The sequence below is a fragment of the Lissotriton helveticus genome, chromosome 2_1, assembly GCF_964261635.1.
Source record: "Lissotriton helveticus chromosome 2_1, aLisHel1.1, whole genome shotgun sequence".
Lineage (NCBI taxonomy): Eukaryota > Metazoa > Chordata > Amphibia > Caudata > Salamandridae > Lissotriton > Lissotriton helveticus.
Genome location: NC_136059.1, coordinates 402,200,828 through 402,272,916, shown reverse-complemented (window position 1 = coordinate 402,272,916; position 72,089 = coordinate 402,200,828).

Sequence of the window (72,089 nt, the reverse complement as noted above, 5' to 3'; positions counted from 1 at the left end):
CGAATCACCCCCATCTCCAACATGTTTTGTACTTCCTTTCTTACGGTCTGTCTACGGGCAGCAGGAATATGATAGGGCAGTTGTTTCACCACTCGGCCCGGGGCAGTTTCAATGGCGTGTTCCATTAGAGAGGTTCTCCCAGGTCTGTCTGAAAACAGGGAAGAGAACGGCTGGATGCATGGCATCCAAGGACTGTTTTTCTTATTCTCCTAGAGCTTCGTTGACCACCAAATGTTTTATCGTACATAACTGGCTGGTACAGGAGGCTATCGTCAGGCGGGCCGGTGAAAGTATCAGCCCTAGCCCTTTTTTTAGCAGATTTATATGGTTTGTTTGGACACGGGTGGGTTTAACCTGTACTCAATAGCTGGTTCGGCCTACTGTACCCACCACTTTATAGGGGCCTAACCATTCTAATTTGATTTTACTAGTGGAAGAGGGCATCAACACCAACACCCATTCGTTGAGGTCCAGTTTTCGCCATTTCTTCCCCTTTTCATAAAAATGTTTTTTGCTTTCTTTGTTTTTGTTCAAGATGGGAGTAAGCTAGGTCCCTTAGTTTTCCCAACCTGAACTTGAGATGTTGCGTGTATTCCAAAAAAACAACGGCTTCGCCTTCTTCCTCCTTTTCCCATGCTTCTTTGATCATGTCCAGGAGAGACCAGGGCTGTCTATCATATAGCATCTCGAATGAGGAACAGCCTAGGCTGCTCTGGACCTGACTTCTGATCACATACAGGGCTAGAGGAAGGAGCTGATCCCACTCTTTCCCTTCAACACTGAGCATTTTTTTAGTATCAGTTTGATCGTCCTGTTAGACCTCTCCACCAACCCATCCGTTTGTGGATGGTATACCAAGGTATTTATATGACTGAGTTTGAGGGTTTTACATACTTCTCTCAATAATCAGGAGACAAACGGGGTACCTTGATCAGTGAGGATCTCCTTTGGGAATCCGACTCTTGAGAAAAGCTCTATGAGCCGATCCGCTATGTTCTGGGTGGTAGGAACTTTTAGAGGTAAGGCTTCCCGATACCTGGTTGCGTAGTCTACCACTACCAGGGCATACTGATGCCCTTTACGGGTTCTTAGCAGGGGGCCTATAAGGTCCATTCCTATTCTGCTAAACGGGATGCCTATCACAGGTAAGGGTAGTAAGGGTACGGGTGGAGGACGATACAGGTTTTTCCGCTGACACGTCTCGCCCTCATGGCAGTACAACTTTAGATCAGTGTAGACCCCGGGCCAGTAGAAATGTCTCAGGACGTTCTGTGTAATCTTGTCCGTGCCTATATGACCTGCCGTGAGATGAGCATGGGAAAAGAACATTATCTGGTTTCGAAAGCTAGAGGGGACCAGTAGTTGAGGTGGCTCTTTGTGGGAACCTATTCTGTAAAGCAGTCCGTCCTTCAATAGGAACTGTGGGTACCCCCGTCTGGGATTTTGGTAATTCTCCTCAGCAGCTCGCCAGTCATTTTGGAGGGTGGGGTCGTTCTGTTGTGCAAACCGGAAACTCCTATCATGGAGCCATGGATCTGGGGTCAGGATCGCCGGAAGGGTTTCCAGCTCTGGTACTCTTTCTCCCCGGTCCTGCCCCTTCTGTATAGAGAAAAGAAACATCCCTAAAAAACTGGGGTTGTCAGTCCTTATTATAAGATCTTCAGGTAACTCTGGCATAACCCCCACCCTCACTGTGTGCGGGCTCCCCACTCCATATGTCAGGTATATGTCTGCCACTGGGTAGGGTTTTACATCTCCATGGACGCATCTAATGTGCACAAGGGTTTCGGGTTATGAGCGGGTGGGGCTGTATCAAACTACCCTGTATCACTGACTGTCTACATCCTGAGTCTAGCAATGCTCTAATCACATGACCATTTACTCTCACACTCACATAGAAGGTGCTCCCCATCTCTGCAGTAAAGAGGACAGATCATGGAATATAACCAATCTCCATTGGCTCCTCATTGGGCTTCTTCCAGGGGCACGTTCTGGCTATATTGCCCCTGTCTCCACATTCAAAGCACTGGGGGCCTTGAAAAGGGGGCACCTCTAATCATTTTCCCCTATTCGTTGAGGTTTTGGGCAGGGGTTTGGTTATCTGTCTTACGAACTTCCCAGGTAAGGGCCTGTATGTACGGTTGGTCTCCCCTACCAGACCCCTGAGTTGCACTCGGGAGAAGGTGGTGGCCATTAAAATAGCTTCCTCAGGGGTCAAGTTGGAATGCTGGCGCAGCCATCTCTGCGTGTTGTACGGGAGGGCCTTGAGATATTGTTTGAGGTATATCTTCTATATAATGTCATCCTTCGTACTTTCACGGAGTTGTAGCCATTTATCTGCTGCAGCCTTTAAACGGAAGTACAACGTGTTCGAGGTTTTCTCCAGGAGTCCCCTTTTCTCTTCAAAATCAACCCCGGTATGCCTCGGCATCTAGCCCCAGATGATCGAGGATGATGTTTTTTATTTCCACATACTGTGTGTTACCTGTGGGGTTTGCCACCGGATAGGTAGCCTGTGCCTCCCCTGACAATAACGGAGCCAGAAAAAAGGCCACTTCTCAGCTGGCCATCCGCAAGCTCTGGCTACTCTTTTGAAGTTGAGAAGGTATGCATCAGGGTCCTCCTGTGGTAAATATTTTAGTAATTTACCTTGATCAGAATTTCTAGGCAATATCAATAAGTTCAAGTATGAAGAGCAGAGTCCGTGGTGGTTCGAATTCAGGGTCTTTATTCAGTAACTCGAGTTAAGGGAGAGCTCCGTCACCTGAGGAGGATCGGAAGAATCTCTAACATTATTATCTGAACACACAGTATTTATAGCAGGAAAAGAGGAAGGAGCTTCCCTTTAATGCATGCCCGGATCATACGTTAACATAAAACAGAAGTCATGTAGGCCCGGATCATATGTTGCAATAAAACAGAAGTCATGACCATAAAAGGAGGCAGCGTCATGAAAGAGTGAAGACATGGTAGAGGAGATAAGGCTGAGTCATGATTTAGAATGAGGAAGCACAAGAGAGGCGAAGGTGTGGAGAAATAACACTAGGCTGGTTCCTTAGATAAGGGAGAGGTGGTCGTGACAGGATGTCTGTTTGTCGTGTTTCAGCATTCGGGGGCTCTTCTTCTCGGAATTGGTTATCGTGGTTTAACAGAATAGGGCCTATTTCTCGGAATTGGCCAGATTGTAGGGAAATGGTTACAGATGGGGGGGGGGTCTTGTTCTCGGCATCGGCTTAACCACAGTAATGCACGGTTTGAGTGAGGCAGTTGGTTCTTGGAGTCGCTTTGACCATAAGGATGAGCGTTTGACTTTTATTTTGGGGAAGGAGAGCGCGTGTGTAACTACATGAGGTGCATGATCAGCGCGTGATCGGTTCGTGCTCGTTTTTCTCGGGTGCTCGTGTTCTCGTGTGCTCGTGTTTTGGCATGATGGGCTCGGGGACGTGACGGAAGAGGGTGTATGATGGGACATAACTGTATGATAAATAATCATTTTCCACATTCCCTCCTTGTCCCATAATATACCCTTCAAAAATTCTTTGCTTTTTCTAGTCCACCTCTATACTCATTAGGTCGTTTACTTGTTCCTGTAACATGATTCTTTCTCTTTCTTTCCTTCTGGTCTGGGTTTTGGGAATGCAGTTAGTGATACAGAAACTACAGAGTGCTGGACCGCACTGAATACAGAGGCAGCAGATGAAGAGAATAGCTAGAGCAAAACCTAGGACTGCAAGCACCTTCCATCCCCATGAGGACAGGAGGCTCCAGAGCCAACCCGTCAGGGACCAGGCACCAGTGTCTGCATCTAGTTTTCTGGAAAGTATATGAAGGCGGGAAATAGCGGCATACACCGAGGGTGCATTATCTGGGATAAATATACAGCAGCTGGACCCGATCAGTTCACATACACCACCACGGTCAGCCAATATGATGTCTAGGACCATACGGTTTTGTAACGTCATGAGTCTGTCGGCAGCCATCTCAGCTGTGATGTTACTTAATGCACCGGCTGTTTCGTTTATGGCTCCCTGGACTACACGAGTCAGTTGTCTTATGTGGCGGCTGTTGATCATAGGCCCCCAGAATGGGATGACTCCTTTAAAGAAATCGCCAGCCTCTTGGCCCACTGTATCTTCAGCATCTATGCCCCCCCCCCTTTGCCGTCTATTAATTACGGCCGGGGGTCACTGAGATGATAATCCGCTGGGGCGGTGTAGGTTGGGGGAAGGAGAAATGCAATGTAGCATTTTCCAGACCAGCCTTGAGGTAACCAAGTGCGCACGTGAGGTCCACAGATAAAGTAGGTGTTGGGGGCAGTGGCCATCGTTGGGAAATTTGGATCAGGTAGGGTGTAGGTCTTGTTACATTCACTATCCCCCATTTTCTGACCTTTGCCCTTTCCTCTTACGCAGAATAGGCCCTGGTGGGGCACGGCCCATCCTCCCTGGTCTGTCTGTCTTTTCTGGACTGAGAATGTCTCCCTAAAGGAGGTGGTGTCATTAAAGAGGGAGTAACTGGTGTTTTCACTAATGTCTGCTCGTCCCCATGTTGCTGTGAGAGTTACCATCCTTGCGACGGCTCGTACTGTTTTTGCTTTTATCTCATTCCAGGTACTAGCGTTTTTGATCGGGGTCTCAGGAATGTTCCTAACAGAGGCGGAAAATATCATAGAGAGTGCATAGGTAGATCCAGCATAGCCAAAAGGGAGAGGAATAAAAGGCATTCCTCCGTGCACAGAATGTGGCATTAAACCACAGACCCAACAATTTGTTTTGTTAATCACCAATTGATGTTGGTGAAGTGTGGAGATGAATGTGTTATTGAAGAACTCTTTTCTTCTGTTCATGAGATGTGGAGGAAGATCTACGTGTGAATGCATAGCAGTATTATTCAAGGGCGCGGGGGAAGACGGCGGGAAAGCTAGATGAAGGAACCAACCTAGACAAGCCATGATGCAGAAAATAAGAATCATGATAGAAAGGAAAAGGGTAACTTTGTCATGTAACAGTTTCGCACAATGAGTCTTTATCTTCATAATTTCGGCTGCTTAATCTTTGAGAGGAAAAAAAATGCACCAGTAACCGGACTCTTCCCAGCAACCGCTTCACCAAGCGTCCGTCTTGGGCTTAAATAGCCACTGGCAGGCCGGATTCAGATGCAAATGTCTCAAGTCTGTTTGGGGTAGGATCGCAGCCGCGATTTGTACTCTTCTTGGGGTAAAGGTTCTGGGAGGGGTGAAATAAAGTCTGTCGTTTCGGTGTCTTTAAAGTCTGTTTTTTCAGTGTCTCTGGTCTCAGGATCAGCAACAGTGTCCGGAGTTGGTCCGTAGAAGGGTTTGCAATGCGACACGTGCAACCACCCTTTCCGTCCCTCGACCTTGATGGCGGTCCTCGTCGTCAGCAGCACCAGTTTGGGGGACGTCCACCTTTTCTCCAGAGGGCTGGTTCGATCAAAATTTCTGACGAGCACCCATTGACCAGGCTGAAGGGGGTGCTCATCGGGCGCGGTCTTGTCTGGAAAGGCTGCAGCCACCTGTGAACGGCAAGAACGTAGTGCAGACATCAAAGAAGCCAAGTAATCTGTCAGTACATTTGCATCAATGTCAATTAGCTTTTTAGGAGATGGGACACCCCAGATATTCGGAGGCCTCCCAAATGTAATTTCATAGGGGGACAGACCCGTCCAGGAATGTGCCACCATTCTCATATAGAAGAGGGCAACCGGAAGAGCTGTAACCCAATCTATTTGTTTGTCAGCGCATATTTTTGCTAATTTTGTTTTTAATGTCTGGTTATGTCGTTCGACTAGGCCTGCTGCTTGTGGATGCCTAACACAGTGAAACTTCCAGGTGTATCCTAGCAGTAAGGAGACAGCTTCCATCAATTTAGAGGAGAATGGTTGTCCGTTGTTAGAGTAAATGACTCTTGGCAACCCGTAGCGAGGGAAGAATTCCCTCACCAATTGCTTGGCAGTCATCTGGGCACCATAGTCTGGGACGGGGTATGCTTCAGTCCATCGAGTTAAGGTACAGACTACTACGAGGACATAGTTATATCCCCGACATCTCTCCATCTGTATGTAGTCCATTTGTAGGACTTTAAAGGGGTGATCTGGAGGATGGAACCCTCCTTGTTCAACGGAAACACTTTTCCCTGGATTGAACTGACAGCAAATCATACAGGTTCGTACTTTTTGTTTGGCTGCTGCACGCAGATGCTTGTTGTGCCATATCAGATTCAGACTGTCTAACATTCCTTTCTCTCCTAGATGTGCGGGACCATGAGCAGTTTCTATCATTATGGGAACCATTAGGTCAGGGAGAAACCATTTGGACTTGTCCTGTGTTACCCAACCTTGATCTGTGTGTGAACCTCCCTCCTCTTCCCATTTTCTCTTTTCGGTTTCTGTGGCTTGATTTTGGATGTCTACTACATCCTTGGTCGGATCGATAACTGGACAGATAGTACTAATGGTGGTTTCGGTGTTTAGTGATTCTGTCTGAGCAGCATGTTTAGCTGTGGCGTCAGCCAGAGCATTACCTCTGGTGATAGAGTCTACAACTTTGGTGTGTGCTTTACATTTTAGTATGGCTATTTCTGTGGGTTTGTGTATTGACTCTAGGAGCTGGAGGATAAGGTCTCCATGTTGGATCTTGGTTCCATGAGAGGTCAGGAAACCTCTCTCTTTCCAAAGGATGCCGAAATTATGAACTACCCCGAATGCATATTGTGAGTCGTGTAGATGTTGACTCGTTTTCCTTTGGACCATTCCCATGCTTGGGTGAGAGCTATTAGCTCTGCTGCTTGTGCAGAATGTACGGGTATTCTGGCTGCTAGAAGGACGGTGTTTTCTGTAGTGACAGCATAGGCTGCTGAGAGTTCGCCTGATTGGAGGCGCATACAGGAACCGTCTACAAACAGTGTGTGTTCTGGTGTACTTAGAGGGACATCTGTAAGATCAGACCGGGGTTTTGTAACTAGTTCGACCACCTCTAAGCAGTCATGAACCTGGTTGTCAACTGGAACCGTAGGCAGTAGCGTAGCTGGGTTGAGGATATTGCACCTTTTGATGATAATATGGGGTTGGAACAGAGTGACTTCATAACCTGTGAGGCGAGCTATGGTTAAGTGTTGTGTCTGTGTCCTATTCGAAAGCAATTCTACTGCATGTGGAACTTGTACTTCAAGGGAGTGTCCTAGTACTATGGAATCACTTTGTCGTATTGCTAGAGCTGTAGCTGCAACAGATTTCAGGCAGGCCGGCAAACCTTGTGCAACAGGGTCAAGAGTGCTAGAAAAATAAGCACAGGGACGGTGTTTGTTAGCTTGTGTTTGTGTGAGTACTGACAAGGCTGTACCTTCCCGTTCTGTGACAAAGAGGACAAAAGGTTTGGCATAATCAGGTGTGGCTAGGACAGGTGCAGAGCATAATGCCTGTTTGAGGGTGTCAAAAGCAAAAGTGTGCTCAGGTGTCCATGGCAATGGGGAAGAGGTTGAGCTTGTTAGCTGTATCAGGTGTTTGGCCAGGTATGCAAACTGGGGAATCCACTGTCTACAGTAAGACGTGAGACCAATAAAATCACGGACTTCTTTCTGTGTCTTGGGGACAGGAATGTTAAAAATGAGTTGAATTCTTTCAGGTGTGAGTGCCCTACCCTCCTTTGACAGCAGGTGTCCTAGGTAGGCCACCTGCTGTAAACACAATTGTAATTTCGAGGGTGACACCTTGTGGCCATGTTGTGCAAGGAACATTAGGACAATTCGTGAAGCTTGTTCACATTCTGGTTTAGAGCGTGCGGTGATCCGCAAGTCATCGACATATTGTAACAATGTCGTGTTGGCGGGCAGAACAATGTCATATAGCTGTCTTTTAAGTGCCTGACTGTAGATACTGGGACTTTCTGTATATCCTTGGGGAGCTCTTGTAAAACAGAAACTACGACCTTGTAGGGAGAATCCGAATAGGTACTGACTATATTGGTGGATGGGGCATTCTTCAGGTCGATTACAGTAAAATGTGTAGCCTCAGGATCTATGGCTGTTAACAGAGTACTGATAAAACTGAGTTCACGTAAGTCAACCACGAGTCTGTAGACTGGTGGCGCACCATCATCAGTTTTCTTTCTGACAGGCAGGACTGGCGAGTTACATGTGTTGGAAGGTACTTCTCTGACTACTCCTTTTGTTATCAAATCATCGATAATCTGAATAAGGCCTTGTTCTGCATCTGGAGGTATTTTGTATTGACGGATACGAGGTAGGACAACGCCTTCTTTCAGTGTCACTAAGTGTGGTGTAATATCCATGAATCCTACATCTGTTGGATCAGTAGCCCATAGTGTAACAGGAATGTCTCTTAGTCTGACATCTAGTTCTCGTGTGGTGAAATGACCTTTAAAATCTCGGAGGAATAGTCGGACTCCTTCTGGGGAACAACATATTATAGCACCTAGTTCTTTTAGTGTCTGGATGCCAAGGAGATTTTCGGGACAGGACTTTGTAAGCACTAAATCGGTGGAAGTTGTAAGAGGACCAACTTTAAGTGAAATTGGTTCAGAAACTTTGTTGATGACAGGTGTACCAGAAAAACCCAAGGAAATACTATTTGAGCCAGAGAGGGGTACCTTGGGAACTTCGTTGTGCTGCACTGTCGTCCTACTAGCCCCGGTGTCGATCAGAAATTTTGCTTCCTTACCTAGGAGTTTAGCATGTACATAGGGACCCTCTTGGTCAACCGGGACCGGTATTAGTGGACGATTATCGTGTTCCTCCCAGCTGTTTCATGAGATCGTGGGGAATTCAGGATAGGATGACACTGGGTACTGATAGAGTTGGGTGGTAGGTTGAGCATCAGTTGGAGGAGCAGAAGGACGAGGGGGATAGTTACGAGGTTGTGTCTCCCCAGTGGCAATATTATGTTGTAATACTGGACAGTCACGCACGAAATGTCCTGGCTTTTTACAGTAATTACAAGTAACTTTTTCTTGTGGTACTTGGGGTTGTTTAGGGGTCTGTTGGATCGTATTAGTTTGTGCTACTAATACCTTCATTTTAGTATCTTTTGTTCTCTTCTTTTCTTGTTCTTGTTCGTCCCTAATTCTATTTTGGTGATATTGGAGCATCTGAAGTGCTTGTGAGGGGGAGCTTGCTTGCCAAGTACTTTCTACCTTCAGTACTCTATTTTTGATCGTGGGCAAGGCATTTTCTACGAGTTTGGAAACAAATAATCGACTATAGGCATCTCCACCGGAGGAGAGGCCGCTGTTGATGAGGAAGCATTTCTCTAACCTGGAATAATAGTCCCCTATCTCCTCATCTGGTTTCTGTTTACATGCAGAGATAGCATCCCAATCTTCTTTCTTAGTGGTCAGCAACTGGGACAGTATTTTAGGGAGACAGCGAGGGAGTTCCTGAACTAGAGGTCCCAAACCTTGTCTGGGATTACGAGTGGCATCTTCTTTTTCTAAGTCTGCCCATGTTACCTTTTTCCCTTCAATCTCCTAATCTTTTCCTTTTAGCTTGTCGTACGTTCCTTGAGGTAACAGGACTTTAAGGAGAATATTGAGGTCTTTATAAGTAAAGGAACCCATTTGAAGAATGTCCTTGAGTTCCCTATGGAAACCCGAAGGGTCTTTTTCGTGGGAAGGGACCATTTTCTTCATCTCGAGTATTTTCAGTTTTGTCAAAGGAGTGTACACAAATGTTTGTTGCAACTTTCCATCGGAATCTGCAACGGGGTGTACTTCTCGGAGGGGGAACTGTCCTTGGTCATAGGGATGGGGATTTGTACTGCCTGTGAAACATTGGATATATCGCTGTCGTAGTTCAAGGAAGATATTAAGGAATTCTTGTCCCCTGGCCACCCACCTCCCTTCTAAACAGTCTCGTAAGAGAGGATGTAATCCTTTTGGTGGGCAACCAGTATCTTCGTACATTGTAATGAGGTGTTGAACCATATAGATGCTAGCTAGTCTTTGAGAGGCTAGAGGGATCGATAAAAACATTTGAGCAACTATATCAGAGCCATATATGGAGTATTGAGATACCCAATGGGTGCTTGATCTAGCGAGTTCTTTTTCTTGTGTGGTGAGTGGAGGCTCGTCGTCCATCCAATCATCTAAAGCTTCTTGTGTTCGTTGGAACAACCTATCTGTGGGGGCTGACAATTTCTTAGTTCTAAGTTTGAATTGTCCGTTATTCTGAGAACGAGGGATACGGGAAGGTACAGCACCCTGAAAAGCAGTTCCTTCGTCTCTATCCTCGCTCGTACTCTCATTCTCAGTTCCCTGGGTAAGGGCATCTTTTCGATGGGAATCGGAAACCTTGCTTATGAAGAGCGGAATAATAAGATCTATTTCTTTTATTTTATTGTAATTTCCTGCGACTACTGCTTGGTCTAGTTGTAGTAAATCATCAGGAACTCTTTTTCCTGCACTAGCTATCATTCTAATAAAATAAGTGATCATGAATCGTGAGAGGCATTTTCTATGTGCTATGGGTCTATTTTTTATAGCCTCCTGTAGAGTTTCTAAATTTTCTCCTGTTCGAAGCGCTTCATAAATTTTGTTTAGGCAATTTGTGACATTCGGTACCTCTTGTATACCTTCTAGAGCTTCTCGTAAGCGAAGAGAAATATCTGCTTGTGAACCTTCCCCTGGGGTTGGATCATAATCACATTCTAACAGAGGTAGAACACCACCCGAAGTGTCAGGGATGGGTTCCGTCTGAGTAACTACTCGTCTGGCTGTTACCTGATTCGTATAAGCAGGAGGAGGCTCCATCAAGTAAGTAGTAATAAAATCGTCAGGTACAGAAGGAACCTTAGGGTGTGGAGGTGGCGTAGGGGGTACTAGAATCTGAGTTAATCTCGGACCCTGTTTTTGGTGAGAGGACAGGATATATACCCGTTACTGAGGCTGAGACCTACCTTTTCTTTTGTTCAGAACAAATATCATCATCCTGATCCTGTAACTTTTTCATCTTACTTTCTTCCGACATTCTCTTTGCTTTCTCAACTTTCACTTGCTCTTTCTGTTCCCTTCGATGTGCTTCCTTTCGCCATATATCAACACTCTCTAACATCGAGGGTCTCGCTTTCTTTTCCCAACATCTTTTCTCAACCGCCATGATACAATTCAAATCCCATGTGCCACTCTTTGGCCATCTGATCGTGATGTCTAAATCTTTAGTATAACCTTCCCAAAGATCCAAATACAAGATGGCACCAATCCCATACTTTGTGTACATAACATAACCAGGAGTATCCTTCGGGGGAACTGGTACAGACTGTTCCAGTAACCCCTTCCGGGTACCCAGTTTACACAGCTTAGAGAACAAAGGCATTGTATCAGATACAAATAAAAACTTTACACTTGAAAAAAAACTCGATATATTCTGAGTATCAGAATACAAACATACCGTTTTCTAGAAACCTAGAACCCGTCTTTACCGTGCTCTGAATAACTCAGAACCCGTCTTTACCGTGCTCTGAATAACTCAGAACCCGTCTTTACCGTGCTCTGAAAATTCAGAACCCGTCTTTATACACCCCCAGCAGTACTCACCGAGGTGCAGAGAACTTGAAGACCTTGAAGATCTGGACACTTGATTACGCAGTGCTCGTGGACAGGGACTGGTCGGGTTTCAGACGACCTCGGACTCGGCAATCTTCACAGGTTTCGGGCTCTGGGTCGAGACTTCCGCTGTCGTCCTCACCGCCTCGTATGGATGGCTAGGCCGTGGCTCGGCCCCTCTTCGACACGAAGGAGTTCATGCAGGAACACCCTGCAGTGTGCACGTAGAAGTCCGTCGATGTCTTGAAGAGACCGGTCTAGGTCCGCATCACCGGCGTGTGGGGAGAAAGGGAAGTTCCTGTTCGGGCGCCAATTTGCTGTGGTAAATATTTTAGTAATTTACCTTGATCAGAATTTCTAGGCAATATCAATAAGTTCAAGTATGAAGAGCAGAGTCCGTGGTGGTTCGAATTCAGGGTCTTTATTCAGTAACTCGAGTTAAGGGAGAGCTCCGTCACCTGAGGAGGATCGGAAGAATCTCTAACATTATTATCTGAATACACAGTATTTATAGCAGGAAAAGAGGAAGGAGCTTCCCTTTAATGCATGCCCGGATCATACGTTAACATAAAACAGAAGTCATGTAGGCCCGGATCATATGTTGCAATAAAACAGAAGTCATGACCATAAAAGGAGGCAGCGTCATGAAAGAGTGAAGACATGGTAGAGGAGATAAGGCTGAGTCATGATTTAGAATGAGGAAGCACAAGAGAGGCGAAGGTGTGGAGAAATAACACTAGGCTGGTTCCTTAGATAAGGGAGAGGTGGTCGTGACAGGATGTCTGTTTGTCGTGTTTCAGCATTCGGGGGCTCTTCTTCTCGGAATGGGTTATCGTGGTTTAACAGAATGGGGCCTATTTCTGAGAATTGGCCCGATTGTAGGGAAATGGTTACAGATGGGGGGGGGTCTTGTTCACGGCATCGGCTTAACCACAGTAAAGCATGGTTTGAGTGAGGCAGTTGGTTCTCGGAGTCGCTTTGACCATAAGGATGAGCGTTTGACTTTTATTTTGGGGAAGGAGAGCGCGTGTGTAACTACATGAGGCGCATGATCAGCGCGTGATCGGTTCGTGCTCGTTTTTCTCGTGTGCTCGTGTTCTCGTGTGCTCGTGTTTTGGCATGATGGGCTCGGGGACGTGACGGAAGAGGGTGTATGATGGGACATAACTGTATGATAAATAATCATTTTCCACACTCCCCTGTAACATATTTTTGTAAAGAGACGCCCGGGGGTCCTGTTGGCTGGGGTCGGGGCTCACGAACCCCTGCTGCCATTTGTTTGGTAACCATTTTATGTAGGCCTCCATTTGGTCAGCCATCGTGTCCTTAAAGACGTCCCTATCGTCTTGGGCCGAGGTAATTTGGCGCTCCACCGCCCATTCGAGCTTCTCCTACCCCTTCATTAGATGTTGTATCAGGGCATCCATTATTTCAGTGCTAATGGTTAGTCTGCCAGCATTCTCCACCACTTGTAATGGGATAGGGGCCTCAGGGACTGGATACAAAGAAGAGTCCACTCCATGTCTAGTGAGATTAGGTTTTATTGAGCGAAATATGTGTTTCTTGGGAGTCGCCGGAGTTTTGAACTAAATGAGGGGTACGGATAATTCTTCTTATCCAGATCTTCCTGCTCTTGGGGTCAAATTTCTCTACTCCTCTGCTTCTCAACTTGGAAGGCCAGGGTACTCAAACAGCACAGGTATGCAAGGAAAAAGAAAATGATAGAAAATACGTGAGGCGGCTTGTCCGTATTTCACTCGTTTAGGAAAGGGAAGTGAGGGACCACCGGTGCAGGTAATCGGCTTTCGAGGGAGGTGCACCTGTAGAGGAATACCCAGAAAAAGGGGTAGGAGCAGTGTGGGAAGTCTATGACTCTTCCTTCTCCCTCCTCCTGACTCACCCCACAAGTCGGTCCCGTACCTGGTGTAGCCAGGCTCCTCCAGAAGCCTGGCTGGGCGGAACGTGTGTCCGTTGGCCTCCTGCCTCTTCAACGCGTCTCGTCTCCGGGAGGTTCCTCGTCAGCTGCTCGTCCCCTGGAGTCTCCGTCTGCTCTTGAGCCACACTCCTGAACCGCGCAGTCTTGCAGCTTCCAGAGTGTTCTTCCTCTCTCCTCCAGTCCGCGCTACACAGGATTGGTTCGGGGTCTATAACGTCATCTTCCAGGGCGGGATTTTCACTAGGCATTGCAGGACTCTGAAGCGAGAGAGTAGGGGTTCCATGATGCTCTGTGTTCGCTGCCCCAGTCTGGTGACTGCAAAGTAAGGAGACGGTGTGTTTCAATTGGGAGCGGATCACCACTCTCCTGCAGGTGCATCTCCTTTCCTTTCTTCAGAGAGGGGAGCACCTACATCGTGACACTCTCGTATAGCGGGAGGGTGTAGGGTACTGTGGTCTTTAATTTTTTGGGGGTGGGCGACAGACCTCTCTGTTTTTTCCTACACAAGGTTGTTGTTTTACCATGGATTTGAATGTAGTGGAAAGGGGGACAGGGGGGTGGGTGGGTGGTTGGGAGGGAGGAAGTGATCATGAATTTATGTGTTTATGTTGTTTGCACTGGACCAAGCACTGTCACTTGTTTACCCTGGGGGACCCACACTCGGACGAGGGTGTGCACTGATAAGACTGCCTCTCCGATATCGTGACACCCATGTTCCCACTCATAGAAGGCCTAACCGTCTCGGTCCTAACCTGGAATGTTAATGGCCTGAGAGACAGGAACAAACTCGGCTGGTCACCCAATATATAAAGAGCCTGCACCCAGCCATTGTTCTACTACAAGAAACATACCTAATGGCACACAATGTAAGATCCTCTGGAGGGCACAATATGCGGTTTTGGCACATGTCAGCTTTACATCCAGCTCAAGGGGTGTCGCTATTTTGATGAAGAAATCTCTCCCCTTTGAAATAACACACAAATCGATAGACCCAGATGGCAGGTTCATTGGGGTAACGGGAATTTGGGGCAGGCACACAATTACTATTATCTGTGCATACTCACCACCTTGATTGCAATCCCTGTGCTCCTTAAAATAGCTGATATCCTCCTGGAGACTCCCATGTCGTCCTATGTCATAGGGGGGATTTAAATGATGTCATCAGCACTGGGACTGACCAGTCCAGTAGGCTAGAGGGGAACACCGATACTACCCCCCTTCACAGACACTCTGGGGCTTACTGACGTATGGAGATCCCAACATCCGACAGCCTGACAATATTCTTACTTCTCTGGGGCCCATGGAGTATCCTCCAGATTGGACTATGTCTTTGTCCCTAAGGGGGAGATGGGGGTGGTTTGCCGGGCAGAATATCTGGCCAGGGGCCTGTCAGACCATTCGCCACTGTTGGTTTTGTTGTGGCGGCAGACACAAAGCTCTAATCCCACATGGAAACTCAATGCGTAGGACCTACAAAAGGAAGTAATTTCAGGGCAACCAGAGCACCGTTGACTCGGGAGTCATACTTTGGGAGGCATACAAAACAGTATTGCGGTACAGGGTAGAAAACCGGATAGCACGGGAGAAGAAGAAAGAACGGGAGCACATAGAATGTCAACTATTAACCCTAAAAAGGAAATTCTTAGATAGGCCCGACCAACTGATTGCCTGATAAATAGAAGCTGTAAGGGTTGAGTATCGCAAACTGGCTCTAGAAGAAGCAAGAAAACAGAGGCTAACAACAGTACATCGCCTATATGAGGTTGGGGACAAGGCCTGGAAGTTATGGCGTGGCTTAGCAAAAAGGAAACTGATGCCAGATGGGTTAATTCCTTTGAAGAGGACCAGGGGATGACGCACAACACAGACGAACAGATACTGTCCGCATTTTCCCAACACTATGCAGACTTTCATGACCGGAAAGCACTTAGTACCACTGCCGAAATCAACAACTACCTCATAGATACTACTACCCCTAGGTTAGACGAAGACGATGTCCAGACGATAGAGGAAGATATAACACTGAACGAGGTTGGGGATGCAATAAATAGGCTAAGACCCGGTAAAAGTCACGGACCGAACGGACTCCCCGACGAGTTTTAAAAAAAATGCAATGATCTCCTCGGCCCCCACCTCCTAGCTCTATTTAGGGATGCCTAAACAGAGAGGATTATCCCAGCCGATCTCCGCATTTCCACAATAGTGGTCATCCATAAGAAGGGCAAACCCAGGGACAAATGTGACTCATACAGCCCAATCTCCCTCCAGAATATGGAAGTTAAAATCCTTGCAACAATTCTAGCCGCACGGCAACTGAAAGTCGTAATGACCCTTATCCACTGTGACCTTTATGCCAAGCCGGGCGATCCGGTGGAACCTCCAAAGAGCCAGCAACTGGGTGATGGCTGTCAGGAACTCTACTACCCCGCATGCCTTTCTGGCGCTAGACACCGAGAAGGCCTTTGAAACTGTGCACTGATCTTTCCTGGAGACTGTCCTCATCAAATTCGGCTTAGGCCCGAAGTTTAGTAAATGGATGGCACTTTTGTACACAGAACCGAGGGCATCAGTAAGGGTCAATGGTAGGCTTTCACTTACATTCCCAATTTCTCGCAGGACCAGACAGTTGTCCCCACTGCTGTTCACATCGGTGCTAGAACCCCTAGCCTGCATAAGCAGCCTACACCCGAAGGTAGCAGGTTTACGGATTACACTGGACAACCAGGAAGACGAAACAATTTCACTATATGCGGACAACATTCTTCTGTTTATTACTAGCATTGCAACTATGATCCCCACCATGTTCTCTATCCTCAAGAAATAGGACCAGTTCTTGGGGTATAAAATCAACTATCATAAGTCCATACTATACAGCCAAATGCAAGATATGGACTGGCCACTGATACCCCGAGCCATGGAGACATTTCAGTATCTTGGGATTTTTCTCACTCCTTACACGCATAATATACATCGGGTTCTCTCAAAATTCAAGCAGGATGCGGATAGATGGAGAGAATTACCACTTACCATAATGGGCTGAACAGCAATGTGCAAAATGATTTCATTACCCCAATTCCTATATTTGCTGCAGAACAGATATCACCCCCTCCCTCGATCAATATTCAGGGAAGTCGATTGCAAACTACACATACTCCTCTGGTTGAAAGGCCACCTTAGAACTGCACTAAAGTCTTTACAACGTAATCCGCACAATGGGGGACTAGCACTTCCAGATATAGAGGCTTACTCCTCTGCAGCTCACCTTACCCCCATTAATGAATGGATACATACTCCCGGGGACCACCCCACCTACAGAATGGAAAGGGAAACACTTACTCATAAAACAGTCACACACTATCTATATGAAGAGAAGGGGATCCACAGACTACTACTGCAGCTAGAGTCACCATAGAGGTGCGGAATAGAGCCAATACGACGCTGGGCTGGGCACACAAAATACCTAGGTCCACCGCTCTGTAGAAGGTAAATTGGTTTAAAGAATTGAATAAGCTCCAGGAATCCGAAACCTGGGACTTGCTTGGCATCTCCACTGTGGGAGATATCATGGCCAAGGGCAATCTCAAACCCTTTTCTGCTCTACAGGCGGAATTTTGACTTCATGCCTCCCAATTTTTTAATATGCCCAGCTGCACCATGCTTGGAATGCAGATAAATAGAGGCCTCTGATCTCCCTGAGTTTGCACCACTGGAAGGCAGATTACTCCAGGAGGAACTAAGGATGAAGGCAGTCTCTGCCGCTTATAAAACGTTAAATAATAATATGCCTGACACTATGGGCAAACTGAGGGGGACATGGGAAGGAGATCTGGGGAAATGGAGGACACAGACTGGGAGGCGGCCCTGATGCACCCCAGAGAGGTGGCGATCAAAGTCAGGCTCGGTCTTACTAATTCCAAATTCTCCACCGGGTCTACTACGGCAGAGACAAATTTAAAAAATGGGATGGCCTTTGTCCCCTCAGTGCCTGCGTGATAATACAGGACTAGGCAATTTTCGCCATATGCTTTGGGAGTGTCCACATATGGGGGCCTATTGGCAGACGATAATCGCTGAGTTGAATGCAATACAGGGAATTTCCCACCCATTAGACCCTAAAGGCCATATTATCAAGAAAGGGCGATACATTATCGGCACTGTTATCGGCAGGAAACTGCCGCTAAAGTGGTGATAATGGGCTTGATAATATGTCCTTGTGAATTCCCATAGAAGCCCAGGTTAACACCAGAACCTGGGCTTCTATGGGAATTCAAAAGGGCATATTATCAAGCCCATTATCGCCGCTTTAGCGGCACTTTCCTGTCGATAAAAGCGCCGATAATGTATCGCCCTTTCTAGATAATATGGCCCTAGATTCATCCTCCTAGGGATCATAGGTGACGTAGATGTTCCCCGACTCTAACTTCTTTTTAGCGCACTGAACCTGGTGGTTGTCAAGCGAGATATTGCACATCACTATGGCACTCAAGAAATACCCACATTACAAGAATGGAAAAGAGACATGGATCTGTATATGGCAGCAGAGAGGGTGACATACAAAAGTAGAAGTTGCCCAAAAAAGATCAAGAAAATTGTGGTAGTTGAGCCTGAACGCCGGAGATACCCAATCCATTGCAACTGGGATATCGGCCCAATAGAAACTTGCTGAACCGTGGATGGGAGTGAATTATGGGAGGCAGCAGTGCCGTGATGCATACCGGGGTCATAGATGTAATTATGTTTGTACTTTAATTTGTGTCCCTCCGATGCTCACCAGAGGTGGGAAATACCAAGTAGTTGTGTATGGTCTAAGTGCAATTTTGTTGCTGCACTTATATCAATGTTTACAGTTGATGCAAAATAAAATAAAAAAATATTTTTTTTAAAAGAGAGTGATGATTGGTGGGACTCAACAAAGTGGGATCCGACCATCCGTTACTTCCGCTGCCCTCTCTTGTATGGACTATGCCCCTCTCGTGTTCGTCCTCACTACCCCATCCACATGACCAGTAGACTTCCCTCTTGGACTGGAGCGTCGTTCCCCCTGATGTCGGTGAGGTGAGCAATCCCTGGAACTTGGCTTCTGGTGCTGCTCCTGCTCAACGGCAAGCATGCTGGGTTCCCCTTATGGAGGAGTGAAAAGACACCAGAACCCTTTGGTACAATGGGCAAAGACAGATCCCCCTGTCCACGGTGGACAATGAGGTGAACACCCTAAAATCTCATGTCTCTGGCCTCCTCGCACGCACAGCAGAGCTCCATCATGTTATGTTATGCTATGTTAAAACGGGTCTTTTATAGCGCACGGCTACTACTAGGAGTGTCCCGGCGCTTTGACAAAGAACCCGAGAAAAGAGACTGGGGCGAATGCAGGGCAAAAACAAAGGAGATTACTGGGTAAAAAGCCATGTCTTCAGCTCCTTCCTGAAAACCAGTAAATTACTGATTTTCCTAAGAGAGACGGGCAAAGAATTCCAACATCGCGGTGCCAAGCATCGAAAGGAGCGTCCTCCAATTCTAGCCCGCCTGATGGAAGGAACAGAGGCCATAGCCAAGGAAGCCGATCTCAAAGTTCTGAAAGGGACATAGAAGGTCAGGCGCCTCCTTATGTATCTGGCCCCTACCTGGTGAAGCGCATATGTGCCTTGGCTTCCAGAACACCTCCAGGAGCGCATGATTGCACTCAGCCTTGACTTTAAAGACAGAGACATGATCCTGCAAGAGGCTCGAACCCTCTCCGACACCAAGGTGCCTATATTTCCTGATTACACCAGGGAGGTGCAACAGCAACTCCAATTGTACTTGGCATTCAAGAACAAGCTCCGAGCGATTGGCCTCCCTTACCGGTTTTTATTCCCGGTCAAGCTTCAGTTTATCTATGCCCATAAATCCCACTACTTTGAGTCCCTCGAATGGGCCTGTACCTGGCTCACAAAGGATCACTCACTAGCCATACTGGGAAGACACCACCCATCTGGTAGAGGGGCCTTCCGTATTGGCCTGGACAACTGCAGCTCTGAAGTCCAAGAGGAATCGCACCTGTTACAGATGAGGGCATAGCACAAAACTGTCCAAATCCTCTTTATGATCTCCTCATCCATGAGCTCAGTCCACATCCTGGGGCACTTTACTATACCCGCCAATGTGGTGGAACTCAAGAGGATCTTTTAGCTGTAATTTCTACGCCTCCTGCTGAATATCTGGCTGATACCAACCTTTCCCAGAGCTCCAAGATCTAAAGCTCCAGTTATGGGTGCTTAGCTTTGAAAGGCTTAACCCTATGTTAATTGCTCTCTATGATGTGTTCCATGACAATTTTTCCTAGGGTAATTTCTCTATGCGATTTCCTGATGGCCACCATTGACCCTGCAACATGGAGAGGTCCACCACTCTGTTTCCGATTTCAAGTTGTATTAGGTCTTATTTATTGATTTAAGGGCAACAGAAGTTTCTGGGGTGGAAGTATGAGGTGTAGGGGTTGCTAAGGGGTGGGGTTACTGTTAGTTTTGCATTGCTTGTTTATCTATTTGTAGTCCACTGCACTCAGACATGCACTTACATATTATCCTCAGCAGTATGGTTCAGATACATGGTCAATTAGCGTGTGCCGCTGAGCCTAATTTGGCTGACTTCCCTGGTGGAGCAGGGCACAACCTGCCTCCCCTTACTTACACACCCTCCCCAGTGATGGCATCCCTCCGAGTCTTGTCCTGGAACTTTACCGGACTGCTTAGCTGCAAAAAGGGCACTGCAGTTCTGGGGTATGCTCATCGCTTCCTCTCCGAGGTCCTGATGCTCCATGAAACTAATTGCCTAGGGAATCACTGTCCCTTCCTGGCGCGCAAAGGGTATGACAGGGTCTTTCATTCAGGCTTTGTTCAAAGTTCCCGGAGGTGATTATTCTATTCCGATGCTCCTTCCCTATGGCTGTCACCCAAGAAGTCAAAGGCCCTCAAGGGTGATACCTTGCCCTCGCTGGCACAGTTGAGGGCCAACCTGTTAATCTTTTGTGCATTTATGCGGTCCCAGCGGCCTTTGATACCTTCTACCCAGACTCATCTGGGGTCCTTCTGAACCTTCCACAAGGACTGATACTAATTGAAGGTGACTTCAACGCAGTCCTTGTCCATCGCCATCAGCTCCCACCTTGTCTGGCCTTACTCCTTATCAAGTTTGAAAAGGCATTTGACAAGGTGGATTGGGTACATTTAGCATGTGTACTGCAGCGTGCTGGGATTTGGCCTGATTTTCGTGGGCTCGCATGGGTGTTTATACTAACCCCACCATGCAGGTCCACGTGAAAGGTGTGCTCTCTGAAATATTTAATATTGGGGGCAGCAGAACTGTCATCTGTCTCCTCTCCTCTTTGCTTTGACGATCGAACCACTGGTGTGTCGTCTCCGATGCGACACCCAGGTGCATGGATGGAGATGGTCTATGGGGCATGATGACCGCATAGCGCTATGCAGACCCCGAGGTGAATTGACCCTGCTGCATTCAAATCCTCCAACTTTTCAGGACAGTTTTGGGTCCAGGGTGTAGCCGACCAAGTCAGTGTTGGTGCCTCAGGCGCTGGGGCAAGACTGCTTCAACTGGCAAAGTAACATCCCCTTATGCCATCTTAGCCCTCACTATCTGGGTGTCACTTCACACAGAGCTCACTTGGTCCCTCACCCTTGGGCCCCTGACACAGCGAGCTAAAGAAGATCTTGACAAATCGCAATCTCTTCCACTGAATGTGATGGTCTGTATAGCCCTGTAGAAAATGATGATTTTGCCAAGATTCCTCTACGTCATCTCCTGATCCCACTACAGCAGAATTGGTTCCGTGCCCTAGCTAAGGTCATGCTCTCCTTCCTTTGGCATAAGTCCAGGCCCCACGTGGCCTAGGCTCATTGTCAGCACGGCCCATATGACAGAGGTCTGGGGGTGACTAACCTTTATGTGTATCACTTTGCCTCCCAACAGTTGAGGGTTAGGGATTGGTTTAATATGCGATGGTCAGATCCCACCTATCAGCCAGAGGTGACGACATGGGGCTTTCCCCAAATCATGGGGTGACTTTATGGGGCTCCGATCCCCACTGCCTTTCCTGCAGCGATCAGGGTGGTCCTCCTTGCCTGGAGTGCTGCACTCTGCCACACTCAGCGGGGCAATAGACTTACCCAGCAGACTCCCCTCTGGCACAGCACCTGGTCTGCATGAAGTGACGGCACTAGGTGGTTTTGGTAAGTGGGATCTTATAGGTATAAAGTTGCTAGGTGATGTGTGGTCCGTACCCACATACGGTCCTTTCAAGACCTCCAAACTACATAGACTCATATCCTCACAATTTTATAAATACCTCTAGCTCCAGCATGCACTTCACACTCATGAGCTAAACTGATGTGTCTCCCAAAAATGTATCGCACATTAATAATCAATTTCCCAGGCATACTGGACCCCCTTCGGGCGGTCTGGGAAGGTAGTCTGGGTCCCCTTGAGGATGCCGACTGGAATGGTCCATGATGATAACCAATTCCTCCAGGCTGCGTCTGATTCAGACCTATTACCTTTATTGTACCTATCTCACTCTGGCCAAGCTTGTCCCGATTGCACTTATGTCCCCTCCAATTTCTTTTATATGGTGTGGCTGTTCCCCAAGATCCAAGAATGTTGGTCTGTTGTGGAAACAGAATTAATTGATGTGCTAGGATGGGAAGTGAACCTTTCCCCTGTGATGCTCCTGTTGGGGGGTTTAGAGGGCTCCGGGGGCTCGAGGGCAGACCAGGCGTTCCTGGGTACAGCTGTTATGGTGGACAAGCATGACATAGCTGCCCGATGGAAAAATCCAGACCCCCCACCCTATCGCAATGGAGACAGGGCATGGACTGGTGTGCACAGCAAGAGCGGCCTGTATACGAAGCCTGGGGCTGCCCCATGAAACATGGTTGGGTTTGGAGGACATGGATGGGTCAGTTGGGATGAGCCTGCACTCCACGGTATGTCCACCAGATGAAATTATTACTGTATCCGTTTGGCCTGTATCCTGCCCACCTGCTATGAATACTGTTGTTGTATTATCAGAGTGTCATGTTGTACATTGATGTAAAAATTCAATAAAAATTGCTTATCAAAAAAGTTGCAACTTCATTCTCCAGAACGTGTACATTTAATTTGGTTATTCTATTTGTGTGAATGTCCACCCTCAAATAATTAAAGGGTTGAGATCTCTCTATAAGTTTCCCATCTATGTTCCAAAATTGTCTAAGTTTCTTAGGGCAAGTGAAATCCAGCACTTTTGTCTTACTGTAGTTGTCTTCCAGTTGTCCCTCAAGTTTATTTAGTTGAAAGTAAAAGCTCAGTTATTATATAGCCCAACACTAGTGTAATTTAAAACTATTGTATCATTACCAAATAGCATTATGAGCAATGGACATCTATTTAATTTTAGGGGAGGGGAAGCTTTAGGATTTCTTAATAATTAGTTAGTGTCACTCACATATAGGTTAAATAGCAGGGGTGCCAAAACACATCTTTGTTCATAGCCTACATATTGTATGCATCAGCTTAAAATAGCCTTCAAATTTCACCTGTGCCCACTTAATTTAGTAAAGCGAAATTATTGCTTTTAGTAATTAAGTTAGTATATCCATGTAACTAGTTTTGCAGAAAGCAAGATTCTATCAACGCTGTCAAATGTTTTCTTAAAATCTTCAAAGCAAATGTATCAGTGACTACCTTTACGTATTGCCCAGCAGGGAAAATGCAAAGATATTGCCAGTAGGTCCGCAATTAACTCTCAAACAAGTTTGGATCAATGGTAGTAAGTTGTGGTCTGTTGCCCAGTTTCAGTTTCATAGTTCTTCTAATAATAAGGTTGCATAATACTTAAAGTGAACATCCAAAAAGGCTAAAGCTTGGAGCCTATCTATTGTATCTGATAAAGAATGGACCCTTGCTTAGAATTAGGTATCATGATATGTTGTGTGTCCTCAGCCTGTGGCTCAGATCTATAAGGTTTGTTTTTACAGCCATGTGTGTCACAAATGAACTTAGTTCAATGCACCAATGCTTGAATGTAAAAGACAGGTTTTTGTAGCCTCACAGAAGCCCACCCAGTGCATAGTTGAAGTGGTGTCAATGCTTTTGGGTTACTAACACTCCTTAACCCGTGATCCAGGGACACTGTGGTGATTGGAAACAAACTGCATTAAGAAAAAGGCACTAAAAAGCATGTATTTCAAGATGCTTGCATGGTTGCTTAGCACATCTAAAACAACCACACAAAGTATATTTTATTGTTTCTGGACAAAGTGACATTTCCAATTCTGATACAATTTCCTGGACTTTTGTTTGATCCTATTTTCACCAGTATTGACTCTCCTTCCGCAGATGGTTTTGTTTCTCTATAATATCTCAAGGTTGCAAATCCAGTTGGTGTAACCTGAAAATCTTTTGATGCTTAATGCTGGATATAAATATATCAGTGTACAGTTTAGGCTTTAATGCTGTGATTTCCCAAACGGCAAAAATATGCTTGAGTGAAAGTAAGCATCCCATAACTTAGGTTGCTGTTCAATGTTAGCTTCGAGGACTCTTGGCAATGTCCAGACGGCTGTCGTAGAAAGAGAACATTAACTGTTGATGTGTTGATAAAAGCACGCTGTTGTGGTTAGAGCTTTTAAAAGTTTTAACATGTTTGCTCGAATAAATAGCCCCGTGTTCCTTTTGAGATTTATTGTGAAGTTAGCAGTATACTTAGAAATTGAGTTTGGGGAATGATTGGATTTCTTTGGGGGTTATTTGATATAGCTGATTTAAAAGGATGTCTCTTCATTACAACCCTGTTTGATGTCATCTTCTTTATCATTCAGTCTTTGACTTAAATTAGTTTGAGGTGAAACAGTATCTGCTAAATGACATTATTAGCTTGATTCTTATGTTCTTGCTCATGGTGTACTGTCTTCTTTAAGTTAGAGTATAAAAGATGAGACTCTACGTGTATTGCCAAAGGAGTCAAGGGGGGACAATAATGCTTTTCAGTGGCCTCCACTCATTGAGGAGCTCGTGTTAAACTGGGCAACAGCGGGGGCCTCACGTGCTACTGAGGATGCTCCAGGGGAACAACAGTAAAATCCCCAGTGCCTGCAGTAAAATATAACAGTTGTGAAGCACGGCAACGCAGTAGCAATCTGTTCCCAGGGTGAGCAAACAAGGCTGGGGGCGATCCCTAGGGGCAATTGATTCTCACTGGTGGCCTCGCTTGGGATACGGGGTCCCCAAGAGGTGAGGAAGTAGCATGTGTCCTGTGCATCAAGAAAGGGGGTGCCCAGAGATTGGCCCAGGGGGCAAAGCCAACCGATAGTGAGCCCCCAAGACAGGTGTGGGCCGGTTCGGACCGGTGCCGGGTGCCACCAACTGTGGCAGACAACTTCAAATTTCTGCAGGCTGGACGCCTGCGATTGGTGATTGGCCGGTGGGCTGGTGGGGGCGGCTGCGGACAGCCAGGTTAAGGATAAAAAGGGGAGTGTATCCCCATCTGGTTACCTGATTTTCCCCGCCTGACTGCCCCCAATGATGTCAACAACAAAAGGTACCAGAGGGTCTTGAGGAATGTGCCCACAAGAAACAGAGAGCCACCCTTTCCCAGCAGACCAAAGGGATACAACACAGGAAATTCTCAACAGGATGAGGAAAGTACCCATCAGTCACCATACGGATCCGCCCTTCATCATTTGGGATTTTATCCGTACCACCCGTCTGAGAAGCTCAGTGCCACACTCTGAGGTCAACCCGGTGGTAAGGGGGTCCCTCAAAGAGGAATGGCAGTGACAGTGTGGTGGACCACTCGATATAGGTAAGTGGCCCTGGATGTGGGACTGGGGTGTGCAGTGCTAGAAAAAGTGATAAAGTGAAAGAAACCCATAAAGTGTGTGTTTAAAATTGGTTTGAATAGGCACTTGAAAAAAAGTTTATTCCGTGTTTGCCTAGCATACCAACAGTATAAAAACAATATAACCTAAGGCCTTCTCATAAGGTAGACTGCTCTAGGCCCCCAATGATGACCTCACTGTGGTGCCTTGCTCCCAGGACCTCACCGCCTTGCTGCTACTGTGTGGGAATGCAGCGGTAAAGCCGCATTTTTCTTTTTGCCTTTTTTGTCCTTTTGCCTTTGGATTACCCAGTTTTTTAATTGCCTCAGTGGTACCGGATCCTGACCTGCCCTACTACCACAGGGACTACCTGCTTCAGCGGTTCCCTCCCCGGGTCTGGGACGGCAGTAGAGGGCAGCGGCTGGTGGAGCCCCTCGCACTGCTAATCGGCTTCCTCGTCTTCCGTTGTTCTCTGCCGGGATCGAGGCTGCAAGAGGTAAGGCTGAGCGGGCTTTGTTATGTTATGTTATGTTATTGTAATTTGTATAGCGGGCGTATAGCCGTGGGTGTCTTGGCGCTTCTGGTTCTCCATACTGTGTTGCAGACCAATAATTCTAGAAAAGCCATGTCTTCAGTTGCTTTCTAAACTCAAGGAGAGTGGGAATTTTCCTCAGGTATAGTGGGAGAGAGTTCCACTTCTTTGAAGTATTGTAGCTGAAGCTCCTCCCTCTCCAGCTCACCTTTCTTATTCTGACCGTCGGCATCAGATGGGTGTTTGCAGATCTCTGGGGCCTGTTAGGGATATACCATTTGAAAAGATCCCATAAACATTTTGGACCTTCTTTATGGAGAGCTTTGTGGGCTAAGCATAATGCTTTAAATGTTAGCCTCTGACCGAATGGCAGCCAGTGAAGGTCCTGAATCCCTGTTCTAACAGACTGATATTTAGGTATATCCAGTACGAGTCTTGCAGCAGCATTTTGTGCTGTTTTAAAATGTTTAGGAAGAGTGGATTGGATGTTAATATATAGGCCATTGCAATTATCTAGCTTAGGTAGGACTAGCGAGGTTACAACCATCTTTCCCGATTTTTTAGGAATAAAAGGACATATCTTCCTTAGGGTTTTTATCATAAAATATGCCGATGACACCACCTTCGATACCTGAGGTTTTAAACTCAACTTATCATCTATGATAACTCCCAAATTTTTGGCTTTGGTCACCGGTGTAGGAGGGGGGCCGAGATTGTCCGGCCACCACTCAGGGGACCAGGGGGAAAGAGATTCCTAAACATGATCACTTCCGTCTTGCTTGAATTTAATTTTAGGCAGTGATCACTCATCCAGGTACTTAATTGGATCATACAATCATGGAGTTTTGTAGAATGATGGGCGTGGAGTTTTGTAGAATGATGGGCGGGGAGGAGGGGGGCGGGGAGGAGGCTGTGCAGTGCCTTGGGTAGGCGAGGGGACAGCAACTGTGATCCTCGGTGGCAGTGAAGAAGGAAGGCTGCCTCTTCGCACGCTCCCCAGTGCAATGTGACCCTTAGGGGAGATTAGTTCATTTTCAAACACAGGCTTTATTTACGCTCTCTCTGGGTTTCTTTTGGCCATTAGGTGGGGCTGTGGCATGGCTAATTAGTTTTTAGGTCTGCTTGTGGCACGCATTCAGCCTTACTTGTGTAATTTGTATGAGCCTCTGATTGTGATTACAGGTTTTGGGGATTGCAGGGTTTTTGGTTTAGTGTGTGCCTTAATAATAATAATAATAATAGGGGCATTTATAGAGCGCTGAGTTACACACACCGGCGTGTCCCCGCGCTGACAGTGGGAGGGGCAGATAAAACAGGGAAAAGCTACCAGGCAGACTATTATCTGGCAAAGAGGAAGGTTTTTAGTTTAGCACGAAACCTCGTTTCTGCTGGTTCCAAGCGAAGGTCTACTGGGAGTTTGTTCCAGTACTTTGTCGCCAAATACCTAAAAGATCTACCTCCCATACGAGCTTTCTTCACCATGGGGATCCTCAGCAGTCCCCCACCCGCAGATCTGAGCGCTCGGGCAGGTTCGGAAGCTTCAATCAGTTTCTGCAGTGGTCGAGGTGCCCTGTCATTCAGAATTCGATGACAGGTGCAAAGAGCCTTGTACTCGACTCTGCTCTTCACAGGGAGCCAATGTAGCTTCTGCAGGGCCACCTTCGAGGGCGCCCTTTTTGGGCAGCCTGAGGATCAGGCGTGTTGCCGCATTTTGCAGCACTTGAAGTCGCCCAACAGCTTTCCCCGGTGCCCCCAAGTACAGCAGGTTCGCATAGTCCAGCCTTGCGGTCACCAGAGCATGTACTAGGGTTTTACGGGCCTCCATCGGCAGTAAGTCGAGAACTTTCCTCAGCCTCTTCAAGACCCCAAAACACACGCCTACCACACGGTTGATCTGGGGCCCAAAAGTGAGGCCCGCGTCGAACCAGACCCCTAGATTTTTTGCCTCCTGACAAGGGATGGGAATTGATCCCAGACATGGCGGCCACCATGCAGACGACCAAGCAGACTGGGCTCTCCCCACCACCAGCACCTCTGTCTTGCTACCGCTGAGTTTTAAACAATTCCTGGCCATCCAATCGGCAAGATCTTTCATGCACGATCGGAAGCCATCCGCAGCAAGACAGGGCGCCTGCGACAGGGAGATGACCAGTTGCGTATCATCTGCATAAGATACAATTTGGAGACCATGATTCTCCACAATAGAGGCAACAGGCGCTACATACAAATTAAAAAGGGTCGGGCTCAGAGCCGAGCCCTGGGGCACTCCTTTGCCCAGTGATACCCCTTTAGAGTAGTAGTCGCCCTGCCTCACTCGGAAGCTTCTTCCGGTTAGGAATGCCTGGATCCACCTCAGCGCAGTGCCAGCGATGCCACCTCTGTTCAGACACTGCAGCAAGATGGAATGTGCTACAGTGTCGAACGCCGCGCTGAGGTCTAGCAGGATCAAGGCCATAGTTTGCCCTTCATCTACACCCTGTCTCAGACGTTCTGTGGCCATGAGAAGGGCGGACTCCGTAGAGTGGCGTGGTCTAAAGCCGAACTGCGTCGCATGGAGCAATCCCGCCTCATCCACATGTTCCATAATTTGGGTGTTAACCACCTTCTCTGCCACTTTGGACAGATAAGGCAGGAGTGAGATGGGCCTCATATTTTCTAGCACCTCAAAGCTGATATGGGATTTCTTCCGGAGAGGGAGCACCACTGCCTGTTTCCACCCCTTAGGTAGCATGCCAGACTTAAAGGAGGTATCGAGGACATGCCTTATATATGGCTCCAGGACTTCCAAGCTGTCCCCCAGCCGTTTAGGGGACACCGGGTCCAAAGGGGAGCCAGATTTTATAGAGAGACACACCCTGACTAGCTCTTCTGGAGGGGGAGTACTAAAACTTTGGAGGGTCCCCGGAATCTCCGAGCCCTCCGATATTACCTCAGACTCAACCCCTGTGGGGAGAGGGTTTAAGAAAGTCGAATAAATTTTCTCGACCTTAGTCGAGAAGTATTCGGCGATGCGATCGCATCGTTCCGTCGAACAACTCTCTGGGTCCGCAGACGAGTCTATAGTAGTCAGAGACTTGTAAATGCAGAAGAGTTCTTTAGCCGAATTTTTTGCCCCTAAGATTCACCCTGCATAGAAGGCCACCTTCGACTTTTTAATCAGCCTATGATGGAGCCTTCTTTTTTCTAAAAACAGTTCCCTGGCCTGAGAGTCATATGCTACTCTCCACGCTCTTTCAGCTCGCTTGCATTCCGCTTTGGTCCGCCGCAGCTCTCCACTAAACCATGGGGCTGATCTCTCCTTGCGGCCGCACGCAGATGGTCGGCAGAGCGGAGCGGTCTGATCTAGCGCCGCTGTAATGCGCCTATTCAAATTAAGAACCGCCAATTCTATGTCCTCGCCTCCTGGCTGGCCTTCCCTAGTTAATGCTTCATTAAAATCCTCCACGGAGAATTTTGCCCACTTTCTCCTTAGATAGTTCAGGGGTGCCTGACTATGTTTTGTGGCTTTAATACTAACTATGGAGAATACCACTAAAAAGTGGTCTGTCCAGGGGATTGGCTCAACTGTAGTGACCTCAACCCCTCCCCAGTTAGCAAAAACCGGGTCCAGAAGATGGCCTAGACGATGCGTGGGGCTTGAGAGCTTGAGTTCAAGCTGAAGGGCTTGAATATCCCTACAGAACTCCTTCACTCCTTTGTCCTCAAGGCTGTTCAGATGCAAATTCAAGTCTCCCAGTAGAAGAAATGTATCCCTGCGTAATGCTGCCTCTGTTGTGCTCTCCAACAGACTCTCCCTAAATTTGGTACAGGACCCAGGGGCTCTATATATGAGAAAGCCTTTAATCGTCATACCCCCATTAACTTGTATAGTGAAAGCTCCAGCCTCACTCTCCGCAATCGGGGTGGGCTCCAGTAAGCATCCAAGAGTCATCTTAAAAATAATAGCTATTCCCCCTCCCTTCCCCACTGGCCTGTCTTGCCTAACCATAGAATAGTTCTCCGGCATAGCCTCGATAATATCAGAGTCGGAGAACTGGTCCAGCCATGTTTCCGTGACGAATAATAGATCGAACTTTCTCTCCGTGAGCAACTCGAATATATCGAGTCTGTGCTTGCGCAATGATCTCACGTTGAGAAGACCGCATTTTAGCGCGGTTTGCTCCCCGGTACATTGCAGCAAGGAGGTGTAACGAAACCGGCAGTGAGCACATTCCACATCTTCACTTGACATGCCATGCCTACATGGATAGGGGGTATCCAGGCGTAAACCGAGGAGCTGCTCCCTGTCCCAATAGATCTTACCATCAGGAGCAGGGTTTACCGCCCCGGGCCGCAGTCGGCCGCGGACGGGCGCAGACGGGCTCGACTTTGGCGACACTTCGGCGCGCCTTCGTCGCGCCCGCTGCGCTCATCCGCTGCGCTTCCGGGGGTACATCCGCCTTTTGAGTCCCTCAGCCCGTCAGCCTCCCAGACACTAGACCGCTAACCGGCCCCTCGCGCAGCGGAAGTGACTGCCTCTCACCTCCACGCCCTCCGCTCAACGGTGCTAGCCACCCTGTCGGAACGAGGCGTGGAGGAAGGATGGACAAGGCAGCCGCCCCGAGTGCGTCCGGTAAGTCTGGGGAGTGCGGGGGGTGAAAGCCTCAGCCGCTAAGGTATGGCCCCACCAGAGTCCTAAGCAAGTGCCCTGCAAATAAAAATAATTAAAAGATACTCCGGTATCCGATTTAAAATTCCAGATGGCAGACAAACAAAAGTTTTAGATGTAAGCGCGCTAGCACCACGCAAGCAGCTGTGAGCCCTGCCACTGCCCACTCACCACTAACGCGGGCCCGAGCTCCAGTGCCTTTTGAGTCCCTCAGCCCGTCAGCCTCCCAGCCACTAGACCGCTAACCGGCCCCTCGCGCAGCGGAAGTGACTGCCTCTCACCTCCACGCCCTCCGCTCAATGGTGCTAGCCACCCTGTCGGAACGAGGCGTGGAGGAAGGATGGACAAGGCAGCCGCCCCGAGTGCGTCCGGTAAGTCTGGGGAGTGCGGGGGGGGGGGTGAAAGCCTCAGCCGCTAAGGTATGGCCCCACCAGAGTCCTAAGCAAGTGCCCTGCAAATAAAAATAATTAAAAGATACTCCGGTATCCGATTTAAAAATCCAGATGGCAGACAAACAAAAGTTTTAGATGTAAGCGCGCTAGCACCACGCAAGCAGCTGTGAGCCCTGCCACTGCCCACTCACCACCCACCGCCTTGCTTCATGCTTGCTCTCCCTTTCTTGTTGGCGTACTAATAGCAGTAGCTACTCCTTGTTTTTCTATAAGGGGGCTACAGGTGTCTTGGGTGACAAGGTTCTGGGTTACAAGGTTTGCTCTTAAATTATAATAGCGTACCCTGTGTCCTCTTAAATTGTCATAGCGTACCCCTTGTCTCTCTGCTACAGTATAGCTGCAGGTTTTGGGCCCAGGGTCTTTTGTAATATTTCTTGTACTCTGCCATTAGCCTATTAGGCAAAGGCCATGCCCACCAAACAGATGAAGCGTTATGGGGCGCTTGGATGCCATGGATCGGGTATCGGCCCTCTTACATCCCGCCTTGTCCTCATTGGCCCAAAATGTTGAAAACTAGCCCCAGCCACTGGACCCACAAGTCCTGGGAGGTCAGGGACCTGAGAGGGACGGCCGCCCAAAGTGCATCAGAATCCCACTGAGTCTTTTTCTCCCCCTGTAGCGAAGCGGCCTAGGAAGAACACCTCCAATGTGGCAGAAAAGAAGCTCACTTTACGGGGGCCCATGTCTGGGGACTCAGCAGCCGCCGATCAGGTGCGGGCAGACACCCAACCGTCAGTCTCCCGAGGTACGATATGGCCCAGGCCAGGGAGGGGTGGGATCACTGGTTGACCAGCAGACATATTTAGATTTAGCTAGCAGCGTAGCCAAAGTGTTGCCCTGGCTAACGAGACTGAATAACCCTAGTCAGGGGGATGCTACGGCCCAGCCCACCTCAGGGACCTGGGTGGGGGAGTGATCACTGGGCTTCAGGGAGTCCAGATGCAATCTAATGAGGCCCCGTAGGTTCCGGCGGTGGCACCACCCGAGATTACTGTGGCCACCACCCCCACTACCCCATCAGTGGATGCGCACGTCACAGGTGTGCCAGCAACAGGGACGAGAGGTGAGGAAGCACGCCAACCCAATAGCACGCACAACCATGTATTATCTCCCAGGGATCAGTTAGGCCTTCACCTGGCTGAAGAGGTCAGGAAAAAAATTAGGAAAGGGTCATACGTGGATATTTTCTAGCTCACTGCTATGAAACCAGTTGAAGGGGAAGGCAAGGAGAACAAAGAGGGTACACAGAAGTGGAAGAAACCTAAGGCTGATAAAAAAAATTATGAATTGGATTAAAGAGTTTACCATTTATCAGTCTGTCCTGATTGAAAAGTGTCCAGAATTAGGCCCCCAGACATCATATCATAAGAACAAAATTGTGGGAGCCTACCGAGAGTTTGGGGGATCTAGTTTGAAGAATTATGACAAGGCATTTAGGTTAAAGAAAACAATGAATCCTTCTATGTGTGGTGATCAGACTGATGTGAATGCTTGGTTGCATGGCATGATGCTGAAGAAATCTGTTGCCCCAGATAAGTCGCCCTTGAGGGCTTCAGGGGGAGTGGGAACAAGAAGGGGACATACTGGGCTTTCAACAATAAAGTGTGTACCAGACCCCAGGGATCTTGCAAATTCAATCACAACTGCTCCTTTTGCGGTGCAACTGGGCACCCAGAGTTCAAATGTTTAAAAAATCATGGGAAAAGGGAGGGAAGAAATTAGAGCGCCTCTGTCTTGGCAGTAGGCGCTCCGTCCCCTGTGTCTCTCCTGGCCTTGAACCCTTGGTTAAATTTGTACCCACGCTTTGAAACCATGCAGCTGCTGAATGAGGGCTTCCTCTATGGCTACAAGATCCCGGAATGGGGGTGGATTGGCCCGAGTTCTGTAAAAACCAATAATCCTTGGGTTTAGCACAGGGGGTGGCTGAGCGAAAAATTGTGAAGGAATTAGTTTGGAATAGAATAGCTGGTCCATTTGACAGACTTCCCCTGGATGGTTTTTTCTGCTCTTCTTTGGGATTGATGCCTAAGAAGGAACCAGATGAATTCAGATTGATACATTACCTTTCGACTCCGCGTGGAGCCTCAGTGGATGATTCCATTGACCCCGTGCTCTGCTCTGTGAAATATGCATCCCTTGATGGCGCCCTGGCTCTCTTATGACAGCTGGGTCCAGGGGCCCTCATGGCGAAGGCTGACATTGAGTCAGCATTTTGGCTTTTGCCAGTGCATACTATCATCTATTGGGTTTCCAATTCCAGAAGAAATTCTATTATGACAGGTGTATGCCCATGGGGTGCCCAGTCTCCTGTGCCTATTTTGAACAGTTCAGTGCCTTTTTAGAATAGACTTTTACAAGAGCCCCAGGGTCGACTGCAGTGATTCACTATTTAGATGATTCTTTTGTTTTTGGCACCCAGCTGCTCCGACACATTTGCTAGATCCTTGGTCACATTCACGGCCCCTATGGGTAGGTTTGGTGTCCCCTTAGCTCGGGAAAAGACAACAGGCAAAAACAGTCCTCTAGTTTTCCTGGGGATTGAAATTGGCTCAGTTAAAGGGGAATGTATGCTCCCCCTTGAGAAAGTGCAAGCTTTCCAGGCCACCCTGGAGGCATGTCTGGGTTCTAAGAAGGTCACTTTGCATCAGCTGCAAGTGCTAGTGGGGCAGCTCAACTTTGCATTGCGAATAATCCCAATGGGTTGTCCTTCCTCCCATTCCATCACTCAGGCCATGTCCAGGTTGAAAGAGAAGCATCCTGGAACATGCCTGTCCTAGGACATGAAACTGGACCTAAGAATTTGGCAGGCTTTTCTTAAAGACTTTAATGGGGCAATGGTGTGGACAACACCTGTCCGGTCCAGGCAAGAATTGGGTTTGTTACAAATTCAGAAGGCAGCCTAGGTTTTGGGGCCATTCTAGGTGCCCAGTGGGGTGTGCAGGCCTGGCCTCAACCTTGCCATGCTTCTGGTCTTCCTAAGAACATTACCTTTTTGGGGTTATTCCCTTTAGTGGTGGCAGTACATATATGGGTAGAGCAATTTCGCAATCGATCTGTGATATTCTGTTCAGACAACATGGTGGTGGTTGACAGCATTAATTTTTAGCATGACAAAAAGCAAGAACGTTTTGAACCTGCTGAAGGAACTGGTTTTGATTTGTTTACCTAAAAACATTCTATTTAAAGGAAAACATGTGCCTGGTATTTTCAATATTGCAGCAGATTCCTTGTATCGTTTTAAGTTGCAGGAGTTTCGGCGTTTCGGCACTTCCACCCTGGGGTGAAGTTGGCACCCACATATTTTCCAGGACAGCTTTGGAGCTTCGGAGCACAGCCTTTGCAGATCTAGTTGCGGCCAGCATCGCTCCAAAACAAGGGGGGCATACGAGAGGGCTTTTCAGAGTTACTTAACTTACACCTGAATCAACCTCCGAGTCCAACCATTTTCCTATGAAAGTTGGATTGGTTTTCTTGAGCAATTGCGTTGCCAGGGTCGATCAGTAGCTAGTGCCCGTTGCCACATTGCGGTTATGGAATTTTTTGCAAAGTTAAGGAGACACATAGATCATTCCCGATGCTTCCTCATTATGTGGAAAAGTAAATTTTGCCATGTTCTGTGTCCCTACGCTTCATCCATCATATGTTATGTGTGCATGACCAATATGCATATGTTATTCCCCATGCCTGATTAATGACGCAATTCCAGTTGTGTCCACCTCTAGTATGCTATTTTCCAGTCCTCGTGAATACTACGAATATCAGGCCTATGTAAAGTAATGTTGCCACGTTTCTCAGTGTGCACGTTGTTCCATTGTAAAGTCCCCGTTTCTAGGCCTCAAAAGGGCCCGGACCCTGGATTCAGCTCCTGTCTCCTGAAAGCCTCGCTGAGGAGCGATACAGCCCCCACCTGTATCCTCGACCCTTCGCTTACTTCCTGCCTCGCAGTGCCCGGTGCAGCTTGGCTCTGCCTCTGAGTCTGCCAAGAGTATGTTATAGTTCCAGTTATCAGTTCAGTCCTCCTCCTCTGCATTCCTGAGCTACTGAACTGCATCAATAGTTTCCGTCATTGTCTAGCCTTCTCGTCTCCACGTTAGAGAAATGCTGTATTTAATGGTCATTTAGTATTCTTCATCACGCACTACATGTAGAATAATGCATGGTCCAGTCTTAGAATCAAGTTAGCTTCTCCCCTCATGACTTCTAGTTTATATCAACATGTTCCCTAAACATCAGATACCAGATAGGGTTTGGGTACATGTCGCTCCGACCCTTCAGACTCTAGTCTCTGCTCCTAGCACAGAGTTCATAGCCCCCAGCTTCTCCTAGTAACACGTCATTGCCAGTTTTCGCGCACCATTAGGTTAGAGGTCCCGGCTCCTTAGGTAGCCCCCTCCAGGGTTTCCGCCCATTCATGACATATTCTGTTACGTTTGCATCACATGTCTATGTATACTCCCAGTTACACCTCTTTTTACTGTTGTCTCTCGCGACTGCTGCGCGTCACGCCTTCTGCTCCACCCACTGCTACGCCTACTGCAATGTAATGCTATGTGTTTGCGCTATGTATATAAATCAATGTTTTGTTATTGAATGTTAGCGCGCTCATCCCAGACCCAGCCCCGGCAGCTGCCGGGCCTTATTGTCCTATTCCCATGCAGGTTGTCCTGATCCTGTCCTTATGCTGTAATAAACCTGCAGAAACTCCTACTACCTCGAATCTTGACTCTTATTTTATTGAGCTATCTGTTATGCTATAAGTCTAGTCAAAAATAGGGTATTATTTATTTATTTACCACATAATGGCGCCCGAACAGGGACTTGCCCTTTCCCCACGCGTCGGTGAAGCCACGCCGACCCCCTGACCCTCTGCAGTCGTGACGGAACCATACCGTGCACTGGCAGATATTTCTGCTCCAAGTATCCCTCAGGCCCACGGAGGAGACGGAGGAGGCGGTCCAGCATCCAAACGAGACGGTGGAGGAACGCGGCGAGTCCCGACCAGAGCCCAAGCCGAGAGTCCAAGGTCCGAGGTATCCGGAGGCCCACCCGTAACTGAAGTCCGAAGTCCGAAGTCCGTCGTAGTCCAGTCCCGTCCGAGGCTTTCCGTTCCGTGCTGCCCGGTGAGTACCATTGCTGGGGTAGTATCTAGACAGGACCAATCTAAATTGACTCCTGGTCCGTGGGTTGGTGGTACCCAAGCCCACAAACGAAGTGTTCACCTAGGTGGATACGGGTCTTGATGCGTTCCTTTATGGGACCGGTATGTTCCGTACTGTTACAAGCAGTGCATCCAGTAACTCTAGTCTGTTCCGTTCTCGAGAATTCTGTTCTGTTTCTGTTTTCAGTATTTTCAGGTAGTATTCTGTTCGAACTGTTATGTTATGATATTGTTTAATGTATTTCCAATGTCGTGGTATGCCTGAATTGTTTTCCCAATTGTTATTGTTTTTCGTGTATTGTATTGTGTTCCGATTCAAGTTTAGAATGCCGCTCTTTTCCAAGTTACGTCAGTTAAAAACTAGAAAGGGTCTGTTAGAGGAAGCAGTTCCTGTCCCGCCTAGGGACAGTCCAGGTCATTTTATGTATCAGAAACATGGCATAAGCGCCATAATGTATCTAGATTTATGGGTAGAATATACCAAACAGTTAGAAGAAAAGTATAGATGGCCCGTATCGGGTACATGGGATGCCGAATGTATCATGCGAGTAGAAGAAGCATTATGGAAAAAGAAAGCCAGACAGTCACAGAAAGATGCCATCGAGTTATGGCGCAAGGAAGCTCATAAAAGAACGGAAAAGGAAGTCAGAAAGTCAGAGTTAAGTAGAGAATCCCAAGAACGAGCCCAAGAAAGAGAATTAATCGAGATAGGTGAACAAGTCAAAGCCGAACAGTCAGACAGACAGAGGCATGCCCTTATTAAGGGTATGTATCCTCTTCTTGCCGAAGGTCTGCCAAAAGCGACCCCAGAGGCATCCAGTAATTTCCCGCCGCCATTAGTTCCGACCAAGCTACGTCACAAACCGACCGCAGCTGATATTTTTATTTCGTCCTATTTGGACGACACAGTCCCCGAATATGCAAATCCTGTTCGTGCTCCGCCAGTCCCTGTAAATCAGGCACTTCCCGCTTCTCCAGACACCGGAGTACCTGTTACGGTACCCCCGGTCCAGCCTACAGTTCCATTTCCCACTCTGCCAGGACGTAGAGCCTCAGTAGACGACTCCAGTCTAGGGGCCGCAGGAGGAGCTACTCCTCAAACACCGCCGCCACACAAGCGTTTATCAGCACTCGAATTGCATGCTCAAGCATCACAGCGTACTCCTAAAAGTAATAAGTCTGTCACAGAAATCAGGCAAGCCCTTAACGAATGTGTCTATGATCCAGTTCCAGGCGAATATACTATGGTTTTATATTCCGTACGTGTAAGGAGGGTGACCGAGTATCTAGTCACCTTACCGAATATGAAAGAAGATCTAGACAGAATATATCGTTTCATCCGTACAGGGGATGATCCAGAAAGTATTGGCGAGATTATGTCTCAAAGGAAAGCCGAGATTCAGCTCATGATATTAAAGTTCCTGATCAATTGTTTAATAAGAGAACAAGATTACCCGTCTAAAGATCCCGCCGAAATGAGAATCCTGACAAGGTGGAGTGATAATATAGCCGAGGGTAAGCACAAGACCGTCAGTGCCATGGAGAGTATGTACAAGAAAATTCGTAAAGAAATAATAAGGTTACGCGAACAGCGTAAAGCAGCACAAGTAAGTGAGAAAGAAAGTATCTCTGATCCTGAAGAGGAAGAGAACGAGAATCCCGCCAGAATAGCGTATGTGGGAAAATCCAGATTTCCAGATCGCCATTTACGTCTAGAACCCAAGTCTATTTTTCAACATCTAGCACCAGAACATGGTTCCCTAGAACAAGTATTTCAAGCTACCGATCACATTCTGAAATCACGAGTCGGTTACAGTGAACTAAGTACTATGCATGAACAAGAACTAGCCCGATCAGCAGTCCGATGGATTACTGATTCTACCACTTTTCCAGACGAAATAGTGGCACAAATGTTTCTGAAACTGCCCCCAGCCGAGCAACGACTGGTGGGTATGTATATGATCCAGCACCTCATTACTCTGTATGAGGGTCAACATTCTGATCCAGGCCCGCTGCACGATATCCTGAACGAGTTACTCCAGTATAGATGGAGAGGTCTAGGTACCGATTTAGTTAGTGTCATTCTAGAACAGCGTCACAAGTATAGAACGTTTCTGAACCCGCATTTTGTTCATGTCTCACCCCCAGAAAGTAAATCATTCTACATAGACAGACAGAATCCGTTACGAGAAGTCCACCCAGTCCAAGGGGCGGGTGGCGTAATGCAACGAGTGTTTGTATACACTCCGATTTCAAAGATGGAACTTCTTGAAATGAAGAAATTAATTCCCTGTCATGACAAAGATCCAGCAGGGTTCCATAGAGAATTAAAAGACATGCTCCGTATGGGAGAATACACGTACCCAGATATCATTAAAATGTTAAAGGTCCTGTTACCCGCAGGGGTGTATGAAAAGTTAAAGGAAAAAGAATGGGAGGTGGGAGAGAAAAAGATCGATTGGGCAGCTCTAGAAGCTGAAGACAAGGCACGAGTACCAGGTACCGGTCTTGGAGATAAATGTAAAGATTTACCAGAATTATTGATTCAAGTTTTACCCAGATTATTGACAACTAGGAAAGAAGACTGGGATGCAATCTCAGCCTGTAAACAGAAGCAAGATGAAGACATTAGTGATTTTTATTCTAGATTTGAGAAATGTTTCAGTATTAACAGTGGTCTCAAGACAAGTAGTGAGTCATACCCTCATCTTTTCGTTACTAAATTAGTCGAGAATTCAAGTCCACAAATTAAAAACCGAGTTTTGAAAGTCGAAAGCACCTGGCAAGCAAATACTCCGTCCCAGATGCTCCAGATGCTCCAGTACCACCAGAATAGAATCAGGGAAGAGCAAGAACACGAGAGAAAACGTATGAAAGACACGAAAATGAAAGTGCTAGTTGCACAATCTGTTCCTCAAGACAGTCAGAAAAGGGGTCCGAATCAAGCCAGTCATCCTGCAGCTCCCGTTAAAGGGAACTGCAATTATTGTAAACAGCCAGGTCATTTTATAAACGAGTGTGCAGTTCTGAAACACAACATAGCTACTGGTAAGACTAAAGAAAGACCACGTCCGCCTAGACAAGAACAAGTTTCACAGATTCCTCAGTCACAGAATGCACAACAGACCGTTACAGTACCGCAGCCCATTGCTGCAACACAGCACGTTACATCACAGATGTACCAGTATGCACAGTCCGAGTATCCAGAGTACCAGTCATATTCATGAAACAGCCTAGAGAGGGAGGTAGGCTTGCCTCTCATCGAGATACCTGTAGATCAAGAAGGTCCCTATGTTCATAGTCAAGTATTAGGGAAAGACAGAAAGTTTTTGATCGATACAGGGGCAAGTAGGACCACAATTAGTCATGCCGAAGTTCCAGGGGCTCCGCTCTCAGGCTCAAGAAATGTTTCCCTTGGATTTTCAGGAAAACCCATCGTTAATGAAATATCTAAGCCAGTTACTCTAGAAGTAGGTCCATTGTCCCGCACTACTGATCTGTTACTTACTAAGTCATGTCCAGAAAATCTATTAGGTATTAAGACACTGAAAGAGTTAGGTGCAGTTATTTGCTGTTCCCCAGAGGGAATACGTCTGTTCCTACGTGACTTTAAGGGTCACTATGTATTACGAGATTTTGATTCAAGATTGTCTAATGTTCCACAGCATTTATGGGCGCAAGGTCCAACTGATGTAGGTTACATGCAAATCACACCCCATCGTGTGACTCTCAAACCAGGTGTAGTGTTACCCCGAATCAGACAGTACAGATTGCCACCCGAGGCTGTAACAGCCTTATCCAAAATTATTGACGAGCTCATGGCTCAAGGAGTAGTTGTAGAAACTGACTCCAATGTATGCAATTCTCCGATCATTCCAGTCATGAAACGTACTGATCCGAATGCACCCCCAGTATATCGATTAGTGATTGATTTACGAGAGCTTAATAAATGTATCATTCCTCAGTACCCAGTTGTTCCAGACATCTCTTCCCTGTTAACGGCCATTGATTCCGAAGCCATGTTTTTCACTGTCATAGACCTCAAGAATGCATTTTTTAGTGTTCCAATTCATCCAGACAGCCAGTTTCTTTTTGGATTTTGTTTAAATGGAAGGAGCTATATGTTCACACGCGCTCCTCAAGGTTTCACAGAAAGCCCTAGTATTTACAGTCAAGCACTCAAGAGACAACTAGACAACATTCACATGCCAACTGACACTGCCCTGCTCCAGTATGTCGATGATCTACTGATCACAGCCAGTTCTGAACGTGCCTGCGAGCGAGCATCCCTTACAGTTCTGTATTTTCTAGCCGAGATGGGGCACAAGGTGTCACCTTCGAAGCTTCAATTCTGTGTCCAGCAAGTGGTATACTTAGGACACTTGCTGTCCAAGAGGGGTAGGCAGTTGACACCAGACCGTATCCAGTTAATAGCGAGTCTTCCCCAGCCCAGAACCCAGAAGGAGGTACGTGCCTTTATCGGCCTTACTTCTTATTGTAGACAATGGATTCCCCAGTATGCATTTCTAGCCAAGCCACTGATACAGTTAACGACCCAGGAGGCAGCCGTATCGACTGTCCTCCCTTGGACGTCTGACCATACACTTAGTTTTAACAAGTTAAAGAAAGCCCTATGTCAAGCTCCAGTTCTAGCTACACCGAACTACAGTAAGCCTTTTACACTTTTCGTTACTGAACGGGAAGGTACAGCATTATCTGTTCTCACACAAGATCAAGCAGGTCAATACAAGCCCTGTGCTTATTTTTCGAGCACATTAGATCCAGTCGCCCAGGCGTTGCCTGCGTGCCTCAAGTCAGTTGCAGCCACAGCACTAGCTATCAGACAGAGTGATTCCATAGTTTTAGGACATTCCTTGACAGTACAAGTCCCACATTCAGTAGAAGTTCTTTTAAACCGAACACAAACACAGCACTTGACAATTGCACGTTTAACAGGTTATGAATTGACACTGTTCCAGCCACACATAGAAATTAGACGCTGCAACGTTCTGAATCCTGCTACACTGTTACCATCAGTTAATTCAAATCCAGACCCACATGACTGTGTGGAAGTAGTTAACATTACGACAAGACCAAGACAAGACCTGACAGACATTCCGTTACCAGATCCTGACCTGACACTTTATGTGGATGGTTCATGTATGAGAACTAGTACAGGAGAACTAGTCGCCGCGTATGCAGTGACTACTGACACTGAAGTTATCAAGACACACCGTATTGACACTCTGTCCGCTCAAGCAGCAGAGCTAGTCGCTCTGACACAAGCCTGTATACATGCCAAGAACCTGAAAGTTAATGTTTACACAGATTCACGTTACGCATTCGGAGTTGTACACGACTTCGGAGTGCTCTGGCAGGAGAGAGGTTTCATGACTTCTCATGGAACCAAGATTCAGCATGGTCTCCTTATTCAAGCCCTGTTAGATGCCATACATTTACCGACATCTATTGCTATCATGAAATGCAAAGCACATACGAAAGTCACTGACATTATTTCCCAAGGTAATGATCTAGCAGACCGCACAGCCAAGCTTACAGCACAGACTCCAGACATTCCAGTAAATATGACACATACTCCAGATCCGATTACATGCATGACAGTTAAGGACCCTACGCAAGATGTCATAGATATACAGTTACATGCTACTCCCGATGAAATCAAGAAATGGTCTGAACAAGGAGGGGTCCAGACAGATCAAGGATGGTTAACGAAGGGTAGAGCCACATGGTTTCTCCCCGATTCTATGGTTCAAGTCATTATCAATACCGCACATAGTCCAGCCCATTTAGGAGAAAAAGCTATGTTAGACAGTATCCAGAATATTTGGTTCAACAAGCATTTACGAGCTGCAGCCAAGCAGAAAGTCCGTACCTGTATGATATGTTGTCAGTTTAACCCAGGTAAAAGTGTCCCGGTGGAACAAGGTGGTTTCCAGCCCCCTGACCACCCTTTTGAGGTCCTCCAGATGGATTATATTCAGATGGAGCGATGTCGAGGTTTCAAGTATGTCCTTGTAGTTGTATGCGCTTTGTCCAGGTGGACAGAAGCATATCCAGTCCCAGATTACACAGCCGCGACCACTGCCAAGCAGTTGGTTCGTGAATTTTTCCCTAGATATGGACTCCCTAGAGTCGTATATTCCGATAACGGTCAGCCATTCTCCTCAGAGTTAATGAAGCACGTTTCCCTTTTGTTAGGGTACCAGTGGAAGTTTCATTGTGTACGCCATCCTGAAGCAGCTGGACTAGTCGAAAGGCATAATCAGACTCTGAAAATCCGTATTGCAAAAGTCTGTAAGGACAAAGGTGTGGACTGGTTAATAGCTCTGCCAGTCGCTTTATTTTATATGCGTATGGTCGCACATTCCAGATCAGGTCTGTCCCCGTATGAGGTCGTATTCGGCCGCCCCCCTAACATGTGGGGTACTCCTAGACCCCGAAGTATTACCGATGTTTCATGTAATATGCTGACAGATTACCTAGCTTCCTTGATGTCTGCCCTCAACTCATGTCGTTCACAGGTTGCCGCCGCATTTCCAGACAATACCGAGGTGGCACCGCACGAGATCGTTCCAGGCTCCCTTGTGATGATCAGAAATTTTGACAGATCAAGTCCGCTGGAACCACGTTGGAAAGAGCCACGTCAGGTCCTCTTGACCACCCGAACTGCCGTCAAGTTGGAAGGCAGGAAGGGGTGGGTCCACCTTTCTCATGTAAAACTTTTCAATCCATTGAAATCAGTCTCCAAAAACATTTCCAAGGATTTCCAGGATTCAAAGGACTGCCAGAATATTGCTCTTAAGGACTGTCCCGCACAAGACATTATTACAACCCCTCCCTTGTTAGAGAAAACTCCGCAGCAGGAGTATAAGTTGAAGCTCAGGTCTAGTAAAATAAGTCAGTCAGTTTGATTGTATAAGTCCTCCCCTAGGTGAAACGGTTAAATTGTTTCTGACATGTATAAAATAGACCCCCATAGTGAGAGAGTCAGTCAAAGTTCAATCAAATGTATCGTTTTTCTGAGTTTCGTATTATTTCTCAGCATAATGATTTCCTGCACCAGCTACGCACTTTTCCTGTGTTTTCCAGTTCCTCATGTAAATATGTCTGCTAATGCTACAGTAGAGCACACGTTTAGTGATCTGCCTCCTCACGAATATTCTTACCGTCTCGCTATGCGCAACAACACATTTATCCGTATGTTACATTATTCTCACCAGACCAGCAATGCTACTAATTGTTGGGTGTGTGGTCGACTCCCCCCTTTCCAGACACCAAAGGGAGTTCTGCCACTTTTTCCTTATCCATTCTCACACAATGGTTCGTGTGGAGCATGGTCCACGTTAACGTCATCCTCAACAGATATGTCTTTTCTTAACAGTACATGTTTTCCAGACAAGCAAGGTCTCCCCCACAGAACAGGTTTAAATCTAGAAAATGAAGTATATAATTTAGGTAATTATTCGTCGAATTTCATGGTCCTGAATGTTCAGTCTGATACTACTCCAGACTTACCTGCTATTTCAGTACTACCTGTCAAAGGCGAATTATGTGTCCGTAGTTATGGTTCTGTACACATAGGTCATAGTGAATGTACTACTGTTGTCAAATATAGTGACAGTGGGAAATCTATTTTCAAAGCTTCACGTCATTCTTATTTTATTTGTGGTCAAACTGCATATGTCCGTCTGCCCCTCGATTTGGAGGGAACCTGTTACATTGCTTTCCTACTGCCACCTGTTTTCCTAGCCCCACCTGACTATCATAGGAATTCCTTCCTAGTACATACCAGACACAAGAGAAATCTCCCGATTGTCGATTATACTGAAACTGCTGCAGAACAATTCATTGATATTGATAAAGGTGTGTTCCCTTATTTAGGCACAGTTGTAAACAGTAAGCTAATCCGTAGGTTAACAAGAACCCTTGAAGCAGTAGTAGATGAGACTGCCTCTGCTCTAGGTAACCTAACCGAAGAACAATCTGCTATGAGATTTGTCGTTTTGCAAAATCGTCTCGTCCTTGACGTCATACTGGCCGATAGGGGCGGGGCCTGTAGAGTCCTCGGATCCAGTTGCTGCATTTTCATTCCAAATAACGCGCCGTCTGTTTATTCAGCTATAACCAGACTCCATAAAATTGCCCATCTGTTACATCAAGATCCAGGCACCTGGACATGGTCCGGTTGGTTCTGGAATGTAATTTCCGCATGGGGATGGAAAGTCCTGTCCTTTCTAGGTATTGCAGTAGCGATCATATTTAGCTGCTGCCTCTGTATACAATGTGGCCCTGCGATTTGCGGCATGTGTGCTACCTCTTGTATTCCTAGTCCCAAGCCCCGTTCTAAATCCCGTTCCCGGACAATTCGAGACGAGCAAATGGTACTGTATGAAATGATAGATGGTATCATGAAAATTGATGTTTCCTGATGGAAACGTAGTGACAAGGAGGGAATGTGGAAAAGTAAATTTTGCCATGTTCTGTGTCCCTACGCTTCATCCATCATATGTTATGTGTGCATGACCAATATGCATATGTTATTCCCCATGCCTGATTAATGACGCAATTCCAGTTGTGTCCACCTCTAGTATGCTATTTTCCAGTCCTCGTGAATACTACGAATATCAGGCCTATGTAAAGTAATGTTGCCACGTTTCTCAGTGTGCACGTTGTTCCATTGTAAAGTCCCCGTTTCTAGGCCTCAAAAGGGCCCGGACCCTGGATCAGCTCCTGTCTCCTGAAAGCCTCGCTGAGGAGCGATACAGCCCCCACCTGTATCCTCGACCCTTCGCTTACTTCCTGCCTCGCAGTGCCCGGTGCAGCTTGGCTCTGCCTCTGAGTCTGCCAAGAGTATGTTATAGTTCCAGTTATCAGTTCAGTCCTCCTCCTCTGCATTCCTGAGCTACTGAACTGCATCAATAGTTTCCGTCATTGTCTAGCCTTCTCGTCTCCACGTTAGAGAAATGCTGTATTTAATGGTCATTTAGTATTCTTCATCACGCACTACATGTAGAATAATGCATGGTCCAGTCTTAGAATCAAGTTAGCTTCTCCCCTCATGACTTCTAGTTTATATCAACATGTTCCCTAAACATCAGATACCAGATAGGGTTTGGGTACATGTCGCTCCGACCCTTCAGACTCTAGTCTCTGCTCCTAGCACAGAGTTCATAGCCCCCAGCTTCTCCTAGTAACACGTCATTGCCAGTTTTCGCGCACCATTAGGTTAGAGGTCCCGGCTCCTTAGGTAGCCCCCTCCAGGGTTTCCGCCCATTCATGACATATTCTGTTACGTTTGCATCACATGTCTATGTATACTCCCAGTTACACCTCTTTTTACTGTTGTCTCTCGCGACTGCTGCGCGTCACGCCTTCTGCTCCACCCACTGCTACGCCTACTGCAATGTAATGCTATGTGTTTGCGCTATGTATATAAATCAATGTTTTGTTATTGAATGTTAGCGCGCTCATCCCAGACCCAGCCCCGGCAGCTGCCGGGCCTTATTGTCCTATTCCCATGCAGGTTGTCCTGATCCTGTCCTTATGCTGTAATAAACCTGCAGAAACTCCTACTACCTCGAATCTTGACTCTTATTTTATTGAGCTATCTGTTATGCTATAAGTCTAGTCAAAAATAGGGTATTATTTATTTATTTACCACAATTAGACAGGGACTCAAGGGATGGGAGAGATTAGATGGGACACTACCGGACCAGAGGTTCCTCATCGATGTGTACCAGCGAGAGAGAAACCTGGGAACCCTGGTCCGGATATGAGATTCTGAATTTGAAGCAACCCTGTTTTGAAGCAGCTTTCACGCTCGCATTTTATGGGGCTTTCTGGGTCTCTAAACTTGTGGCTTGTTCCAAACAAGACATTCATGGGGGGGTCCGGCTAAACCACGTGTATTGGAGGGGAGATGACCTATCAATGGACTGAGAAAGGAATTGTCCTATGTTTTATTATATCTACTATGTAATAATTGTATGTATATTTTATGTGGACCTCATGGGAGATCCACATCTTTAATAAATATTGAATTGAAGGGGATGACCTAATAATAACCATACCTCATTCAAAAACGGATCAGTTGGGCAGAGGTGAGCAGCTACTTTCGCGGTTGCCCAGTTGCTGCGCTGAGCAAATAACTACTGATTCAGCCTCCTGGGGTAGACACCTCCCTTTTAGTCCATGTGTCAGGGGTACCGCTCACAAGGTACCAGTTCTCTCAGCTATTGCATAAGGCCCTGCTGACGGCGGGCATTCCTGGAAAGTTCAGTTCACATTCGTTCAGGATAGGTGCGGCGACATCAGCAGTAGGGGCGGGGTTCAACCCTGACTCAGACAAAGGAATTGGGAGATGGAAGTCCGACTGTTGTAAACGCTAGGTTCGTCTTCATATGGTGTAGAGTTATTGTAAAATAATGTCATTCCGTGATAATCTTATCTTATTCTTATCCCCCTCCTTTTTTCAGTTTTACAGGAGAGCACATGGCTCCAGCCAGTGTGTGGGTCCTCTGCCATTTCTCCGTGCGTCGGGCAAAACCCTTCTTCGATCAGTACCGCTGACGGGCATGAGCAGCCAGGCTTCAGTTTCTCTGGATCGGGAAAGGCGGGCTGCATTTAGATGGTTTCCATCAACTGCTGGAAGGAGTCTTGCAACGTCAACTACCGCCACCTACACTCATCATCCTTTGCCTTGGCGGCAATGACTTAGTTTCAACGGGCAGAAGGGCCTTATTTGAGAACTTAATGATCAAAATTTCTTGGTTGGAGAACAGGTGCCCTGGGGCTATTATCGTGTGGTCACACGCCATCCCTAGGTGTGTATGGAAATTGGGGCGGTCTGCTAAGGGTCTTAACGAGTCAGTCAAGCACCTCAATGGTGGGATGAAGCAGCTTCTTAATTCTCCCCGGTAGAAAAAGATCCCCCATAGGTGCATCAGGGGGGACACATTGTTCCACCAGGAAGGATTGCATCTCTTCGGACAGCGGAGAAACTTGTGGCATTTGCGATTTAAACTTTGTCTCAACACTAAAACACTGGCCTTGGGGCAGGTCTGGCTGGTCGGGGAACCACCCAGGCCTGTGGGGGGGAAGAGTCATGTTTGGTCACAAAACATGTGGACAACCTTGGCATCAGTAATTGAAGTGCGGGCAAATTCTGAATTAGGAATCCTTTGGCTTAAGAACCTGGGTTGGGGGTTGATGTTGGGGTGTAAAGTAGGGGTTGTGACTCCCACTACAGCAGTTGTCCCTAGCCTCTCAAGGTACTCCATTACATAGCCCCACAGGACGTCAGGGATGGCGTCTGCGCCAGGGGTCCAAGGTATGGCCCAGTTGTCCCGGCCCATCCACATTGGTTGTCAGGGGTATCCCTCCTTAGGTTGGCTCTGACACGGTTTTGTTGGGGGTCCAATTTTCATGCTGGCCCATGCTCCCTCTATTTTGAGGGACGGGAGAGTTCAACTTGTGATATGCAACTTGCGGTATGAGGGACCACAGTCCCGAATCATTTGGAATAGTCAATGCCATATTGCATGGGGGGTGGCCAGCCATGACTCCTTTGAGAAACTGTAGTTAGGAATTGATATGTATTAGTTCTCCTAATCAAAAGTTCTTGATATACATATTGTAAACGTCAGTTGAAAAAGTTTGGCTAATCGAATAATTTTTTGTTGCTAAAATGTCGTGTTTATGTTGATTGTAATAAATATGGCCTGAGAATTGTATATTCTCTAGCGCAGTAATGGTGTCTGCCTGTCTCTGTCTCCCTCCAGGGAATTCCCATTTGGGAGGGAGGGTGATTGGGTAGGTCTCGGGCCGGTCCCTCACCTATGTGCTGGAAAGTGACGGGGGTTGCACCAGCTGATAGCATTATGTGCTTTGCCTGCCCTTGGAGGGTATTCACCTGCCAGCAACAGGGGGTGAGCTGGGGACAGACTACAGGTCCCATAACTCGCTGCGCACCTAGGGGCTACTTAGCTCACGGTGCACTCCTACAGAACGGGGACTGTCCCAGCTGATAACTTTACTTGCTTTGCCCACCCTTGGAGGGCATTTGCCTGCCTACCAGCAGCACTTCAAGCATCAGGAGCCTTCAATTTGGTATGTGCAGGGGGTGAGCTGCGGCATGTAATGGCACTGCTGCTGGGGACAGACTACAGCCCCCATATCTCCTTGCACACCCTGGGGCCACTTAACTCACAACGCCGGAGGAGGCTGGGTTGGGTCATCCTTCTAACTTCTTGCATACAAAGGTACTGCCATTTAATTTATTTTGTGTGGTGAGCACCCAGCCAAATTCTAAGTTTGAACTGGTAACATTGGAACACTGGACTAAATTTAATTTGTTGACTTTTACGAACTTGGGCCAACATGGTAAAAAGTAAGGCTACAGAGGGTGGAGCAGGGACAACTAACATTGGAAAAGCTAGGAAAACTCAGACATCTTTTTAGGAAAATTGTTTCTATGACAGGGTTGACACTTTATTGGTAGAATGTGAGCAGCTACTAGCGCCAAACTCCACTTTGTCCCTTTCCAGAATTTCATACTCTGACCCTTTGTCCCCTACAGTAAATCTTCGTAGAGTACCTAGTATGTTCTTAAGATTTAAAGTACAGAGGTGTGAAAAGTCCACAGAAGAACAGCCTTCTTTGCACCCTATTCACCCTATGGTTATCTCTTCTCCAGCTCTCCCCATTGTTGAATCCTATCCTGGATTTACATTCTGATGTTCTTCCCTGTAGTAACCGCTTTAACCCCTTGTGCGATCCGCAGCAGGAGCAGACAAGTATCAATATAAAACCTATTGAATGGCATTACAACGAGCCAGTGGAAGGGGGTGCACTGGTTTAAACTAGACTCTTCATGTTTTGCTTATCACATCTTTGAAAGAGGAGGTTCTTGCATTGAAATCTATGGTGACAGCCCTGACTTCCTCTATAAAACCACTTGTAGAGTTCTCCAGGAAACCTGCTGACCTCAACACTCGAACACATTCCATGCCTCTATCAGACCCCTCAATCATACCTTTAACACAGCAACGGGGCAACCAAACCTAAACCTTCCCCCATTGCAGGTCTAAAGAAAAGGGGACATGTTACCAACGATTAGCGATATTTATCGCTAACGAGGCTTAGCAACGAATTTTTTAACGCTAAGCATCGCCGGAAATTATCGCAGAGATAACTTGCTATTAGCAAGGTTTATCTCAGAAGTGATAAAAATCCTCGCGCTAACTGCCAAATGAGAGATTATCGCTGGAAAACCAACGATAATCTCTTGAAGTTTGGCGTTAGCTTGATGATAGGGGCTCACAAACTTAGCCATGATATTCACCTTCCATAGGATATCATGGCTAAGTCAGGAAAATACCAGGTGTAAAAAAAACAGTGCTAACCGCGGTTAGCGCTGCTTTTTTTTATCACTAACAGGGTTAGCGAAATCCTTGATAATAGGAGAAATGTCGCTTAACAACATTTCTCCTATTATTTTTCTCTGGAACGCCCCCTTTGCATCTCATTAGAGATGCAAGGGGAAGCGTAGAGAAAAAGGGTGCTAACATGCGAATTTGCGTGTTAGCACCCTGTTGCTGATAGGGAGATAATTTTATCTCCGCTTTCTTGGCTTTTAAAGCCAAAAAAGCAGAGATAAATCCCTTGATAATATGCCCCTCGGTCTGTAATTGTGGAAACTGGACTTCTAGTAAAGAGATACAATGGCAAAAGGACTGGGCAGAGTTCTCATAGCACCAACCAGCACAATTCTATTTGTGAGAATGACCCAAGGGGTCTATATGGCAATGAATGTCTAAAGATTGGCAAATTGACAACATTAAATACCCAATCCGTGTCTGTATCAGAATGAACAATGTTCCCAAACTGCCATAACACTCGTTGCCAGAGATGCAAGACTCTTTAAAAAAAAGACGTTCCATTGAATACATCATCTCCGGGGTTGTTCTTCTCATATTCGAGATGACATCCTTAGAGGGAAAAAAGGACACAAAGTCCAAATCTGGAGTTCGATAATGTATATATAAATCTGTCCACCTCTGACCTGGTAAATACCCTTGTCGATCTAGATCATAGGACCTCCCCAAAAGGCTTGTCAAATATTCAGTTCAAATACACCAGAACACAAGAACATCCAAGTATCGAATCTAGCCACTCATCACTCAATCACAATGACTGATTCACCCAGCCTTTTTCTGGTACTGACCTAGAGGGTCTCGAAATTCCAGCTATTGGTAGTCAATCACTTACCAGTTATTTTAACAAATCTAACTCTATTGTGGTACGCTACCCGAATCATGCCTGTTCTTTCACAACTTTGGGTTACCAGCAACATCCCAAAAATGCTATCTTTGATGATCTGATAGGTCTGAATTATTAAGCCTTCATGGAGTAAGGTCTGAATTATTAAGCCTTCATGGAGTACTCCATACAGACGAATCTACCTGCCCCTATCCAGAGACTTTGAATGCATTTGGAATTCACTTAATTCCCACAATGATTCTGTTAGATTAGCTACTAGTAAATTAACTCTTATTTCTTGAAATGTGGTGGGGCTCAAGTCCAAGACTCAAATGCCTGACTGAATTTCTCTTGTGAATATGTACGATCTATGCTGCTTCCAAGAAACCTGGGCTCTGGATTCTGTCCAACGCCCAGGTTTTCTTAATTACTCCATTTCTGCCGCCTCTAATCTACAGGGCAGACCCTCGGTAGCCCTTACCATACAGGTTAGATCTTCTTTAAATTGTGTCATTCAACAGGTCTTTTTTGAGTCTCCTGATATTTTGGCCATTCAATTAAGAGCAATAAAATGGCTAACATTACACTTATTAAAATGTACGCAAGAGGTACCAGAGGCGCGGCTCAATCTTCCACAGTTGAAGCATTGGAACATTTACTTGAATACATTTCTGTTAATCAATGTCTTATAATAGCTGGCGATTTTAATTCTACCTTTGAGCCGGGGTTCATGTGTCTAGCCATGAAGATATAAGTTCATTCCACCGTTGACCATTCCCCCTATTAATAGGTAGACTCAGACTGCTATGCAGATTCAGGCGCTAACATGCGAGTATGGGCTTAGGGCTGTGAATGTGTGACTGATCGTACCAAATCTAACCTGATGTGGGCCCATACTTCCAATAACCCATTTCACACCAGTAGGATAGATTACATTTTGGTTAATGTAAGGTTATGGGTCCAGGTCAATGATATGTTTAGGTTACAAAGGTGCGAAAGCGATCATAATCCTTTATCGCTGTCCCTGATGGACGTTTAATTTATTATCTCTCTGCTTCTGCTCCTTCTCTCTTTACCAGGGGTGTTAGATCAACGCTAGATAAACGTCAGTCAAAATGGAATCAGATACTCAGTCGACCTGATATCCTTTCTGATGTGGTAGGTGACATCAGAGAAACAATGAACAAGATCAAGGGAGGGCAGCTTGACTCACGTGACATGTTAAAATCAAATCACATTGTCCTGTTCAATACGTATATCGGAACAATTCGCCCTAAAAGAGTCCCTCTGAAACAGAACCATTTGTATTACACTGAATGTCGTAATTCTAAGAATTTGCTGTTGAAGGCTATTAAAGCCAAAGACCTCTATGCTATACTTCCAGACAGAATGGTGCATAGGGCAGCTGTGGCTAAAGCTAAGAAGTGCTGGGATGATTAGAGATGGGCAACCCTTGATGATTTTGGGAGATAGTGGCATGCAGGGATTCCCCTGGTCCGTGTAGTTTGGCAAACAACCCTGCTTGTGATTAGCATTTTGGCACCCTTTATGATGCCAACATTCCAAATATCCCCCAAGTGGGCCCTCAGTTTACTCTTACTCTAGCCTACCCTTTTTCCACTGAAGTCATGTTCGACCTTCCAGATGTGGATACATCTGTATTGGCTGCAGCAAGGGGAAGTGCTGCTGGACCCGATGGAGTTACAGCCCATCCTTATTTTTTCAGACAGGACATTTGGGCTCCTTATATCTTAACTATTGCAAATGTGATCACGACAGGGGGCCCTATTACTGAATCAGGGAAAGGCCTTACTGTGATTTCAGTCTATAAAAAAGGGGACCAGTCTATACCTACCAACTACAGACCAATAAGCCCGATCAACTGTAAACAGAACATTTTGCCCAGTGTGTTCTAGAATAGATCCAGAATTGGATCTCTGACGTGTCTGTTCTTAGTCCATATCAGGCAGGGTTTCAATCTAAAATCTCTACAATAGATCAGGCTTTCCGGTTTTTATTGCTTTATTTGCGCACCGTCGCAATCAATAAAGGTGATTTATATGTGGTCTTTATTGATTTACATTCAGCTTTTGATCTAGTCCCACGATCTAGGCTATTGAACACAGTGGGCGAAATTAAAAGGCCTCCTCATTTATTGACATTAGCAGCCCGACTCCATGAGAATAAGTTGGCCCGTGTAAGATGGGGAAGGCAGAATGATTTGACAGAAAGGATTACTGTCTCTGAAGGAGTAAGGCAAGGCTGTGTCTTGGCCCCTACACTATTTTCATTATATATCAATGCCATTGTTTCTACTCTGACCAAACTCGATGTTGATGCACCCTCTTTGGCCCAAGTCAAAGTTCCAGTATTACTATTTGCAGAAGCTACACTTTTGGTCTCCAAGACCCAGAGTGGACTCCAGAACTTTTGACATTCTTTGAGGAATTTTGTATGGATAGGGGCCTGGAGATCAATATGACCTAAGCCATGCTGATGACATTTAACCCCCACAAAAATTCGAAGGAGGGAATAGAACTAAGGGGGCGCCAGAAATTGTACACAGCTTCACGTACTTGGGAATTATTTGCTGTAATAATATGTCTTGGAAGCCCCCTACGGGGCCTGCTCTTGATTTATATGAGTCCATGGTGCTGGGGTCAGTCCTCTATGGAGCTGAGTATGGGGACAAGCAAACATACATGACTTAACCACAACTGAAAACAAATTCTATTGTAAAGTAGCATTTCTTCCACCAAGCACTCCTTTGATACCACTTTTATCGGATCTTGGGGTTAGAAGTATACATGATAAAGCTAGACTTTGCCCCCTGTTATACTGTAGGCCACTATTGTACACGCCAGAGCTTCTACACTACACTGCTGCACTACAGGACGTCATCTCCCTTGGCACCTGCACATTAAAAAGTTATATCTTGGGTGAATCAAGGTAATACTCATCTTCCATCAAAATCGGTCCTGAAAAAGTTCTACAGGACAGCAATTGAGGTTAAACCTCTAAGACGATCAGACCTCCCTAGAACATCTTGTGAATTCCTGGACCGTGTGGGATATGAGGCATACTGGGATCAAGTGACCGTTCCCAGTGACAGAAAACTGTACTTTCAATTGAGAGCTGTTACTTTCCCGTTGAGGGCTTTCACAAAGCGTTGGCCTGCAGGGGCCATTGGCTCCTGTCCCCTTTCCCCTACCACGATCAAGAGTGTACCCAGTGTTATTTTTGCCTGTCCTGTGCATGCAAGCCCTCGCAGATAGTGGTTAGCCCCTGTTAGCAATCAATTAGGCCAGCATAGTCATTTAGCCGCTCTCCATATTTTGAGGATGGACTCCAATCTACCCCTGCTATTCCTGTTGCTAAGTTCCTTGGGGCTATTTGGATATTGCCCTTACAACATAGTTGATATCCCGTGTAACTGTAGCTGGCACTTAAAAGTGGTAATATGGTTTTTAAATGTATTTTTATGTCTATGGTCCTTATATTTTTTTTATCTTTTTACCGTTTTGGAGAAGTTTTATTACAAATTATACAGTATTTTCATCGTTGTCTGTTTTATAATATTTGTATTGTATCAATTTTATGTGTACATTTATGACCCTAGTGGCCGAAATAAAGTATTTTGAATGAATGAATAAAAAAACCTGCATCGAATTACATTAGCTGATTTTTTGGGAACCCAGAAGATCAGATAATACCTGTATTGTTGCTGTATTCCCTTGAACGAGAGAAGGTCTTGTGGGAGATTTTATCATAAACATTTCTAATTGGTCATTAATACTGGTTTGAGCGTACTGCTTGCAACTTGCTCAGTGTATGTTCGATGGTTTTGTTTTCTTGGGACTGAAAATTGTTTTGAAACTTGAGTGGCCTATGGTATTATTGTTCCTTCTTTTTTCCTTTTGTGTTGATATTACTGTAGTAAAACACTTGTCAGTTTCCAAAGCAGAATATATTTTCGTCTTTAAACAATGGTCTTGATTTGTATTATGTTTCAAATAACTAGTAGGCTCAGATGTTTTTAAATTACTTTGTTGAGTCGCCAAAATCGGAAGTATCATCCAGGCTGGAGACTCTATTTCGTGGCCCATCTGAAAGGGTAGTTTGTCATATCCTCTTGTTAATTTTCCATAATTTTTTTACGATTTGTTTCCTAAATTTGTAGAACATACTGTGTGTGCTCAGTTTGTGTCACAGTCGATCACTGTTTTTCCCCCTATTGAATACAGACTCTAAATTCAAGGTTTGATGCATGTGGTTTTCATTTATTGAAGCATTTACGGTCTGTATATTGAATTCATGTTTTGATATGTTTCAGTCAATGTCGATAGCCGTGTGTTATAAATGCGTGTTGATGAAATTCAGCAGTTATAGTAATGTATGTGGTTGTGTTAATTTTGATTTATGTTCCAATTCTCTTGTAGTTTTAGTTCTTAAAAAGTGTGTGCCCCAAGCCAGATTTATTTAGGTCGCTTACTATTGTTTGTAGTGTATTTGGTACATGTATTTACCAGTGGGTCAAGAATAGTTGAAGAAGTGCATGTTGTGTTGTACAGTTGACTTTCTTTACCAGAAAGTTTAGTTTACCTATTTTTATAGTGAATCGATAAAAGGGAACTCTCCATTTTGCTCATAATAGTCAACATTTTTAAAAGTTCAGAGATTGTTTGGGAAGGGCTTTTGTTATTACACTGAATGCTGCTGACATCTCGTAGCATCAGTCATTTACTCTTTCCTGTCCCTAATACATACTATTTCTATGTTTGCCATTCTTCTGAGGGCTGGGAGTCTATTTTCCCCAACTGAATCCATTATGTGAGATATACTGAGCAATATGATGGCGGGAGTACCTCCCTATTTCAATTGAGTGAAAATGGAATTGCATCTCAAACTTTGCTTTTCTTTAATTTGTTGATTTAAGCTTCTAAGAGCCATTTTTGGTAGCAAGTTCTCTATTCTGATTTAGGTAGTTTCATGAATGTATTTGGTTGAATGAGAGGTTAGAGATGAAGTTTATATTATGGCTTTGGAAAAAACCTTAGTCGGGTAGTAAAGTGTGCAAGTTTATGTTAGTTATAAAAATGCCAAAAAGTCCCTTGTGTAAGTTTTCGCTTCTTGTGTCTTGATTTTATGTTTCTGCGTAGTAGCATGTTCTTTCTTTATATTATTGATTTTTGGGTGATTGTTTTCGATCAGCTGTTTTTTTGCATGGTGGCACTGTCAGACTTGGCCTTAGGGTGGTCTTCTTCTGGACTTTTTTCATTTTGCCTCAACATTTTGTTGATTCGTTTTGTTAACCTTCGGACTATGAGCACTTTACCACTGATAACCATTGCTAAAATGCACATGCTTCTCCCCTAAACATGATGACATTGGTGTGTATGTGATGAGTATATTTGTTGTACAAGTAAGTCCTTTGTAAAGTGGTATACTATATACCCAAATGCTACTCGTGGGCTGCAGTACTGATTGTGCAACCCACGGAAGGATCCTTTCAAACCTGTCTCAGGTCTGCTACTGCAGTGCCTGTGTGTACAGCTGCTTCGACTTGGCATGTAAAACTACTTTCCAAGCATTAAACACCCCTTTTATTACATATGTCACCCCATAGGTAGGCCCTAAGTAACCCGAAGGGCAGGGGGCCATGTAAATAAAAGGCAGGACATGTACTGGTATGTTTTGCATGTTCACTACTGTTAGGCCTACCCTGCTCATAGGCCAGCATTGGGAATTCCTTAATAAACTTTTAAGTTATACTTCCTGATGAGAGAGGATACGGTTTTTCAAGTTTATATGTTTGGAATGTTAATGATAAATCCTCCTTACTGGGGAAGTTTTATTTAACATTACTGCTTTAGAAATGCCACTTTTAGAAAGTGGACATTTCTCTGTACTCACTGCTCTTCGTGCTTGACAGCCTATCTCCAATACATGGCTGGGTTGGGTGATTGCTTCACCTTGTGCATTCCCTCTAGAAAGCAATAAACACATGAAGGTGAGGCTCATCTGCATTCTGAGCACTCATTTGCAATTATCTTTGTTCTGATGGGTCTTCCTGAGAAGGGAGCAATGGGAGGAGCTGGCACTTACATTTCAATAGGTAGTGTCCTGTCCACACACAACACATAACCCCTTACAGGTAGCCTCGCAGACAGGACTGGCTTGAAAGGGATCCTTGTGCACTTCAAAGAGTTGCTTTGAAGTCACCCCCTACATCAAAGGTACTTTTGGGTATAATTACTGAGTCTCTAATCCTCTGAAATCAGACACTTCTGGATTGGAAGGACTGCATTTCTGCATGATGTCCTACTGCCTGCTGCTCCTTGAATCTACTAAAGGAGAGCTGGACTGTGTCTTCTCTCCAAGTAATCTTTTTAGGCTTGCTGGCTTGCCTTCTGTTTTCTGAAGTCTCAGTTATGCAAAAGACTTTAGCTGTTTTCTTCAAAACCAGCACATCGTCCTTTTTGCAGAGGCTGTTCGACAACAGCTGTCCTTCAACCTGTGCAGCCCAATGATGACAATCTGTGCTGCTCGACAATGACATAATACCTTCACTTCAGCAAAGTTTCAACAATGATGCAGCGACCCGACAGCATGGAAAAGATCGGCTAAGTGAGCCCGTAGCGTTGACGCTTTGCACCATCCAGAGTACTTTCCCAGCGGGCCCTGCCTGGATCCTGTAGCCAGCCAGCCTGCCCTCCATCATGGTCAGCCTAAACTTTGGATTTGCACCGGTCCCTCGTGACCTCAAGTAACCTTTTGATCACTAGTGACTTCTAAACCCTATCTTTGAATTTAATCTTTAAGAATTCAAATCTAGACTTCTACTAATTGGCTTTTTGTTGTTTTGGTCTTATTTTGCTCAGAAACATATTCTCTATTTTTCTGAACCAGTGTAGAGCCTTTGTGTCATCTATGTATTGTGTTACTGTCTGTGTGTGTTGCACAAATACTTTGCACCAGGGGCCTTCAACCTTTTACGTAGTGAGAGCTACTTCTACTAAATGAAAGTCCTCCTGAGTTAATAAGCGATTTTTTCACTGTACAAACAGAGGCCACATATGTTAATGTTACAACATGACCAGAGTAAACAGGATTATTAGTAGTGACCAGCCAAGCATTCCAGGCAAGATTACCAGAAGAAATACCAGGAAAAAGCGTATCAATATTGAATGTCTCCACATAACTAATGGAGTAACATTTAAACCATCACATGCCCTCTGGCACAAATGACATAACCATTGCAATAGGTGTCCCTAACTCAGCTTCATTTATCATTCAGCTATCAACTTTAAATATGTTTTGGAGTTGCAACCTTTTGTGGTCATCAGCGACTCAGTTTCTGAAAATACACATTTGTCTACCACTTTCCATTTTGGGCAAACAATTTCCCAGAAGAAAAAGGAAGAAAAGCTTTCTGAAAAATACAAAATTTTTGCTTTTATAATAGCAGTTTTTATTTGTATGAAATTCACACTAAGCTTGCAGTTTTCGAGTTCTCACATGTACAAATGCCTCACATGGACCTCAAGTCCCCAGGGATTACACTCATAGGTTATGGATGCTCACCATAACACAAAGGATGGCTGTATTATGCCAAAAAATGCATTCTACTATACCAGGGCCATCGTTGTGCCAAAGTTGGACACCTTAACGACCAGGATTCCTTGCCACCATTGTGTCAGGGATAGTTTAAAGTAGGTTAGTCATACTCTTAATATCTAATTGACGACTGCCAGTATGCCACAATTTGATCAAAAACAGCCCAAAACAGTCCAGGATGACATTAAAATGCAATTGGTACTATTATGCTATGAACAGACACAGTTGTGTCAGAGGTGAAACCTTTTGAAAGGGGCTAAAATACACTTTTGGCAGTCCTTGAACTAGACGCATTGTCCAGGGAGCAAAATTATCATGGAGGGACACATTGTCACACACACCTAAATAAATGTAGATGAGGCTCTTACTTTCTCAGCTCTGGATCCATACAATGCTCTCCTCAGCTGTTGGGCTGATTATGCACCCAACTGATACATGTTCACTCTGGCTCCTGCAGTCACACATTTCGATGGGTCAGCACTGGCTACTGCTCTGGCTACTGCTAGCACTCTTTTCTCATGGTCCATTTTTCATTCACATGTCATGCAACTCAAAGAGCAGGACCTAAAACATGGTCAATCTACTTGTCATTGAGAGTGAATGCAATTGTTCATGTGGCAGACCTCATAGACCCACAATATGTGTGTTTGACTGCAATCATGATGCCCTGCTATTGGAACGGCTGTCTGTCACTCTAAGAGTGTTAACATTAGCACTGCTGCCTTCTTTAGCGGCACATATTCTCTGAAAGAGATACTGGGCTTGACGTCACTCCTGAGAGATACTTTGAGGGTGCTGGTGAGCTACCAGTAGCTACTGAGCTATTCATTGGAGTCTATTGCCTTGTTAGATAAGCTTTCCTGCTCTGTGCCAAGCTGCAAAAGAGTGAGCACAGGTTATCTTTTAATGTGTATCTAATTTACCATGAATGGAGAGGTGGTCATTAGACTACTGGATTGATTTTAATATTATTTGCATTGTCTATAAATTGAATATTATTTTCACACGCTTGCTTTACACTGCAGCTTTGTAGCATTCAATGTGTTGTTCTACTGGAGAAATAATTGAAGGATTGTGTTGGACCTGGCCCTTTCTGCAGGCTCACCTCCAAACATTTTGCCTTCCTCCTCCCTTTTTTGCTGAATTCTTTTTTGTTAGCTTTAGGACTCTGTGCACCTTACCACTGCTAACCAGTGCTAAATTGCATGTGTTCTCTACTCTAAAGATGGTAATATTAACTTATCCACAATTGGCATCTTTGATTTACTTAAAAGTCCCTAGAAAAGTGCACCATATGTGCCCAGGGCCTGTAATAGAAATGTTACTAGTAGGCCTGCAGCACTGATTGTGCCGCCCACTTCAGTAACCCTTTAAACATGTCTTAGACCTGCCACTGTAGAGCCTGCATGTGCAGTTTCAAACTGCGATTTCGGCCTGGCAAGTTCACCTACTTGCCAGGCCCACACCTTCCTTGTTAATACACATATAAGTCAACCCTAAGGTAAGCACTAGACAGCCCTGAGCTCATGGTGCAGTGTATTTAAAAAGTAGGACATGTACTTTTGAGTTTTACATTTCCTGGTAGTGAAATACTCTTAAATTTGTTTTTGACTACTGCAAAGCCTAGCTCTCCCATAGGTTAACATTTAGATAAACTTGTACTGTTGTACATTTTATTAGTGTAATTCCAATTGGCAAAATATAGAAATTTGGTTCTTGGTGTTTCTGGACTCACAATTTAAAATCACAATATTTATGGTGAAGTTGAGTTTTAAATTGTAAGTCTGAAAATGAAAGTTGGCATTTCCTTACTTTAACAATTCTGTGCCTCCACTTGTCTCTGAATGCATGTCTGGGGTAGGTGACATTTGGGCTTTGTGCATTAAACATTCACACATAAAGGGAGCTGTGGTGTGACACTCACATGCTTGGTGATGGACCTTCCTGAGCTAGATTGGAGGAGCTGACACTTGCACCTGACTAGTGCTGTGTGTGTCGCCATACAAAGAGCTGTATACCCCTTGTAGTGAATGTGGAGCCAGGGCAGGAAAGGCAGGGACCTTGAGGTTTGAAAACGATCCAGCGCCTGCATCGTTAGGGGTTCGATGACAACGCAGTACTTGACTGCAAGGCTCGATGACAACACATCTACCAGACTGCATGGAAAGGGACCGACGCGTCAAGTCTTCAACACCAACACTTGCTCCATCTAAGGTACTTTTTCAGTGGGCCCTGCATGGCTCCTGTAGCCGGCCTGCCCTCCATCACGGTCGGCCTGAACTTTGGAATCACCCCGCGACCTCAAGTAACCAATATGCGCTTTTTGCTTCTAAGACCTATATTGTAGTTTATTACTTAAAAATTATATCTCCAGTTCTACCCACCAGTTGTTTGTTGTTTTGGTCTTGTTTTATTCATAAACGTATTCTGGATGTGTCTAACCTGGTGTGGAGTCTTTCTGTGGTGTTTTCACTGTGTTACTGTAATTTAAGTGTTGCACAAATACTTTAAACATTGCCTCTTAAGTTAAGCCTGCCTGCTCTGGGCCAAGCTACTAAAGGGCTAGCGCACGTACATTTTTGCTGTGTATCTGACCGACCCTGACTAGGAATGTGGTTCCTGCTTGGACATGGTGCACACTCTGCCACCCAAAAACCCAATTTCTAACGGATATCTCGAAAGGAGTAAATGTCTGGCTGTTTTGAGGATGAGAATTGGCTGATTAAAGGTCTGTGAAAGTTTGTGTGTATGCATCAACTTATCAGTGCATCTCTGGAACGCCCACACATCATGCCAAGAATGCTCTTAGTTTCAATGACCATGAGGTTCTGAATGCTGCATTGAATGACAGTGAGATTTCATCCTGGCTCCGCTGCCTGAGATCCTCAATTCGAATGTTAAGTGGGCCCTATCCCACCATGACTGTCTTAGACCATCACTTTGAACGACATTGGAGCTCATGGGGCACTGACCTGCTGCCACTGTCATGGCTTCGTTTGTGTTTCTTGCCTTGAATTGCACCTTCTGGGCAGCAGTGGGTGTGGCGGACACTGGAATGTCAAAATTCCTATACTAACTCCAGTCCTAGAATTTGGGGGGAAATAGCCGTTTTCCCCCAAATATCCCGGAAGACGTATTTAGTATTCCACTCTAGTCCTGGAATATTTTGGCAAAAGTTATAAATTCCCAAGTATTTATATAAAAGGTTGAAAAGTAGTAATTTTGAATGGAGGAAAGTGCTGCCGTAAGGGTACAGCCCAGGGCAAAAAAGCAGAAATGCCCTATCTGGGGCCCTCAATAGAATGACAGTGTAGGTCTGACTTGCAGCCATTGTGTAAAGACATCAGTTTGAATAACAGTGGGGTGCTAGTCTGACACCAGTGGGACTTTAAGAAGGACTTCTGATGTGGTTGCCTGAGGATTTGGGGTAGCTTAGCACTCCGGGGACTGCAGGGATGTGTTTATCCTTTCCCTCTCTGTAGGTTCGTCAACCCTAATTTAAAGTTAAATTGTGTAGCGTTTTGTTCCAAAATTTTGCTAGGGTGTATTTCATTTTTTATCTCTGACGCTCTGAACTATCTGTTTATTTTATTCTTTAGGTTATCCTAAAATTATACTTTAGCTTTCTAACATCGTACACTATGTGGCCTTTAAATGAAAGCTATTTTGAAGTACGTAAAGTAATACTACTTTAGGTAATCCAAAATGCAATTCACATACCTTCAACCACAGATATCACTGAAAAGAGCTTGAATTGGTATTTGGTATGGAATAGTAGCACACACCAATTACTTACTATATGGCACTGCACAAACACAAGTCCTATCCTCACTGCTGATCACCAATGTTAGAAATTGGGCTGCTGGCTGGCAGAGGTATGCACCCTGTCCAATCAGGAACCACAATCCTAATCAGGGTAAGTCACAATACACCCTAAATTAACGTGTGGTCACCCTCTTGCAGCTTGGCACACAGCAGTCAGCCTTAACTAAAAACACAATGCGTAAAGTATTTGTGCAACACAGTGAAAACACCACGGTGGTCAGCGCGAAGCGCAGACTGGATATCGCGGACGTATGACCTGGAGTCTCGTGGTGACGATCCAAGCTGGTGGACGATGCTTGCTGTGCGAAGAGACGAACTTGCAGAGGCTCAAGCTAATTCTCTGTGTGAGCTGCTTGGTTCCGGAGCAAATAGATCTGTTCACAAAAAGCCCAAAAGCTTGAGTAAAGGAGCTGAAAAAAAACTTCCAAGGGCCCAGTACCTGAGAGGTGCCTCATGTGTGTCAGGTTCTCATTGAAAAGGGGTCCAAGAGCTGTGGGGACCCTGTTATGTCACTGATATTCAGATCATGAGGCAGAAGACTAGCTCTTGGAGTCAATCTGGGATTCTTGGTTCAAGAAGGATTCCAGATCAAATTCTTCCTCTCCAGGAAAGAGGGCAGCAAGCAGCAGGTCATAGTGGTGGCTCCTCCACTAAGGTGGAGGAGTGTCGCCCCACTGCTCTCTGAGCAGTGGAACAACATATTATTTGTATGGAGCCAGGTTAGAGCAGGGCGGGCGGTCTGGGCCTTAATCAGAGGAAGGAAGGAGGTGGGCGCTTTCTAAGTGCACATGACTGTTTTTCTGGTCAGCTTGGGCCGACCAAACCTTTATGTGCACTTAACATTGTTGTGTGGCGTTTTAAGCTCCGAGTGATTTTTCACGATTTATGCCTTTATATAGGTACAATTCACATTGCCCCTATGTAGGCATACAAATCAATCCCTTATTTAGGCATAGCCAATGCTACCCAAATACAGGCATGGCTACTTCCACCCATACCAAACGTCACAACAATTTCTTGGAAAACCAGCTTAAGCAGTTAGGAACTTCCCCTTGCTTGAATATTGATTTGTCTAAGAACTCAGTTACTTTACAAAGAACAACTATTCCCTAGGGGTTCTTTCCTGACGTTCATATGCCCGACTTTATGTCAAACTATGGCATTCCTAAACACCTTCAAGGTATAAATATACCTAAACTTGCTCTAGGAAGATACGGTGGTTCAGAGCAGTTCAAATACCTACTTGCCCGACGCAGCTCGCTACAGCAAGTGCCAAAGGAAGCTGACTCTCCAGTTGACGCACTGATCAGGAAGCTGCCTTTCTCCTGCCTGCCTTTCTCCTGCCGAGAATCCAGCTCCAGTGTTTCCAGCTCCCCTTGCGGGGTGTTGGGAAATCGAGTCCCGAGATAGAGATACCAGACCTCCTTCATTCTAAACCAAGGTATGGAGCTGATTAGAACCTAAAGAAACCTTTGGTAGATTCTTGGCAAAAACTAAACCTATGCTACACAATACTTACTTCTTCCCTCGTACAAGACTTAGGTTAGGTACATTGGGGTAGGCGTATTTTAGAAGCACCAGTATTTTAGTCAATGTTATTTGTATGTATAGGCATTTATATAGCGCACTACTTACCCGTAGGGTCCCAAGGCGCTTCGACCGCTGCGAAACCCTTCCTGGCTTCCCTGAGAGATGGTCCCTTAATGGGTATCTCCAGGGTGAGACCAGGCATCCCCGGCGGTCTGGTGGGGCCGTTAGTGAAGATGAGGCAAGCTAATGCCCAGAGTTGCCGAGTGTGATCGCTGATCAGAGTGGGCACCGAGGCGAGAGAATTATCGAGTCCGCTGACCCTGGTCCAGAAACCTGCCGCGCCGGGAATCGAACCCTGGTCCCGGGCCGTCCTCTGCTCTCGGGTCTGCCGCCTCTAACCAGTGAGCCACACTATTTCACTTCATTTATGTATGTATTTTTATATGGCTTAGAAACCATGCAATGCTCTTACAGTATTATTTCATATTATTGTTTACGCTGTACGCATTATACTTTGCAGTCTGCATAACGATTGTAGCAGTTCACCTCTCTTGCATGAGAAAGAAGACTGTTCAATAAACCCTTTTTATTGAAAACGCCTGTCTCACTATTTCTCTTCAACTCTGTAGAAATAAAGCATGCACGATTGACTGAGTGAAATACGTATCTATTGTTTCCGCGACTCTGAGAGATATATTCTTATTCTTGGGAAACAAAGTTGTCATGTTTATGCGGTTGTCAGAAACGTATCCCTTCTTGTGTATTCGAGAAAGTTTCTAGTGACCTCTGAGCTAGCTGGCACACACACAATTAAGTTTAGTATATTCGATATTGACCTCAGTCCTATGTCAAATCTATAGGATATATTATTCCAATGTGCAGAGCCTATTGGGAATATAGGAACTACACTACATGGCACCCAACGTTTGGTATGGCACTAATTTAACGCTAGTTACTAAAGTAACTCAGTTGTGCTTTTCTCAGAGACCCCTTTTTCCATAATACTCCAATAGACGTCTGGAGTGGGTAAAAGGATAATATCCGACATAGCTGAACAGGACGAAAATCCTATGTATTAGTTTTTGGTTTTTGAACGTTGAAGGAAAAAGTGTTCCAAAATATTGTGCACCTTAACTTTGTTTCCTTGAAGCTTGCTTTGCAAACTTTCAGTCAACAAAATGGCAGACAAAGATAATCCCGGGGCCAGTGGAGCTACAGGCAACCAAGCCGTACAAGCTTTAAACTTTACAGGTTTCCAAGAGACCGACGATGATGCTATAAGCATCCCAGAAACGTTAAGGAAAGTCATCACTATAAAACTCATACGAAATAGCCTATCAGCAAGAGGTGGTAGGGTAGTTTTTGTGATAGAGGCACATGAACATCATCAGACCGAGGTATTCTATTCATGGATAGTCTTCCCTGAAGCAAATCCAGGAACAAAAGTGTTTCACTTCTACAAAGAAGATGAACCACCAGAGGAATGCATTCCTCTCGAGGACATTGAAATTCCACTGACATACCAAGAGCATGCGCTCTTGTTTAAAGGCGCCCTAAAACATATACATCACATTACCAGGCTCGGTCCACTAGGTAGACCAGGAGCAACATGGCCGGAATTAGCCAGCTATACACAACATCCTGCCGTTGAAGAAATGTTGGATGAGGAACTATTAGTTCAAATAAAAGAGCTGATAAAAATTTATAGACAATTGGCTCAATATGTCATGCGGACTTTCACGGTCCAAACGGCAATAAGGATTCCACAACACACCCCTTACCAGGGGAACACAAATAAAATTACACCACAGACTTTACACTCAGTCGTTGGTAAATTACCTGCAAAACGGGAATAAATTCCATTCTGGATAGCTCAAAAAATTACTCAGATAGAGCCAGTATTTCCTGATACTACCCCTGATGAGAAACACAGAATTCTAACAATCTGTTTACCTATGGGGATCACACCTCAATTGGAGGACTGCAACCCTTGGAGTATAGTCTTTGCTGCTATCTACACCAAAACACATGGTGTTCCGTCTATGGCAGTAATACCAGACGTCCTGAAACAGATTCAAAATGAATACGGGGCAGGGCCTGCTCTAAATCTGGGTATGAAATTGCGGAAAGATTTCAAACAGGTCTCAACAATAATATTAGCTAATATTAAAGGTGATGCAGCATCCATGGCAATCCGCCAAAAGTTAAGAGAATTTGATGTAACTGAGCAACCACATGAACTGGCCAGAATAATTGAAAAATCATATGAAGAATTAGGCAGAGACAGCTTGGGTGGGAAACCAGTTAAACCTCAACTGTCAGAAAGTCCTAAAAAGGTCTTTATTAAAAACACTCCTACTCCTCCTAAAAAGAAGTAGGAGAACACTAAACAAACTTCTAAAGAGAAGCGTTCTCAATCCCAAGGTATGTCTCCTCAAAAGGAGCCCTCTGAAAGGAGGAATAGGGATAATTTGAGAAAACCTGATAGATATCAATGATACTGATAAACGTTCATCTTGTACATTTCAGACTTTGTCACAGAAATCCGAAAGAAGAGGACGGTCAGAAGAAATGGAAGAACGCATGAAGTCTAAAGACGATCAACACCGTTCAGAAAAATAGGAAAACTCAATTCACCAAAAATACGGTAGCAGGTCTAAAAATTAGACACGCCGAGTATCTTGAGGACACAACTCAAGAATGGGGAATGGGCTCAAACGATGTTGGACAGCGCAGCAGAAGTCACCATAGCTCGCAAGAACTTGATGGATCATCTGGAGACATTGGACTTGAATGAGTTCATCCAAGTTGAAACTGCAGATACCAGGGTTAGTGTCCCACATAAGTTATATGAAGTAACACTCTGGATGGAGGGAGACATAACTAAAAAAATAGGAGCACTTGGGTTTTTATTTTTGCTCCTGTGATGCTTTGTCAATGATGTCATGATTTAGGCACAGGGTGTGAGATCTGGCCCTGAGCTTTTTAAAACAAACACTTGTGAAACTGGAACATGAGACATGCACCTTCCTGAAACTGCAACAGTGATTTATAGATGTATTGACCTACAGACGGACAGGGAGGCGATAAGAAGACCGTGGTGCAGAACGCTCATGGATGTGGCTATGTAAGCACTGATCTCACTTTTTGGAGTGGTTGCAGTTGTGAGTACAGGCGGTTAGTGGCTGGGACTGGAGCACAGTCCATACCCTTTAGTGCGTGCACGAGTGCTGTGCTGTCTAAAACAAGGGCGCACGCTAGCGCATTTAATGTGGGACAGTGTGCAATATCGTTGCTAGAGCAACTTGTTCACCATGCATCTGCTGTATCTGCAGGTGATACCGATCAGTATTGTGCACATTATTCTAAACATTCGAATCGATCCTCCATTTCATATAAATGTCACACGTGAATCATTATTTCTAAAAGTTGGGTAAGGCGTGCAGTTGCTTAAAGATAGGCAAATCATTTTAAACTCTTACCAAGCATGTAGAGCTACGGCCTGCCAGTAAGTGGGGATGGAGTGAGTGTTGTTAAAAGAGAAAGCTGGAACTGCACAGCCAGATCTCAAATGCAATGAACTGTCTTGAGATCTGACCATTTCCATACAAGCTATCTGTGCTGCTCCTGGACAAGTCTAACCAAATTATATATACATAAGGCATTACTTACCTTTGCAACACAAGGAGTTGCAGTCTAGAAAGAAAAAGCCTTGTAGGTGTGACGCACAAGAAGGCATTTTGCAATATAGGTTCGTTCCACAGCAGACCATGGCAGCATGACTGAAATCCCCCAACTGTTTCCCCAATTTGGGATATCAAGTGAGACACTTCACGTCATTACTCATTGGGTGCAGTTCAGATCTTAGAAGAACCCCATTATAATTGTATTCATATAGAGCTTACTACTCCTTAAGAGGAGTCAAATCGCTTTTTTGGCTAGTAGAGCGTTACTCTGGAACCCAAATGGTATTGGTGGTGAATTAGTATTGGGAAATATGATATTAATTTGAGAGGTGGATATGGTATAGCCGCATTCTAATCACGCCCTGATGCCCCCCTCATCAAAAGGCCTGAGCCTCCAGTACAGGGTTTGGACTGCCCCTGAAAACAGATTTCCAAAAAGAGACACTAGAAGGTCACAATTTGACCTGATGGCAAACTTATGGGCTGGAGCTTAATTAACAAGTAGCTACAGATTTACACGAGTAACACCCTAACAGCATGCAAAGTGAATGGGGCAAAGCACGAAAGAGGACACACATAATCAACGAACAATGAAGACTCTAGGAAGTTCGTTGTGATAGACCGATGGATGTAGAGGTGCTACGCTAGACAGAGGGTTTCTCCAAAAGGATCAGTCAGCGTAGGGGGAGTACCAACTGAGCACTGCCAACTGAGACTTCCTAAGGGTGAGAAATTGGCCAACGGATATTTCTTGCTTCCTAAGGTTTGGGGGTTCACAAAAATAACTTCCTCTCACCGGGCCTCATTGGGTGATGACGCGGGTTGCCATGGTACCGGGCGGCAATTACCCTCTCAGACCGGATGCTCCAGACATGCGCAACGCCCCAGAATGCCTCTCTCAATGCTCCTGACTCACTTCCGGTTCACAAGGCCGTCCCTCCTATTTACTTTCTTGCTGTCAGCTCCTTCCCAGTGACGTGTTCAATGTATTAATGCACATGCTTAGGCAGACTTTAACGCATAATAATGGAACGCTTGGACTTCCACCTGATCACTACAGCTTCTGTTATTCAGGAAGACTTCTTAAGGCTTTCGTGGCAACAGTGCATCCTCACGTGACAGTCTTTTTAAATCAGAGAAGCGTAAGCTTATGTTGAGTGTTGCAGTATGGCCAGTGTGGCCTTCGGTGGATTTCTCTACACCAACGGGCAATTATATGTGTGTGGATTTTTGTGTGCGCTGCTGTTTCCATCGTGTGGGACGCCCGACAGTTCATCATTCATGTTGTCTGCAATTCTAGACCGTTTAAAGAGGCCAAGCAGGGTAAGTTGTAAACAAGTAGTTTTGTTTAAATCTACAACCAAGGAGCCCAAGACCAGCTGTCCTGATCTCTCCGTAAACGTCACACCAACTCTCCTGAGATAAACCTCACCTAGATGCAGGTGCTGGAAGTGAAATACACTCTGAGAGTAAACATCTGTAAACATTGCTCAAACACTGCATAGTAAGCAGCTTACATAAAAAGCACGGCACGCAGCCACTAAAGTTAAAGTGATGCTCAGGCCACCACTCAAAGGGGTGTCACTGGTGCGCGGCCGGAAGTCCATGTATGGTGTTTACCTTGCGAGAGGCAGCAGGCGCGCTCCCGCAAGGTAAACGCCAAACGTGCACGCGTTGCCATTGAAGGCAATGGAACGTGTGCCCGTTTCAGCCTGAAAAAGGCAATCCACGGCTACAGGTCTCTTTCTCATGCAGCGCATGCCCGCTGCGTAGGCGAGACCTAAAAATGATGTATAATGGGATGAGGATTCTCCTCACCATAAAATCCAGCTAAAAAATCAACTAACTGCATAAAGGCAGTACCCAGTTAAACAAGAAGCTAAAAAACAGGTCAAGGAGATATTAGATCAACTTGAATACCAAGGGGTGATTGAAACATGCACCTCGTCAATTAACAATCCTTTGTTTCCTATCTCTAAACAAGACAATACATATCGTCTAGTATTGGATTACAGACATTTAAACTCTTGTTGCAAAACCTTTGCAGTACAAAATGCACACAGTGCAGCATTAATGAATATCAATGTGCGTAAAAAATATAAGACCACATTAGATATTTCTAATGGTTTCTTCTGTCAAAACATTGCACCAGAAAGTAGGTACTTGACCGCTTTCTCAACTATTGGGACACAGGGTCACTTCTGTCGTCTCCCTCAGGGATTAAAGAATAGTCCAGGGTTATTTTCAGCCAGAGTAACAGAGTTAATACAAACCTATGATGATGAGGCATTATCATATGTCGATGACATCTATCTAACAGACGATGACTTGGATAGGCACTTGAACAGGGTGAACACCATAATATTGGGATTCGCCCCACAGTACTGTGTGGAATTGTGATAAATTATGTACTGATGAAAACTTTTTATATGTAGTATTTATAAAAAAATGAAAAGATGAATATAATAAGAGATAACAATTAAAATATATAAGAAACATTATAACTAAGGAAACCAGATGTGTCATTGTTGTGTCTTAAAAGGTCTCAGAAAAAGAATGTGAACTGTATTCGATTTTGGAAAATATATAGGCCTTGTGGGAACTTTCTAAATGTACTGCTTCAAGCAAAGACAGTGGTAAAACATTACCAAAAGGCTTTCCACTCAAATACTCATACATAACTGATGCAAATAATATTCTGTTTGCTCGAATCCCTGGAGTGGGGGATAGAGTAATTTCAAACATGGAACATAGATTAGAACTAATCTTAGCAGCACATGAAGGGCTTGCCTCTGCACACGCAGGTGTTTCCGCCACAGTGTCATTATTAAAACAGCGATACCGGTGGCCGCACTTGAGGAAACAAACCAGAAACTATGTTTTGGAATGTGAAATCTGGCATGAAGATGAAAGTATCTACAGTGAAACGTCCTGCGCAGACGCCCCTGTTAATTTCAGATAAACCATTAGCTTGCGTTTACCTGGATCACTGTGGTCCCTTACAGAGGGATGGTAACTATAAATATATCATGGTCGCAGTGGATTCGTGCTCAAGATTCATTTGGATGTGGCCTCAGCGCTCGGCTGACGCTCGAACTGTTATTAAAGATTTGCAAGTCTTGATCGGCACATACGCAGTCGGCACGCTACATTCTGACCAGGCTGCTGTATTTAGCTCTCGAGCTTACAAGGAGGCCATGGCCAAATTGGGCGTTGCATTGCGGTACTCTAGTCCATTCCATTCTGAGGGAAATTCGGTAGTGGAGAGAAAACACCGAGACATAAAGCAATCTATAACAGCTAGGATTATAGGCGCGGGTGATGAGTGGGTCAAACATCTAATAAGTGTCCAACGTAGTTTTAATAATCTGCCAAGAAGTTCTCTAGGGGGAATCACTCCATATGAAATCCTTTTTGGAACAAGAATGATTATTTTGGATCTCAATTGTCACACTTCAGTGGTAGAACAAAAACCCTTTGATATCAAAGACCGTTTGGTTGTTTTGCAGGACTTAAATGAAATAAGGAAAAGCCAAATTAACGTGTTCCTGAAGCCAAGAACCACTGAAGAAAAAACATCCATCCCAGCAAGGCCTGTCTGGATTCCAAAGATTGAGGTTCTAGTCAAGAAAAAAAGATCGCGCACAAGAAGGAATTTGGGCCTTCTTACAGACAACTGGTACCTGTCCTAGCCATTCACGTATCAAGAACAGTATTACTGCTGTCCCTTGCTGGTAAAAAGGAAAACAGGTTTGTGTCCATCGACCTGGTCTAACCACATCATGCGGCCGATCATAAGCAGTAGGCCAAGTGGACTCCAAAGATGTAGCAGGTGCCCAAATCTGGCTACTATCCAAGAGGTTCAAACTGAGAGACTCGTCAACGTGAAGAATCTGCAGTGCGAAAAGAAGGACTATGCAACAAAGCCATGGAGCTTATACCTCTTGAGATCCAAATAACAGTTCATCAAGAAAGGCCTGTCTACAATGAAATAGCATCTGACTATACCAATGTAACAAGTGATCAAGTGGTTCCAGCAATTTCAACAAATCCCGAAGCAATCCCTACAATTGACAGAATTGCCTCTGGCTATTTCATTAACTTTGATACCTTTTCCGAGGATGCCAGTGAGCCTGAAACGACGCCAGCAAAAAGAACTTTTAAAGAACAAGCAACAGAACTTTTTCATCAACTCGAAAAGACTTATCTGGTTTCACCATGGATTGAACTTTGGATTGTGTTGGGTGTGCTTTGTCTTCTACTTTGGTTGACTCTTGTAATAAATTTGGGAATGCTGATAAATGGAAGATATGTTAAAAAGGACACAACAAGTAAGAACATCAACTTACTCCTCAAGCCAAATCATCTCATCGTGAACAAAGAGACTTGTCATCAGTGAACATCACAGCCGTTCCTATACCTGGTGGTCTGGGCTTGGGACAGAACTGAATATGACATTTTTGGTCCGGTGGAGCTGTTGAAGATTCTACACCAGTTCAAGATTTCCTTGAATGACTTTGTTTCACCTAGTACCTTTTCTGATGATTGGGACTTCACGACTATTAATAATATGATGTCAGACTTAGAAAATGTCTGCTGTATTTACAAATCATGAATACTTAGAAGGTTCATCAGATTATGAACAAATGTATTGTTATAATCACTTTGGTCATCATGTCTTACACAGATCTGCAAATAATAAAAATGTACTAAAATATAACCAATGGGAACATTGTCCTACGCCACCAAAGGGTAGCTCAAAAACATCTATGGCAAATTTCCATACTTTTCAGGTTTTAATGTTTCTAATCCAGAATCATTTTACTTTAAAAATGTTAATAGGATAGGTATGAAAAGTATGTTGACAAATACCAAGCAAATTTATTCTGCAGCCTTTTATGCTCAGCTGTCTTCGTTAGGTTTCGACTTTTGGAAAGACAACATTGAGACAAAAACTGTCTGGGGCACAAAAGACTGGCAGGTGCAGGGCTTGGAAGCTTT